We start from the raw sequence: 72089 nt of genomic DNA, 5'->3' as shown, positions 1-72089 counted from the left end.
TATTTTCTCTTCAACCCCCATCTCAGTGTGGGCAGCTAAATTGCTACAACTCCAAGCATCCATGATTCCTTTTTTTTTTTTCCTTTGAGAATAGCCTTTAGAAACGTAGATTGGGCTACTGGGGTGTCATGGCTTCTAGGCAATCATAGGGAACAGAGCTAGAAAATATATGTATATGTGAGCCTACAGACAAATCTACATTTTTATCTATTACCTATCACTTATCTATCTTACTCTTAAACACGGTGAGTTCATGATGATAGCTCTGATTCTGATTCAACAGTACAAGATTATTTTAGCCTCCTTTTCTTTCTTTGACTTATTTCTCCAATAATGAGAAATCTGGGTTTCATTATCTCCAAAATATTCAATTATTGAATAAAGCTTTGTGTGTGTATAAAGCATTTTTAGAATTCCTAATCCTTAACTCTGTGACAAAAATTATTATTTGAAGTATAGTTAATTTTCAATATTGTGTTAGCTTCAGGTATACAGCATTTTTGCAGATTATATTCCATTACAGGTTATTACAAGATACTAGGTGTAATTACCTGTGCTATACAGTAAATCCTCATTGCTTAACTATTTTATGTATAGTAATTTGTATCTGTCAATCCCATACTCCTAATTTGTCCCTCTGCCCCTTCCCCTTTGGTACTGTTTGTTTTCTATGTCTGTGAGTCTGTTACTGTTTTGTATATAGATTAATTTCTATTACGTTTTAGATTCCACATATAAGTGCTATATGGTATTTGTCTTCCTCTGACTTATTTCACTAAGCATAAAATCCTCTAAGTCCATCCACATTGCTGCAAATGGCAATATTTTATTCAATTTTATGGCTGAGTAATATTCCATTGTATATTGATACCACATCTTCTTAAGTCAATCATCTGTTAATGGATACATACATTGTTTCCATGTCTTGGCTATTGTATATAGTGCTGCTAATGAACATTGTGGTGCATGTATCTTTTCAAATTAGAATTTTCATTTTTTTGGATATATGCCCAGGAGTGGAATTGCTGGATAATATGGCAGCTCTATTTTTAGCTTTTTAAGGAAACTCCATACTGTTTTCTATAGTCGCCTCACCAATTTACATTCTTACCAATAGTGCACAATGGTTCCCTTTTCTACATACCGTCTCTAACATTTATTATCTGTGGACTTTTTGATGATAGTCATTCTGACCACTGTGAGATCATACCTCATTTTTGTTTTGATTTACATTTTTCTAATAATTATTGATATTGACCATTTTTTCCAGTGTCTATTGGCCATCCGTATGCCTTCTTTGGAAAAATGTCTATTTAGGTCTTCAGCCCATTTTTTGATTAGGTTGTTTGTTTGTTTGTTTTGATATTGAATTGTATGAGCTGTTTGCGTAGTTTGGATATAAAACTCTTGTCTGTGGCATCATTTGCAAACATTTTCTCCCATTTTATAGGTTGTTTTTGCCTTTTGTTGATTGTTTCCTTTGCTATACAAAAACTTTTAAATTTAATTAGGTCTCATCTATTTATTTTTACTGTTATTTCTTTTTAAGTCTTTTCCCCTGGTGAGTAGGCCCTAATTGTAGAGAATATTCTGAATATATTCCAAAATGATTACTTTACCCCTTCCTGCTGCCAGAGTCAAAGGGGGTCTTTCTTGGCTCTTCCCCAAGAGAACTTTATGAGGCTTTTGGAGGCAAAGATCAATGAAAGTTGCGAGATAGGGGCACTTGTAAAAGTGCAGTCCCTAGATTTTCTCACTGTCTCACTAATCCTTACTAAGCCTCCTGTAATTTGTCAAAATTATTATTTAAGTGCATTTACCAGTATATAGCTCTAAAGCACTCTGTCCCATGTAATCAGATCTTGGTTTTGACTCTGTATTTGCCTGTTTCTTCAGATTTCAAGGTGTGACTCTGTATATTTTCCTGTATCTTCAGATTTCTATTACCTCACCTCTCCAGTAAGTCTAATAAAAATCATTGATTTTCGGTTTACTTGGCTTTTTTCTTAGTGTAAGAACAGGAGTAATGCCCTTCAAGCTCTTCACATGCTAGAGCTAAAAACAGAAGTGGCCTTCCTGTTTTGTTTTTGAAGTATTTTTTAATTTTAATGCATTATAACCAGAGAGTATAATTGTTATATTCTATTTTATTAAAGTGACTCATTTATATAATTAATCTAGTATATGATTTATTTTTATGAATGTGTTAAAGGCACTTGAGAATAATGTGTAGGGTGTTGTATTCAATATACATCCATAAATTTTACCCTATTATGTTGTTCAGGTCTTCTTCCCTTACCTATTTTTTGTCCACTTGATCTATCTTACACTGAGCATGATATATTAAAACTTACTATTATTATCATGTTTCTATCTGATATATTTATCTATCACATTGCTCATTGTATGTGCATCGTTAAGTTGATTTATGTGCTATTTTTATGCTTACATATTGATACATTTTATATCTTTATTGGGACTTGTGACTTTATGCATTCAAAAGTGTTCTTTTCATGTTTAAGGTTGTAACACTCAGATTCCTATTTGTCTTCTAGTAGGATCTTTAGATTTAGATGTGTCTCGTGTATAGTTAGGTCTTCTTTGGGAGCCATTTTGAAAATCTTCTTTGAACTGTAAGTGAAGTTCATTCTCTCTTATTGTTATGAATGATAAGATTTTTCTAACCCTGTAGTAATATTTATTATAATTTTGTATTTTTTTATTTGCTACATTTATTTCTCTAAAAGATGTATATTGTTTTTTTCCCTTAATTAGTCTATTTGCTTGGTACTTGTTTTTTGTTCAGGAGGGTTTGTATTTTTTCTAGTTCTTACATTTTGCTTATGTTTTTCAATGACCTCAGACATTTAACAACTTAGTTTATCCGTTTATTGTTACATCCCTTAATATAGACCTTTTGCCTATATATAAATGAGCTTTTCCATTTTCTATTTCCACTGGCATCCCTTATATATGTTTTAAAATTCTCACCAGTCATACATTTGAATTATATTCACTGTGGTAGATTCCCTAAGAAGGGCTGAAGGTGAAGAATTCTCTGAGTTCCTGTTTGCTGAAAACAATTTTTTTCTAAAGCCTTGGTATTTAAAAGGTAGATTAGATATAACATCTGTGGTTCATAGATTTTTTCATTTATTTATTTTTAATGTGCTCCATTGTTAACTTTCTTTTGCATTCAGGTTTTGCAAAGTCTGATGAGAGTCTGTTACTTTCGCTTTTTAAAGTTGTTTGATCTTTTTTTCCTCGTTGAAGCCTTGATAAATTTTTTTTTGTTTGAAATCTAATACTTGTATTAGGATATGACTTGAAGTTGACCTTTCTTTGTAAGTTTTTCCATATTTGTTTTTGCTTTTTTTCCTTCTGTTTCTGGAAAGCTTTGGATTGTAGTTTGTTTTGTTTTTTAACATTATTTAATTTTTATCTTTAGGCACTCTATGATTTAAACATGTTTGATTCTTGCTAATTCTTTCCATTTCTACTCAATTTTTTCTTTCTGTAATATTCCTTCTTTTGTTTACTTCTCTTACTTTCTTCAATGTCCTTTATTAAATTTTGATGAGTCTAATCCTTTTGGGAACTTTTAAAATTTATTCTTCATCTCTGATATTTTGTTCTTTTTTTCCACAGCTTTCTGATTTCAGTAAGTTCTCTTCATTAGCCCATTTTTTGTCCTTTTTTGTGTTTAGTTTTTGAGTTAAAATATTTTTTGTATATACTCAGTGGTTTTATGAGTATATTTACCTCTGGGAATGTTGACTTACTTTTTCTTTTGAATCATAACTGTTTTTAATGATGTTTTCTTCACTTGATATGTTGGCAATTTTGTTTTTAGGTTTTCTGGTATAGCTGTGTAAGAACTTTAATTTCCTCTAATTTATTTTTATGATAATGAAGTGTGTCATAAAATTATTAGTTTAATGGTGCCCTCTTCTGTTAGGATAGCAAAGTCCAGTTACTGTAACACATTAAAAAAAAAAAGTTTTCTATGGGGATGTGGGAGGTTTTGTGAAAATTTCAAATTGATGGTTTACATTTGCTTTTCCAGATCCTTAAGATTCCCACTTTTCTTCTCACCAGTTGCTAAAGGTTATGCTTTTCCCTTCCTTTTTTGCCTTTTTTTTTTCTCCCACAGAATCTGTGTGTTGTAAGAACTGATCTTTAAATTGGGCAATCCTTTAAAATTTGACTGGCTTTTTTAAATAGCATGTGTAGCTTTAAATTGTGCTTAATCAAGTAACTGATACATTCAATCCTTTCCCTGTAGACCCTGGTTTAATCTATCTAGACACTTTCCCAGTGGTTTTGGTTTAAAGTGGATTTCATCTTGGTGGCTATTCAAAATCATGCTCATGACCCTTCACTAGTCTCTCTCTTCTGTCTTCCCTGCAAATTTTCTGTCTGCATTTGCTTTTCACAAAGCCATGCAGCTGGGCTGAGGTGGGGTGGCAGCCCAAGATGCTACACACAGCAGTTTGATGATATTTTGCTTTTTTCAATGCTATTTTGCAATTTGGCATTATCTATCTTTAAGTTATGTTAATTGTGCAGCTTCGTGTTGAAATTATTATTTTTTCCTTCATGTTCTTTTATGTTAGCTGGCAAAGATATTTGGAGACATCATTTATAATGCACCCAATGTTGTTCTTGACTACATATCTTATGACAGTGTAAGACTGTCATTTAAAAGAAGCATTTGCCCTGGATACTTTTTATCCCTAGGGTGAAAATAGGATCACTAAAGAAAGCAATTTAGGTATCAATTTAAGGAAAAATGTCTGTAAGTAAGAAATAACAAAGATGAAATAGGCTGCATTGAAATATACTAAGTTTCTCATAAATACAGCTGGTAAAAGCTTTTTTGGAATCACCACTTGAGAAAAATGCTGTGAAAATTCTGGATGCCATAGATCTCTGGGAATTATATAATTCAAAATATAAATAAGCTCAATTTTCTCTAACAACTTATACAACTCTGAAGATCTGTAATTTTTTGATTATCAAGTTCCTGATAACCAAATTTTAAAATTTATTTTGCTTTTGTAAATCATATCATGTATTTGCTACTTTCTTCCTCCTTCTTCTTTGTCATAACATTCAGAGATTTTTAATTTGTCATAACATTCAGTGTGTTTCCTGCTCTTATTTAACTCACTGTCTATTTATGCTTCACCCTCTGTGTTATATCTTTAATTTATAATTCTAAATAACTCATATCTGCTTTAAGTCTACCACTGCAATAATTTATATGTAGAATTCTGTTAATATATTCTTGACAAACAAACCCTCAGAATGCATTTTATTATTATCTCTAATATATCTTGACAGATATTTAAAATATAATATGATAAATACCATAAGACTTTGAGTTCTTTCACTTTTTATTAAAATAAAAAGGAACTTTGCAAAATACTGTGATATTGTGAAATCAAATTTCTTTCTTCTTAGTATCAGGGTGATACTAATAACATTATATATTAGTTATTTGAGGTGAATTTTGTTCTTTAATGTAATGCACTAAACTTTTAATATTCAATTGTTGCAGATTCTACTTCAGTTTTGGAAAATATAAGAAAGAAAAATGCTTTAAATTAAAAAATAAAACAGATCACTGTATTACCATAAATAGTAATGAGAAAAGAAACACTACTCCAGGGGTTAAGAGTTTATGATTTGGAGCCACAATGCCTAGCCTTAAGTATTGTCCCTGCCACTGACTAGTTATGTGACAAGAAAGTTATGTATTCTTTGTGTGCCTCAGTTTCCTCGTCTATAAAATGTGAATAATAATAGTATCCAATAATAGGATTGTAATAATAAATAGATATATGTAAAGCCCTTATAATATTGCCTACTAAAATCACATAATAAATTATAGCTTTTCATAATCTTCTTTATTATGTGCTTTTACACAAAAGTGGAAGGAAGAATTGCAGCTATTTAAAGTTACTGTTATATGATACATAGGAACACATATACACCAAAAACAGTATTCCATTAAAGAATATTAAAATACATTAGACTAGGTTTTCTTTTAAGTTTAACATAGTCTTTCTGGGATTTTTTAGCTTTACTTAGGTATCATTGACTCCAGCTTTTTCTTTCTGAAAATGCTTTGCTATTTGGGGTCTTTTCTGGTTCCATACAAATTTTAGGATTATTCTTTCCATGTCTACACAAAATCATTACAATTTTGATAGGGATTGCATTGAATCCATAGATGTCTTTGAGTAGTATGAACACATTAACAACATTAATTCTTCTAATCCATGAACATAGACTATCTTTCTATTTATTTGTGTCTTTTTTATTTCTTTCATCAATGTCCTATAATTTTCAGATCTGTCACCTTCTTGGCTAAATGTATTCCTAAGTATTTTATTTTTGTTATGCTATTGTAAATATTTTTATTTATTTATTGTATTATTTAATTATTTTATTTTGTCAGGGAAGTGGTGAGGTAATTAGATTTATTTTATTTTTAGAGGAGGTACTGGGGATTGAACCCAGGACCTCATACATCCTAAGCATGCACTCCACCACTTGAGCTATAACAGCTCCCCCACCCATTATGCTATTGTAGATTGAGGCTTTTTAAAATTTCTTTTTCATATAGCTTGTTTTTAGTGTATAGAAGTGAGACTAAGTTTTGTATGTTGATTTTGTATCCTGCAATTTTACTGAATTAGTTAGTTAGTCCCAAGTTTTCTGGTGTAGTCTTTAGAATTTTCTACATGTATGATCAAATCTGCAAACAGTGACAGTTTACTTTTTTCTTTTCAATTTGGGTACCTTTAATTTATTTTTGTTACCTAGTTGTTTTTGCTAGAACTTCCAGTACTATGTTGAAAAGGAGTGGTGAGAGTGGGTGCCCTTGTTTTGCTCATTATTTTAGCAGAAAATTTCAGCCATTCACCATTGAGTATGATGTGTGCCAGGGGTTTGTCATATATATCTTTTATTATGTTGAGATAGATTTCTTCTATACCCAATTTGTTGAAGGCTTTTTATTATGAAAAAAATGTTGAATTTTGTCAAATGATTTTTCTGCAGCTGTTGAGATTCTATGAGTTTTGTCTTTTTTAATGTAGTGTAGCACATTTATTGATTTGCATGTGTTGAACCATCTGTGTATCACAGGGATAAATCCTACTTGGTTAACGTGTATGATTTCTTTAATGTACTGTTGAATTCAGTTTGCTGGTATTTTGAAGAGAATTTTTACATCTGTATTCATCATGGATATTGGCCTGTAGTTTTCTGCTAGTGTCCTTACCTGCTATTGGTATCAAAGTAATGCTGGCCTCCTAGAATGAGTTTGGGAGAATTTCCTCCACCTCTATTTTTGGAAGAGATTGAGAAAGTTTGGTACTAATTAAATATTTGGTAGAATTTACCAGTGAAACCATCTGGTCCTGGAATTTTGTTTTTGTTGGAATATTTTTGATTACTGATTTCAATATTCTTACCAGCAATTGGTCTGTTCAGATTTTCTATTTCTTCCTGATTCAGTCTTGGTAGGTTGTATGTTTCTAGGAATTTACCCATTACTTCTAGGTTATTCAAATTGGTGGATTGGATAATTTCTCATAGTAGTCTCTTCTGATCCTTCTCTGTGAAACTAGAGTTAAGTGATTAACACAGCATCATATTAGAGTATTAGAATATTCTGAATTTAACCATATACTTACCTTTACCAGTGTATTTTTAATTTTCATATGTATACTTTCATTTCAGCTTGAAGAACTCTTTTCAGTGTTTCTTGAAAAGCAAGTCTCATGATGATAAACTTCCTCAACTTTTGATTTTTGGTTTTTGAAAATTTGTTTTTTCAGCACTTTGATTAATATCACCCCAATGTCTCCTGGCTTGCAAAGTTACAGCTGAGAAATCCACTTATAACCTGATAGTGTTTCCTTATATGTGAAGATATTTGTTTTCTCTTGGTGCTTTAAAAAAATTTTTTTTTTTTAGACAGCTTTATCATGTGTGTTGAAGGAGATTGTTTTGGCTTGAACATCTGGGGTGACCTATTAGTTTCATGAATTTGGATATCAAAATCTGTCTCCAGATTTTGGAAATTCTCAGTCAATATTTCTTTAAATAAACTACTGCTCCTTTCTCTCTCCCTTCTTTTAGCACTCCAGTAATGAATAGATTCTTTTAATGGTATCCCATGATTCTAGTAGGCTCTCTTCACTCTTTTCTTTTTTTTTTTTTTTTTTTTATCCTCTGACTATATGATTTCAAATGGCCCATCTTTGAGTTCACTATTTTTGTTTTCTTTGAGTGCGCTGTTGAGGTTCTCTACTGATTTCTTCAATTCTGTCATTATAGTATTCATCTCTAGGATTTCTGCTTGATTTTTCAAAATTGTTTCTTTTTCTTTGTTTTTACTTCATTTTGTTTATTCATGTTTTCCCTAGTTTCATTTAGTTGTCTATGTGTGATTTCTTATATTCCATTGAATTTTTTTCAGAGAATTATTTTTAATTCTTTGTCAAGCAGTCCATAGATCTCCATTTATTTAGGGTTAGTCATTGAGATTTTATTAGTTTTCTTTGGTGGTGTAATTTTTCCTTGGTTAAATATAATACTGTACCTTTCTTTGGTGTCTACACATATGAGGACTATGGTACCTCTTCTAGTCTTCACAGACTGACTTCAGCAGAAAAAGCCCTTCACCAGTCAGCCTTTCTAGAGATTCTGGGTGGGCAGTCTGATTGTGTCCGCAGGTGGGCTTGCTGTTGGAGTCCTTGGGTACCCTAGTGCTGAGGTGGGTCAAAGTCTGGGACAGTGGTACTGAGCCCTGGTGCTGGGCCCAGCTATGACCTGGGTTCAGAGGTGCCCCTAAAAGCCTGCATTCAAAGGCATTGATTGGGGGCCTGAGGAGTAATCCAGGGCTGCAGGGACCAATAGGTGTTGGGATGTACTGGAAGCCTGAGATAGCTGAAACTTGCTTGGAGCCATCTGGGCCAACAGGAACCAGCCAGTATTGAGAGTCAGGAACACAGGTTCATGAGTTCCTTGGGAGATGGCTGATTCTGGGGTGGTGTCTTGGAGCCACCTGGGGCCTTAGGGGCTGGCTGGTGCTAGAATGAACTTCTAAGGAGCCTGAAGCAGAGGAAGCTTATCCGAGCTATAGGGGCCACTGGTGGCTACTGAGCTATATGGCACTCCTGGGATTGGACAGCACCCAGGTGAGTCAGAAGGTTCTGAGTGGCTGGAACTAATAAAGCCACTTCCAGCCATGGGAGCTGTCTGGTGCCACTGGAGCTTGGTTTCCCTGAGCCTGAAGCTGAGCCTGGAACCTGGGTTAACACAAGTTTGTCAAAGGCCTGTGTCAGCAGTCTTAAGTGAATAGGCCCTGGAACCCAGGTCAAAGATCACAGTAACTTGCATGAGTATGAGGTAAGAAATAAATATACGCATGTGCTAGTAGCAGGAGTTAGCATTATGAACAATATTCTTGTGTGGGCATTATAAAAGGACAAGTGCATACACCTGTGCGCGCCACCCACTTGTACTGCAATAAAGTGCTGTTTTGCTCCACGTCGGCTCCTCGCGCATTATGTCGGCTTCTCTCACCTTATTCCAGTTGGGCAGCTCACCTCCTCGAGTCCCTCTTCAGCCTCCCTTGGCTGACACTTGGTGCAGTCAGCAGGATGAAGTGAATCCGCCTTCTGTTCCCTCTTCCACTGTTGGGGAAGCTTGGATGGAAACAGCGCGGCCCCCACCTCTTTATGGTACTCGATAGTGGCTTACTTGCTGGCATGGGCCCCACCCGAAGATTGGGATACAGTGGCGCCCCAGCCAGATGACGTCTGGAAAGCTCTGGAGCTGTGGGAAAACAACATTCCACAGGCCCACCGGGAGGTGGCCGGGAGCCTGGATGTTTTTATCGGTCTTATGCCATGCCAGCCAAGAAAATAGAATTACAGATACAAGTGGAGCAGTTTACAGCGCAAGGAAGAAGAACTTGAGCAGAGACTCTGTGTGGCAGAAAGACGCCTGCATGGCTCCAGTTCCACTGCCTCTTCAAGAGCGGTAAACCCAGCACAGCCCCCCCCCCCAATTCCACTGCGTCTACGACCCGTGGTGCGGCAGCTGGTGGAACTGGAGGAACCCATGGCCCTGGGGGGAGCTCCTGCGGGATCACGGCAAGTGACTCGACAAACCACCTACACGTCTTATACATCGATGGAATTGTGGGACCTGGCAAAGCGGTGTAAACAGCATATGGGTGAGTCTACTACGCCTTTGGGATGATGGGACTGACCAGACTGAGCTATCTCCGAAGGAGACGGGCCAGCTGGCCAGTGTAACAACCATCCCTTTATTGTGGCAATGGCTGCAAAACATTCCCCAGTCTAACGCTAATGCTGGCAACCATACGTTGATAAACTGGTTGATAGCTGCTGAGCGCACTGTATGGGATAATACAGGGGATTTACCTGAACACGTGAGTAAGTGGACCACGTATTTGGATCTAGGACAAGTTGCCTCAGAAATGGAAATGCGCCAAATGATGTTTGCTTTGCAGTTCAGCAGCTCAGATGACAAAGTTGTTACAGCTCAGATGAAGGACTTGATTTTGGCTAACGGCCCAGCGGGTACATTGGGACCATGGCAGCACTACCAGCGCCGTATATAGACTGCCATGTACATGAGGCAACTGAGGCTCTGGCTTGTCTAGGAGATGTGGAGGTGTGCCGAAAGGGGGTGTGTGCTGCCAAGACTCAAGGTAAGTCCACGACCTCCTCCCATGCAGTGACTCAGAAAGGAAAGTCCACGTGAGGGCAAAGAAAGAGGAATGCCTCAATTTTGGGAGGGCCCCAGAAGGTAAGTCGCCGACAAATATGGTGCAACTTACTGGCTGCTGGCTTGGACTGTGCAAAATTGGACAGCCAACCTTTGGAGATTCTGATGGACCTGTGGAAAAAATTATGGCCTGAGCAACAATATACCCTGTTGCTGACCTCTCTACAAGCCGAGAGGTGGCCCTTAACTGATTTCCTTCCAGACTAGGGGGAATGCCAAGGCATCCGGGACATGGGGAACCCACACAACTGGAGGCCACATGGGGAAACCAGGTGATCAGAGGCCATGTGTTGAATTGACTATCCACTGGTCCCCCACAAACGGATAGCGGATATATGCATTAGTAGATATAGGAGCTGGAATTACATTATTGTATGGAAATCTAGATCACTTTTGGGGACCATGGTTTGATATAGAGGAATATGGAAGCAAGCAAATGTGAGTTAAACAAGTGATTTTGACTTTGGGTATTGGCTGCTTGACCCCTGCTGCATATAAAGTACATATATCCCCAGTAGCTGAGTATATCCTGGGAATGGCCATTTTACAAGGATTGCAAATACAGACGACCCAAGGGGAATTTCGCCTGAGAGTTCACTTGGTGAAAACAGTTATACATGGGCATCCCCATTATGCACCTCTGATTCTGCCACAGGCCACTCCAGTGGTGAATGTCAGGCAATCAGTTGCCCGGAGGCCACAAGGAGATAGGACAGACTATTTTGAAACTTGAGGAAGCTGGTATTATTTGGCCAATGCATCGCCCATATAACCCTCCAGTGTAGCCAGTGTGGAAGCCATATGGTTCTTGGAGGATGACAGTGGACTATCAAGAACTAAACAAAGTCACCCCACATGCATGCAGCTGTGCCAAATATAACAGACTTGATGGACTGGCTGTCCCATGAACTGGGTACTTGCCACTACGTGGGTGACCTGGCCAATGCATTCTTCTCTATAGACATAGCCCCTGAGAGCCAGGAACAGTTTGCATTTACCTGGAAAGGTAGACAATGGACGTTTGTTGTGTTACCACAGGGATATTTGCACAGCCCCACACTGTGTCATGGCCTGGTGGCCCAGGACCTGGCCACATGGAGCAAACCAGACACTGTCCGTTTGCTCCATTATATAGATGACATAATGCTAACCTCTGATTCTCTTTCAGACTTGGAATCTAGTGCCACAGCACTGAGAGAAGCCCTGGTGGGCTGGGGGTGTGCCGTGAACGAGGACAAAAGTGTTACCTGAGGCAGTGATAGACAAGATTCAGGCATATTCCTGCCCCGAGACAGTTAAACAGTTACACATTTACTTGGGTCTTCTTGGATACTGGTGGGTGTTTATCCCTCATCTGACCCAAATAGCTAAACCCCTTTATAAATTGATTAAGAAAGGAGAAGTCTGGGATTGGACAGATGAAGCCAAACGTGCATTTGTAGAAACTAAGAGGGCAGTGGCCCAAGCGCAGGCACTGCACACTATAGATCCTGGCCTCCCTTTCTGGCTAACAGTCCGTGTGGACGATGATGGATATGGTTGGGGATTATGGCAAAAGCATGGGCAACGGAAGGTGCCCATAGGGTTCTGGTCTCAGCTGTGGCAAGAGGCCGAATATCTTTATTCTTTAATTGAGAAACAATTGTCAGCAACGTATGCATCTTTGATAGCCACTGAGTCCCTGACGGGGAAGCAAGAAGTAGTACTTGGAGGGCAGGGGAACCTGCTCTGTGGCAGTACTTGTTCATGTAAAGTTGACACGTCTAAGCCCCTTCTGTATTGAGCGAGGCCCCAAACCACACATCACTTGCAATGTAAATGCCTCCACTTGGTCGGACAGACAGTGTTTGATTGGCACAAAACCCACCAATTTCCTGCCGCCAGGATATCTATGGTTATGTGGCACCCATGGATGGTCATATCTCCTGGGTAAATGGACAGGGCGCTGTACTTGGGGTAAAGCGTACTTGCCTGGGCATATCCGGCCCACTTTAACAGAGCGCCCTGCAAACTGGGACCCGCAGCACACCCAGTGGCACCGTGAAAAGTGTGCAGCTTGGTGGTTTTATCCCATGGCCCTGTTCCTGCCTGGTGCTGGGACCATCATTGTAGAGTTGCAGGTAGAAGCTTTAGTTCAGCACATGTCAGCTGCATTGAATGTCACTAGAAAAGCCATAGAGGAATTATTAGATGAAACCACCCAAATGTGAAAGGTGGTCTTACAAAACAGGATGGCGTTAGATATTCTCACTGCAAGCCAAGGCGGCACGTGTGCTCTGTTACATATCGAATGCTGTATCTATATACCAGACCACCAGAAGGAAGTAGCTGAGGCACTATAACAAATAGATCAAGAGCTAAATCACATAGATCATGTAACTGAGACCTTCTTAAGGAATGGTGGTCATCCAAACCTCCTCCTGGAGATGGGGCCTAACTGTCCTGGCCATTGTAGCTACCTGCTTAGTGACAGGATGTTGTTCTCTATATTGTTGCTGTGGTCTTTGGGCACAGGTTTCCGCTCTATGGGCCAGGGTCCCCATGACCTAAGGGGTGGAAAGTCAGCAGTCTTAAGTGAGTAGGCCCTGGAACCCAGGTCAAAGGTCACAATAACTTGCATGTGTATGAGGTAAAAAATAAGTGTACGCATGTGCTAGTAGCAGGAGTTAGCATTATGAACAATACGCAAGAGTCAATAGCATGAGTCAGCATTATGAACAATATGTATGTGCCGGCATCATAAAAGGACAAGTGCGTACACCTGCGCTCACCACCCACTTGTTCTGTAATAAAGTGCTGTTTGCTCTGTGTCGGCTCCTCGCACATTATATCGGCTCCTTGCACCTTCTTCCAACTGGGCAGCCCACCTCCTGGAATCCCTCTTCAGCCTCCCTCGGCTGACAGCCTGGTTCTGAGGAGGTCGCTGGGACTGCTGGAGTCCGTGGGCACCAGGGAGAGACAGGGTTTTTGGTTCCTGGGATCCAGCACAGAGCCTGGAGCAGCTGCACTAGGCAAGCACAGGGGTGAGCCAGGTTCTGGGTTCATGGAAGCCTACTAGGAACTTGGTTCCAAGGATGTGGTTTGAAGCTACTAGAGCCAGCTGGGGCCACTGCTTGGGCCACTGGAGCTGGTAGACACTGGGCTGAGCAGGGAGGGGGACCTTGGCTTGGCAGAAAAAGCCCATAGGGAGCCACCTGGAACTGTGAGAGCTGGTCTGATGCTGAGGCAGGCTGACTCTGGGGTTCACAGTAAAGTGAGTCCCTCACTTTACTGCCCTTTTCCCTTTTCCCACCAGGAGGGTGTCTCTCAGGCCTGGGCTACCTGGTCTTGGGTAGGGGTAATGGAGACTTGGGTTTCTGAGAGTTCATTTGGAGTCTGGTGTCATGGGAGCTGCCTGAAGCCTCTGGAGCCAGCAGGTGCCTGGGTGAAATGGGGGCTGGAATCCTTGGCTCTTGTGAAGGTAATTTTGTCCACAGATAGTTAATTGAATTGATGTGTCTGCAGGGGGAGTAGCCAATAGAAATTCCTATGCTACCTTTTTGCTGATATGACTCTCTGATATAGTCTTTCTTTTATTACTATGATACTGTGTTCTTCAATTTAATATTTAAAGTGTATGCAGTTATATCACCTTATATCTTTTTTAGGCAATACACTAGAAATGCTCAGAAAAAAAATACACATTAAGACCAAGTCCAACGAGCATTCTCAGCTAAATTATTTTCTATATATGTACAGAAATAATCTTAAATGAGAAGAAAAGGTTTTGAATTGCAGTAAGGTCACAACATAGTCTTTCAAAATAACAGCTTAAAATATAATACTGTAAAAGAAAACGATGGATAGCCCTTTGATTTTTAAAGTAGATTCTTTGTGATATTTGGTTTTGTTCATTTTTTTCTTTGGCTGATTGGTTTGTTTACATGTTTTTGTTCATTTTAAAGCAGTAAATAGAGTGAAATTTAAAAAATAAACAACTGACTGATTCCCATTCACCTTCTGCTATTCTATAAAATTATATATCTATTTTCAGTATCTCATAGAAATATATGTATTATATATAATACTCTAAGATACTTACATATCTTACAGCTACATAAGATTCTATAAGATACTTAGAATAGATTTATAAATAGATATAGCCCCTGCTTTATATATAACAGAAATAACATTTAGAAAACAGAAATAACCACTCATTGGTTATATTCAGAATATATGAAAGAAATCAATCTTAGCTAAACATTTTGGTGTACACAAAATTTAACATTTAAGTTTAACAAAATTTAAGTTGAAATAATAATTAACATTAATTGATTTTCCCTTCCCTTTGCATCAAAAAAGCAGCTCATACATTTTTATATAGATACTCTTTGAAAACACAGAGTCTAATTTAAAAGTTGTAATAACATATATACTCTAAATCTTGAATTAAAATGGCAGGGAGCACAATTTGTATAAAAAATATCTTCTGTATGCACAATAATACAAAAGTAATTTTCACTCATTTGTGAGATCAGTTCCCACATCATTTCTGCTGTGCTTCATTATTAGTTAAAAGAATCATTTCTAAAATGTGTGGATGTCAACTTTACCATTGTAATATTCTTTACATAAGATTAACAAATACCACTATGAAAAACATGACACAAAAAATCTCTTATGTTGTATCAAACAGCCTATCTCAGAAATAATTTAAAATAAAACAAACAGCAAAACCATAACAAAACTTTGATGAAGCCTAACTATATAATTCTAGTTACTTTATTAAAAAAAAAAAGATGGTACTTATTTACAGCTTACAAACTTTCACTCAATCCACAAGCTGCTTAGGACTGATCAAACTGCAGCTTGTACACGTAGTATTTTCATTGTAAAACTGCTTTCAGTATAAATAGCTAATCCATATGCTTCATTTTTCATTTTTAAAGATCAAGGCTATTCCATCTCAAGTTTCAACTTTTTTTCTTGAGAGTGATCTTAGATTTCCTCATTCTACTATGATGCATAAATAAATATGAATTAATTTTGGAAAGAAATACTACAATGTACCAAACACTTGAAAAACATCAATGTAAGTAACTTTATTTGTTGTTTTAAAATTATTTGTAAAATAATTTATTACATACCTTTTATTTTCAGAAAATATAAATTGATGCTTCATTTGGAAGTTCTTCCAAAGTATATAGAACATGTAGAATAATGCTTAGAAGTAACTATGCTAATGTTTTGTTTAAAGATGTATCCTATATGTCTGTCTAAATGTAGATGATCTCCTAAATCATTCAGGACAGATTTTATATTCTATATTTTTGCTGAAACTATTTTTTAGCAGTGAATTTACTATATATAATGTACTTCAGAAATTATAATAGAAATATGAATATTAATAAATATTCATCCCTCCCAGGAAATTGTGACCTTGAATTTGATGGCTGGTTATTACATAATTATTATCCTGCTTGTAGTATCATATAATTTTATGGATTTTAAAATATGTACTGCAAGTAATATTTTCCTCTCCCTCTATCCTATTTTAAGAGTTATTACTTATAAAAGTCCTATTAACTTCATGTAAATTCAAATTCACTATTTATAAATGTTAGCTTCTAAAGTAAGACCAACTTATTTCTCTCATAAATTAAGAGGACAAAGAAATTCATTTTTTAAACACCAAAAATTTACTTCCAGCCTTGACATCAAGGCATAATGCTTTATTTTTTTAGTTTTATAGGATTATCTGAAATTACTTTTGTAGTAGTGAACTGAAAGTACATTTTTTCTTTTCATGTTATCTAAAAAATTAATGGAATTATTGCTTATCCCCTGAGATAAAATATACTCATGCAATTATACTTAAATTCTACTCTAAATAAGAGTTGGTATATGAAAATGAGTTATTAATCAAGTAAGTTATTAACACACTATTTACTCTATCAAATATTATGCAGAATTATTAACTATAAGGCTTATAAGGAGTCTTAGAAACCATCTAATACCATTGTATTCCTCAAGAGGGGAACATTCTATATTGTTCCTAAAGAGGTGGAACTTAAAGTCTTCACTTACATCAGTCAGGTTAAGAGAAGCTCATTCTTTCCTAGGGAAGATTATTCTCAAATACACGACCTGAAGAGTTGTTCTTCAGGTTTAAACATTTTATAATCTCTATCTGTTTATTCTGAATGATTTGGTATCATGATGTCTTCTTTTAGACAGCAACATGCTAAATATCCGGAGTCCTCTTGATTTTCTTTTCTAAAGTGTACTTGTCCATTTATTAATTTTTTTCATCATGCAGTTTTTATTATTCTTTTAATGAAGAACATTATGATGTCAAAGTTCCTATTAAAGTTTGAGATTCATAACTTAAAGACAAATCATGCTGTGATTTGATGGCCCATATATTCCTGCAGCCTAAAATCACAATACTTCTTTAAAAAATAAAGCCAAACAAACGACTCTCCTTTATTTTTTACATAGAAAGGTAAGGATATAACATTCAAATCTTCATTCTCTTATTTGCATTTTTAAATTGTATACAAGACTCCCTTCCTATCCTTATGGAAATTATTCTCTTAGATTAAATACATAATTTCACTCTTCAGAGAATATCAACCTATAAAAAAAATCAGTGCCTACAAATTTCAGCATACTGCCGTAGACAAGAATTCAAGAGCAAACAATGGTAATGGTAATTAAAATATATGTTTTAATAAAGCCATAATTAAAGTAGTTTGGAAACTCTGAGGAAAGAGCAACTAATCTGATTACAAATTGCAATGCGTGCCACCTTCTTAATGTCACACTCATCTAGAGATTTCCTTGGTCTGAGATACTCCCCTTCATGCACTGATGGTTTGCACACTTGGTTCACTGTATTTCTCTTCATTCATATTTCTGACATCATTCTGAGGACCTTCAGTGTTCATAATGATGACACTTCCCTAGTCCTCTTATCATGACTATTTAAATGGTTTATTTCTCATGATTAATTTTACCCCAGCTCAGTCACCACCTATAAAATCACAGATTCTAGTTAGCATTGCCTAATGCTGCTCCATCTCCCAATAAAATCCACGTTTTTTCTCTGTAATGAGAAGATCATATTTTTACTTGTTCAACTATCCCCACCAAGTGGTGGTCATATACTAGAGAAGATGTCTTTAATTTATGCAAACCTATATCAATAACTTCCATAATTTTGAAGTGTTTTCCTCATAGATGTTTTCATTCTTTTTGCTGTTTATTTCTAAATGCTTTATCTTTTTTGTTGCTAATGTGAATAGATTTTTTTCTTCAATTATGCCTTTTAAATTATTATTTTAAGTATATATTAAAGGCTATTTTGGGGCCAATTTTATACCTTGTTAGATTGTTAAATTCTTTTTTCTCTGTTTCAGCTTTAGCATTAATTTTCTTCATATTCTAGGTATATTATTTGTAAATAGATCGTTATTTCTTCTCTTCTGTTTCTTATGGCTCTTTTTGTTTTCTAATTGCATTGGCTGACGTATCATTACTATTTTTAAATGGTAATGAATAGAGAGAGCATTTTTTCTCTTATTTTTGACTTTAGCAGGAATGACGTTAGTGTTGCAAGTAAGATAGCAACATAATATGTTGGATGACAAATAGATACATAAATAGATGATAAGTAACTATATAGATGATAGGTGTGACAAAACCAGGAATGGTTGTTAAATTTGTTGACTCACTATTCAGGATACTAAAGATAACCACATGACTTTTCAGATATATTTAGTGGTGAATCATGTTATTGAGTTATTCTTGCAGTTTTGGATTAAATACCATTTAATTATAATGTATAATTTTAATGTATTTTGGGGTTCTTTTTGTTACTATTTCAATATTTGAATCACTAAATCAATGTTCATCTTATTTTATTAAAATAATATTTAATCATATTTCTTCATATATGATGCAGACAGTTAAAGTACCTGGCAGAGTACCATGATGATATGGCTTTTCACATTTTGATAGAATTTATCTGTAACACCATTTAGATTTGGTTCATTGTTGTAAGGGTAGATGAAATAATATGCTCTATATCTTTAATGTGAAATTTATTTAATTAAACTCCCTTTCTTTACAGCATTCATTTTTTGATCAATTATGTTTTCTTCGGAAATTTTCCATATCATCTAAGAGAGCATCAGCACATTATAACCCAGGGCAAAATATGGCCATGCTCATTCATTTGGGCTTTGTCTATGGCTGTTTTCACACTAAAATGGCAGAGTTGAATTGTTGAGACAGTTTTGACTCACATAGCTGAAAATGTTTACTATCTGGACCTACATTGAAAAAGGTTTCTGACCTCTGACCTATGTTAACAAATTTTTTTGACTAATTTTGAGCAAGTCAATCTCTGTTTTTAAATTTTTCTTTGTTTTGATAGTTATTCCTCTTTGACATTTATTTTGCATATTTGTGCTCCTTTCAAAGTTAAAAAAATTGATCAGTTTCATTTTTCTATTTTATAACTTATTAACTTATGCTTTTTATTATTCTATTCCTTTTTCTTTTTTCTAATTCTTTAAAGACATCTTTTTTTTAGATTTTTGTGTGTAGAATTTTCATTATCATGGCTTTTTTTAAAACATTTTTTATTGATTTTTAATCATTTTACAATGTTGTGTCAAATTCCAGTGTAGAGCACAATTTTTCAGTTATACATGAACATATATATATTCATTGAGACATTTTTTTCTCTGTGAGCTTCCATAAGATCTTGTGTATATTTCCCTGTGCTATACAGTATAATCTTGTTTATCTGTTCTACAATTTTGAAATCCCGTCTATCCCTTCCCACCCTCTGCCCCCTTGGCAACCACAAGTTTGTATTCTATGTCTATGAGTCTATTTCTGTTTTGTACTTATGCTTTTGTTGTTGTTGTTGTTTTTGTTTTAGATTCCACATATGAGCAATCTCATATGGTATTTTTCTTTCTCTTTCTGGCTTACTTCACTTAGAATGACATTCTCCAGGAGCATCCATGTTGCTGCAAATGGCATTATGTTGTTGGTTTTTATGGCTGAATAGTATTCCATTGTATAAATATACCACTTCTTCTTTATCCAGTCATCTGTTGATGGACATTTAGGCTGTTTCCATGTCTTGGCTATTGTAAATAGTGCTGCTATGAACATTGGGGTGCAGGTGTCATCCTGAAGTAGGGTTCCTTCTGGATATATGCCCAGGAGTGGGATTCCTGGGTCATACGGTAAGTCTATTCCTAATCTTTTGAGGAATCTCCATACTGTTTTCCACAGTGGCTGCACCAAACTGCATTCCCACCAGCAGTGTAGGAGGGTTCCCCTTTCTCCACAGCCTCTCCAGCATTTGTCATTTGTGGATTTTTGAATGATGGCCATTCTGACTAGTGTGAGGTGATACCTCATTGTAGTTTTGATTTGCATTTCTCTGGTAATTAGCAATATTGAGCATTTTTTAATGTGCCTGTTGGCCATTTGTATGTATTCCTGGGGTAATGTTTGCTTAGGTTCTGCCCATTATTGACTTGGGTTGTTTGGTTTTTTTGTTATTGAATTACATGAGCTGTTTGTTTATTCTGGAAAATAAGCCCTTGTCAATCACATCATTTGAGAATATTTTCTCCCATTTCATAGTATGTCTTTTCATTTTGTTTATGGTTTCCTTTGCTATGCAAAAGCTTGTAAGTTTAATTATATCCCATTTGTTTATTTTTGCTTTTATTTCTATTGCCTCAGTAGACTGCCCTAGGAGAATATCACTGAGAGTTATGACAGAGAATGTTTTGCCCGTGTTCTCTTTTAGGAGGTTTATGGTGTATTGTCTCATGTTTAACTCTTTAAGCCATTTTGAGTTTACTTTTATGTATAGTGTGAGGGAGTGTTCTAACTTCATTGATTTACATGCAGCTGTCCAGCTTTCCTGACACTACTTGCAAAAGAGACTATTTTCTCCATTGCATATTCTTGCCTCATTTATTGAAGATTAATTCACTGTAGATGTGTGGGTTTATTTCTGGGCTCTCTATTCTGTTCCATTGATCCATAAGTCTATTTTTCTACCAATACCATGATGTTTTGATTACTGTAGCTCTGTAGTATTGTCTAAAGTCTGGCAGGGTTATGACTCTAGCTTTGTTCTTTTTCTTCAATATTGGTTTGGCAATTTCATTAGTTTTATATTACTTTACTTTATATATATCTCATATATACCAGATATGCCTGGGATTTGTGTTCTGTAGTTCAATCAAGGAAGGTAGAACTACTGTGACTGATATAAAATAAAGGATATACTATAGAAATTGGTTCTGAAGTATTTGAGGATTACATGAAGACATCTATGGGAGGTTCTTGCCTCTTTTGTCAGATGATGAGCCTGAAGCAGATGAGGGTCTAGAGCAATAGTAATCAGAAAGGAAAACTAGATGTGATGTGGGAAATTGTGAGGATCAACTAGCTCCAATAAGAAAAATTTGAACCAATGAGTTCAAACTGGCCTCCAACCTCCATGACATGGACAACCTACAGAAAACTCTGGCTCTCTTTTTCATTAAGTGGCATAGACACATCCCAGAACAAAGAGAAATTGAAGGAAGAGATCTAATAGGATCTGGAGGAGCTCAGATCCAGCTGTTGCTCCTTGCTAACAAAGCAATTTAGAGTCTAGTGCTCTACACCAGCCTTCACAGCATTATGTCTGTTGTTTTATATCACTTTTCAAATTTAACATAAATTTCTCTGGTAGTAAATCATAATCTTGGTACATACAGTGAAATGCACTTACAGCTTACCTAAGTTAAAAATAGTTTAAAAAGAAAAATAAACTAAAGTATTTACAGAGATATGCACATACATTGTGCTGTGTAAATTTTGTTGGCTGCTGTAATATAGAAAAATCTAAAACATATCTTTATTATCATCTATATTTACAATATAAATGGATAATAATCTTAAAAGTCCAGTCTTTTTTATGACCAGCTTTAGATGATTTACTTTCATTGACTTAATTATATGATAGAGAGGAAACATTGTAATCAATATATAGACATAATTTAATGAGACTGTATATATAGTTTTTCAGGAAATTAATCGCATAGGTGTTCACTTCAAAGTAAGCACTAATTAAAATACTTAAATATGGATCAAGGTGTTCTAAAATAGATAACGCCTATCATATAGTTTGTTTAGAATTTGTGAAATAAAATATGTTTAAGATTTCAACCACTCTTATGGAGAGATATAATTATATTCTTATTTTATAGACTAGTATGCTGAATCTTAGAGAGTTTCAGTGGCTTGGCCAAGTTCACAAAGTAGAAGAGCCAGGATCCAATTTCCAGACACCCTCACTCTAAAACCAGACTCTTTTCATTATGCTACATTGATTCAGTTTAAAACAGATGAAGGCAGGATGTAAGCCATAGTCACCATTTGTGTTTAAAGATTGAAAGAATAAATATTTGACAAATAAGTTTACTAATAAATTAAAAAAGAATGGATAAACTAAGTAATAGTTGAGACAGTTAATGAAACATTCATTAAAATTATGAATAACCTTCATAGAACCTTAGAGATTCTTATTTCAGGCATGGAGGATTTTTTTTTTTTTTTTAGCATTTCTGGGGTCATTCAGTTTTGTCTTAGTGATGAAATCTGATTTATAAGAAACAAACTCGACAGCCACTGAATGCTAGAGTCATTTGGATATGTGAAAAATTCTAACATAACTTTTAGAAAGTTAGGAAATAAAAAGAAAATAAAAAGGAAAAGACCACGTTAAAGAACAATATATTAAATCAAAAATTTCAATAAAGAAAATATTTTGTATTCTTGAAGTGAAAATTTGCTTATTCATCTAATATGCGGAGTTTTTTTTTTACAATTTCTATCATGAAGGACCTCAACTTATAAATCAGCAAAAAATTATTTCTAAGTTATTCTTTGATCACTCTCTTTTATTAGAAACTTGAGATTCATAACTTGCTGAGGACATTATATTTACTCTTGTAAATGAGCTTTATGGACAAAGTTCCTGTCCTTTGAAAGCTTATGAACTAAGGTGCTAGTACACTGTGGTTGCAGAAGCAGAACACCAATTTATTAAACTAGTTTCTTATGGTAATATGTTAAATTCACTTTCAAGTAAAAAATGTATGTTGAAAAAATGGTGTCAAGATATGTAATGCTAGAAGACTCTCCTATGTATCCTGGAAATTAAGGATGTTGTTATTAGGAGAAAACAGTGCTGTGTAGGAGTTTGGAATCAGACAGATTTTTCTAGTGATAGTTTGATAGTTTGATCCTTCATAATTATGTTACCTTGAGGAAGTTAAAAAATCACACTAAGCTTCTCTATCTTTATCTGTGAATATAGATGGTGTTAAGTATCTCACGACAATTTTTCCAGGATAAATTAGCAGATTTTAATATTTAGTAAATAATCCATTTCTAGAGCTTTATTTTTCCTGAATTACAATTAAATAAATTATGGTAAACATTATTGATTAAAATACGTCATGAGTTAAAGTTTTACTTTACAGTTTTATTCACAATTCTGACAGTCTGCTCATTAACAAGATCAATTTCAAAATCTCCTTTAATTTACTAGTTTTCTCTAAGAGCAGTTTCCGTTGGAATTTGCATATGACTACCTACAACTCATCACTGAAATTGTTCTAATGTAATCTCTATAGAGATGGGAGATGAATCTAGTTGTCCTTAGGGCTTTATTTCCTTTTCCTTTTCCCTTTGGGTAGTTGATCATAGCTGGCCCAGGTGGATTGAACCAGTCTTTATTGGAAAAAGGCCTTTGCCTGAGGTTAGCGTTCTTGGTACGCAATGTGTTCGGAGGACCCTAGAACTATAGTTCTTGACCCTTGGAATACATGTTCTTTGCTTTTTCTTCTGGGTCTGGACGTACTTCTGCATCCCAGAGAAACTAGGCACTTTCTATTCCCTATTATGTTAACCTATAAATACACAATACAGCATAGCTGTGGGGTACGTTCATTCTTTTGAAGTATTCTCTGTCCTTTGCGCAGCCTGCCAACCCTGGGAAGGACATTTCTGCTAGAAATTTGGCAAGGAATATACAGAACATCGGTGCTATACTATGAAATAATGAAAATTAAAAGAACTAAATGCATTATATTATTTCTTTGCCTGTGAATTTTCTCCAATGAATCCACCATGATATCTGAAATAGGTCAAACAACTTTTGTGCATCTATATCCAACTTGAGTCAGAGAAGTCTAACCTGATTATCTTAGCTAAAGGACTGCCCAGACCTATTTTCCTATTTTATTTTTATCACTGTGACTAATTATATGTAAATACTTTACCTAGGAATTTATGTTTATATGATTGTAGTGACAAAATCACTGGCTACTTTGTTCACTGTTGTACCCTGAGGACTTTGAACTATTTGCAGAACATACTAAACCCTTAATTTTCATTGACAAAGAACACGTGAAATAAATGTGGGAAAGTTTAGGAAAAAAGTACAAAGCACTAAACAATTACCTTGTCATACCTTCAAGGACTATTAGTTCATTTAATATTATGACTTATATAATAAATTCCTGAGAATATAAATTTAATAATGAATAATGAATAAATTCAGCACTATAGTGATGGAATATAAAAAGAGATGAGTAATATTTTTTCTCAATCCAATACTTTGGCAGACACTGATGGTTGTCCTCTACCACCATATTTTTCTCCTTGAGGTTTAGAATCTCTTGAGTTTTGGGTAAGCACATACTACCTAACTAAAAATAATATTTCTCTCCATACCTTGGAGAAATGTGTTAATACGACCAGATTTTTTGCCAGTGGAATAAAAGTGGAAGCCATATGTTACTTTTACATCTCAACTTTAAAGGAAAGGGGAGAACCCTTATTTTCTGTCACTTTTAAACCTGGCTTTGGGTGCAAATATGATGATGGAAAATGGAGTAGCCATCTTGTACCCAAATGGATGATGAAGATAGGTGCTGATTATGAAAGAGAAACAAGATAAAAAGACATTAAGCTTCTAACATTTAAAGGTGCTTTGTCAGTCTTCTTATACTCAGATTAGTAAGTCAAGATAAATACATGTCAGCTTTTGTAAGTCCTTCTGTTACAAGCCACAGCCTATAGCTTAACGAACTGCACATGTACTCGTAGCACTTCAGCCACCCATGTGGCTGTTATATTCTATCGTGGGTTCTGTTCGTTGTGGGTGTTGTCCAGCAAAAGTCCCACCGCAGAAGAACGAGATTACTCAAGACTTTTTCAGGTCAAGAGAGTGAGAGGGAGCCGAAGACCGACTCCCCGAGCTCTTCCAAATCTCTCATATTTGTTGAGAATAGTCAAACAAAGAATCAAAATAAAATACATCATAGGAATGAGTAAGAGGCATGGTGTACGTGCAGGGATGCAGGTCAGTAGTTTCAGTTTGTGAAAAACAGAAACATTATCATCTTAATTTATACTTAGAATGTTACAATATTGATAGTACAAATGGTTATTTTAAACCTCAGTCATGAGCAAGGTTACAGTGTTCTGAACAATTGATAATGAAAAACCAGACCACCACAGAGTCTCCATACAATGATCAGAAATCATCTAAGCATGAGAAGCAGCCCAGCTGTTCCCAGCTAAGGGCTAAGTCACAGTCTTCTGTGAGCAAGAGTAGCCTAGACTATCCGCCTACGCCTGATGAGCGAAGCATGTCCTGCCAGTTTGGGCAAGGGACGAGTTATGGTTTTTCATAAGCACAAGCAGCCCTGAATCTATGACCTCGAACTAAGCAAAGCAAGCAAAGCATGTCTCTGCTTTTTACGGCGAGGAGACAGATTGTAGCAGATTCCTGCTAGCAAAGCAGCTTCAAGGCAACTAAGCTGTTTCATAGATAAGATGGTGACTGGTATTGAGAGTTTAGTCTTTTAGACATTTTGCTTTGAAGTAGCAGTATAAAGACAAATATAGAAAGCATTGGTTTTGTTTATACATTTGACTATACATTTCTAATGTGCTTACATAAAGGTGAGAATACATAAAGTTGAGGATATTATTTGGTAAAAGCTATCATTACAGTATCAAAATTTGTTAACCCAAGTTTGTGCTCCCACATTCTGTACCAGAGCTGTTTAACAGAAATTTCTGGATTAAAGAAAATGTTCTGTATTTGGACTGTACAGTATGACATCCACTAGCCTCATGTGTCTATTGAACATTTAAAATGTGGCTAGTGGAATTGGAGAAATGAATTGTTATTTTATTTTAATTAAATTAATTTAAATGTAATTAGCCACATGTGGCTAGTAGCTACCATATTGTACAGCTGAGTTCTAAACTTTGCAATTGCTGAGAAATGTATCCCTTTGATAACCCCAGTTTCACAAATGCTATTTCGTAGTTGTGTTATTTTTCACCTCCTATCTTTCAAGGACTCTTCTAAAATGTTAATGTCATGAAAGTAAGAAAAAAAAAAGATTCTAGAATTATAAATTATCAATTATTGGATCCTTGATTGAATTCTCAATTAAAAATAAAATTGTTAAAAAGGATATTATAAAGCGTACATTATCTAAACAATAGGAGAAATCAGAATATAGACTCTATATTAGGTAACAACACTTTATCATTATTAAATTTCTTAAGTGTTTCTGAGTGTGATAATTTTATTGTGACTATGTAGAAGCATATACTTGTTCATAGTATATAAAAAATTTAAAGCCAACAAAGGAATGACATATTTAAAGTGCTGAAAGAAGCAAAGCCTTTCTTCAAGTTCTGCATGTAACAAAAATCCTTCAAAAATGAAGTCAGTTTCCGCTTTGTGCCCCGGGATGCAGAGGACTGAAAGAAGCTCTTTTCTCTCCTTTCAACAAGAAAATTCAGAGTTAATATCAAATTGCTGGCTTTTTCCCCCACAAAAGTCATCATAGAGTTGAGGTAGGAGAAGAAACTGCTGGCCCCAAATCTGAGGAGAAACAGTACCTTAAGGAGGAGAGGAGACTGGAACCCAGGCCCATCTGGGGTAGGACAGCAGTAAGAAGAGTTCAACTGGAAGCTCGGACAAATTGGGAAAGACTGCGTGGGGTGGCAAGGTAGTGTGAAATCCCCGGAGAGGCCAGACTGGGGCATCTTCAGCCCTTTACAGGATCTTGGCCATGAATCCACAGGGTGGACAGACACAAAGATCAGAAAGAGCCCCAGCAAGTGTCCATGTTGGTGCCGATGTGGGCAGGATAGCAGCGGTGTGAGAAAGAAACTGGGGGTGAGAAACTCTACACCCTTCCTGTTCAATGGAAATTCCTGCAGTGAACTAAATTTCCTTTCTCTCCACAATGGAGTAAAAACCTTAACCGTGGGGAAAATGGCAACACTGCTGGTTTTAAGATATTGGTGAATACTCATTACAGCTAGGGAAAGCAAGAAAGGGGAGTCTGAACCCACTTTAGGAAGTGCAAAATTAAGTATGGAGATCAGTACTGCAGGCAGGAGAGGGACAGGAAAAGAAAGGCTACACTGCCTAGAATGTGGAATTGGTCCTAGCCTAAGGCTGAGACTTAACCAGAACCCCAGTAGAGTGAATCCCAGCCTGACCTCTGGATCTCACCAAGCCCGTCAGCTAAGCTAATAAGCTTTAGGTGGCAAGTGCTGGGGGTGGGCAGGAGAGGAACAAGAGCTTGCCAAGATACACTCTATGCAGAATGGCACAAAGAGAAACTTCAACTCTTAATAAAAGAGGTATGCTTTGGTACAAATCCCTGCATGAAAATTCTAGCAGAAAAAAGTGCCAATTTTCAGAGATAAAAAAATTTTTACTTAAATCTCTGTTGCCCTATACAAAACTTATGTACTTCAATAAATGTTTTTTGATGATAAGTGAGGTTTAGGGACCATTGATGTAAATAATAGCTGTATATAATAAATACTAAAAATTGAGAGATATTACAAGGAACTACTTTGTGAGAGATTTGGATCTTTGTAGTCTGGAAAATATTAACACCTTTGGGGAAAAATTAATCTATGACAAATTTGGAAAGCAAAAACATTTTATTTTATATATGTTGAAGTCAAGGTAGGGCATCTATGCATGAGTGACTTCTAAAGAGAAGGGAATAAAGTACTGATGCTGAGATCACAGGGATTTGATATGTGAAATTATGAATTCTGAGGGTCTTGGGATTTGATTTGGTTTCATCCTATTTCATTGTATTTTCAATTTCCACCATATCAAAACTGCAGACATTTTATTTTACATAAGTATAACTTCCAAAAATTGCCCTAAGATGGGAAAAAGAAATCTGACAGTCCTTTTACATTTTAGACGAATTGCATAGATCCTTACTTTGGGTTGTATGTTCTTGCACAAGTGGATGATGAGGCGCACCACCCAAGGTTCTGCCTGGCTGGGAGGGTTTTCCTTCCGCGCTATCTCACAGGGCCAGCTCTAAGTGGGCTGTAGGGCTGTAGGGCTGTAGTGCCACTGCAGGGTGTTTTTTTTTTTTTTTTCCACATTCTTAGTGAACCCATCTATTACAAAGCTTCTATTTTCCCCTTTTCTATAGGTTCATAGGGATACCTATGTTATCCTAGGTCTGAGATAGTTGAGAGACAGGTGCCAGTACAATATCTGTGGGTGAAATGGGACAGGGTTCTAGGCCTCCTGGAAGCTCATGTCTGCCCCACTAGCGGTTTGATTCATCTGGTATATGAATTAAGTTTGTATCCATAACTGTAGAACATGCTGCCTCCAGAACCCAAAGAAGTGTGATAGGCATTGTGATTACACCTTAGTGACAGAATAAATCAAATGAAATAATTCATTTTGTACATTTTTAGTAGTATCTCTGTAACCTCAGAATACTGGACCCCTAAGGCCACTGGTGTGTTAGGCTCCTGAAATTTTATAATAATATATTCCAAACTCTCAAAGGCATTTACATCACAAGGTCTCCATTGTGTTGTCACTTTTTGACTATCTAGTTTGATTAACATGAAGACATTGATATAATTGCAACAGGGTTATGTTCCACAGAGCACCCAGATATCAGTTCACTTTCATAGCAGAACCAATGGCAAGTTAACATACACCACAATAAGACTGTAAGTATACTACTTGGGTGTCCAGTGTGTCCACTGCAAACTGTATATGATTTATTTTCCTGATAAGGATGGATACTGCTACATTTGGCAGACTAATGAATGCATCCTACATACCTGAGGCTGTAGTAATGCGATGTAGCAAAGACAGAACATCTAATACAGCAGCTGCAATGGAAAACAATTTGATTGTTTTTGTGATAATCTACTGATATCCTCTGGATCTATCAGGTTTTGGGCGGGAACAGTGAATTAAGCAGGGGATATAACAGGGTCCCACCAAACTTGCATCCTTTAGGTTGCTTCTCTTATAATTTAATCATTTGTCTTCTAATCTTTTTTTGCTTTCTGATGCAGAAAACTAGAGTCTTTCTATATTTTACCAGTAATTTTTTCTGGCTTAAAAACTTGACTATTAAAGGATGGCTTATTATCTTTAGTCTTTGTCTTTCTCCTGAAGCGTTAATTTTCCAAGCATCAGATGCCATGTAATTATCATATCTTACATATTGCTCAAATGCCCATACTTGTATCTTATACAAAAAGAAATGAAAATATATTGGTTGGGAAATTATATCTTATTACTTCAACTATGTATCAGTTAGTGCTTGATTAGAGAAATGAAAAGAGCATGAATGATTGAATAAGAAATTTATTCATATAGATATGGATATAGAATAAATGATTTATTGTAAAGTTTATACCTTATGCAATTGCAGGAGCTGGTAGAGAAATCCTTGTAAGGTTGTTTCATCTGCAACTAGTATTAAACCAGTGACTCTAGATCAGACTAACTGGCAGTAAGGAAGGAAAGCTGGACATGAAATGGGCAAGAGCTAGGGCAAACCAGAGCATTTATTTGAAATTAAAATAGCATAAGCAGTCTGACTTTGACCAGGAGCTGAGAGTCAATTGTTTGCTTATTGATTTTACCTTTGGTCTAGTTTACTTTACACTCTTCGTTATTTTTAAGTTATATAATCACAAGTCTTTGTTATTCACAAATGGAAATGAAGCATGCTTTATTCAACTCTTGGTAAATAGTATCTAGATGTAGTGTTTGGATATCATCGAGCAATAGTAGTAAACATAAAAATAAAAAAATTAAAATCGATATGCCTCTTATCTTAAATTATATAATATTGGTTCTTTTGTAAACGGAATGTACCAGTTAAAATAAGATGGATTGATAAATCACTCAGAATAAGCAATAATGAAAATTGTTAATTTGCCTAATTTGATGGTTGCTTTAGAACAAAGGGAGAAAATAATTGTGGTTATTTTACAAACAGCTTAAGAGAAAATATGCCCCATTTCAGAAAACAAGTTAGTGACAACACAGCAAAATCACAGCACGAGACTATCTTCTTAGTTCTAATAAATTTTCATCTATAATAAAATCCTTGACCTCACTTTGCAATGGCTTGTTTTCTCTTTTAACTTTGGTGACAAGGTAAAATAAGAACTTTATACAACACACTTGTAAACTTGGAAATAACATTCTGACTAGATTACAATGAAGATAAATTGTGTTATAGAGAGGATCATATGATGGTATTTGATTTTGATTAATTCCTTTTTTCCATCATGACACAGGTAATTGAAAATTATATTTGAGCTAATTTTTCTTCTTTTGTTTTTACTTACAGATGAAATGCTTGGGATTTGATAAATTTGCAGAAGATTGCTATAGGAAATAGGAGATATCAGAACATATCCTGTGACACAGGAAAGTCCCTAACAGGAGATAATAGCTGATAAGAAGTTAGAGTAATGGTATAGAATATATCATTATAATGAATCTCATACTTAAGGTTTTAACATTTATTTGACAAGAATGTATTGAATTCCCACTATGAAACATATATGTGAAAGACATAGTCCATATTTTCAAGAAAACTATGATCTAGAAGAGACCAAACAGTGAACATTTTATATATATATGTATATAAAATACCTTCAGTAAATACTATGAAAGACTAATCAATGTGCTTTGTACTTAAGTGGTTGAGGCTCATAACCATGTTGAGTATACATGTAACACAGGCCTTAGAAAGTTCTTAGAGGAGGCGGCATCTAAACTGAAATATAAATAACATGTATAATTATGTTAAAATGCAAACTAATCAAATTAGTGTTAGAGCAGGCAGATAGCTAGATATGAGCAGAGAAAGGGGGACACAGACCAAATGGCAGGAATTGGGCAGAAAGGATGGGCACAGCCCAAATGCAGGAAACCACACATCATGTAAGCAGCAGGGCTCCCTGGGCAGAGAAAGAAAAGCAGGAACTTTGGGGCTGATAAGGGATCATGCTTTTTGGGGTGACAAGTGGCCTGGAGAAGAACAAAGAAAGGTGAGAAAAGGCAGGAATTTCTAGTGTCCAAATGTAACCTTTGCTCATTATGCCCTCATTTCAATAAAATTAGCCTTGCAGATCAGAAGTACCCATCACGCACCAACACCATGACACTTCCGATACAGACTAAATAAGGACAAAAATCCCTCCTCCCTTTGGGAAGGTGGAGGTGGGATGATAATCAGGGAATACGACCCCAAACCCTTCCCTCCCCAATGAATATTCTGCCCATTCATTTTTACACCCTATGTAGCTAACTTGCTAAAGAAACTCAAGGCAGCTGCTCACCTGAGCCTGCCCACTCTCCCCTGAGAGTGTACTATCCATCCTTTAATAAATCCTCACCTTACCTTTTTCAACCACTATGTCTTGTCTCTGAATTCTTTCTGGGACGAGACAAGAACCTGGAACACCGGTTGCATCTATCGGCAACATTAGTACTAAAACCTTTTCATGCATAATACTTTTCCTTTGCTACTTACTACTCTTATTACGAAAATAAACCGCATTAACATAGTCTACAGGTGCTGCAAATTCTGTAATCTACCAGCATCACGTTTAGTACTATGTGGCAGCCAAATTACATCTGGTATTACCTTCCCTTCTCTGATTAAGGTTCACCAGTATCTCTCATTTCCTCTGTGCCCATTCTCTTCCTATAAATATTCAGCTCTATATGGTTTTCTATTCTCTGCTCTGTGTTTCTGAAGTTAGGATTCTACAACAATATTTCCTGGCTCCCATGCTACCTCACTTCCTTTTAGAGAATGCTAATTAAGGATTATCAAATTCTTTCAGTATCACGTATCCTTGGGCTTCAGTGCCCAAGGAATGGTGCCGTCATCAAATACTTAAAATGTACATTTGTGATTCTTATCGTATCTTCATTTATTTTTAAAATTTATCTACATCAGGAAAGAGATGAAATGGGAAGGATGATAATGAATTTTAAAGAGTTTAATCAAGTCATATTTCAAAATGCAGCTGATGTTCCAGATGTGCGCCTCATTGGAATAAATCAGTATGGATGCTGCATCAAGGAAGGCTTTTTTGCTCCATTGCTTTAAGTTAAAATACTTTTTAAATGGTGCTAACATAGAAAGCATAATATTGCACTCATATGAAGCTATCAACATTAATATCATATCAACATGAATCCTTTTACTCAGTGCCCCAATTTAATTACATAAACTTTGAGAAGTTAACAGTCTCACAGGACAGCATGCTAATTCACTGTATTGATGATATCCTTTTGATAAAACATGCATTTGCCTTAAATAGCTTGCAAAGAGACAAACAATGAAGAATGGGAGGTTATTATGATCAGTATGTCCCTTGTTTAAATTTCTGGTGTTCCACTGGGACATATGTTGATAGAGTAATAAAAGTATAGAAAGAAGTACCATTATTGGTGGCTTATGCCGAAGCAAAAAGTGCGCTGGATAAAGTTAAACTGATAAACTGGCAACGAAGACTTTACTCAAGGCTATTCCAATAAAATAGGCTGGAATTCAGCCTCATCTCAACTCTGCTGAAACGAAAAGCAGGAGGGTTTTAAGAGCTGAGATGAGCTAGAGGAAAAGTACAGAGGATATAGGGTGGAGGATGGTCAATAGGATGTATTGAGCACATTGAGTTATTCCTGAGTTTGCAGACGTTTTTCTCTGGAATAGGCCATCTGTGTTTGTGAATTGGCCCCCTCTGGAGTTAGGCTCCATTCCTACCACAGAAATTTGTACCTATTTCAAAGGGATGGCTCCCAGGTCCTTGAGAAAGACATCCCTGAGTTGTAAAACAGAGAAGATCTTTTAAAAATATTTAAATGTCAAAACCACAGAGAATTAATTTACAGTTACAAGTATTCTAAAGTAAATTCTCTAAGAAAAATGAGGTCTAGAGTCAGAAAAGAGCCTGTCTGAAGTTTAGTTAAGCCAGAAGAAATATTAAGGCAATGTTGGTCAGTTACTTTTGATTTTGCAGATAAGATTGTTGCTTATTTGGTTATTTGAACCATTTCCTGAATGATCTAGTTGACTTAATTGTCCATTTAATGGGAACCAAGAAAAGATAGCTATCTAACTTGTCTAACTGCATTGTTAACAGCTTTTCTTCTTTAGGATACAGGAGATGCAATAATGCAAGAATGATCTGTAAAGACTAGGGAAAGACATTTGTACCATGTTAGTCCACTTATTGAGAATCATAAGGTTCTTAAGTTATTGAAATAAACTACCCTTAGTTTGGAAAATAATTTCTCCTCTTTTCTTCCTAATTTCAGAACAATTTCTTTCTTGCTGCTAGGGTCTGATACAGTGTTGTGGAACATAAGAAATTCTCTGATATTAACTTCTCATTGTGAACTGGATTCCCAACTAGCTCTACCGAGTTTAAAATAGCACTTCTAACTTAGAATAAAATAGTGTATTTGAAATAAGGTCAAAGTTGGTTCTGAAAACATAATTAAGTTCCGTGAGTGGTGTGTATGCATGTATAGTATGCAAATTCCTTTCATGAATAGCCATTGTCTTCCCAACCCATCTTCATATATACAAATTTCTTCTAATTTATGGTAGATGAAAGTCAAATCCTTCTCTGCTTGCTTTATGGTCTTAAGTAAATGTAGCCCTAAAGGGCAGTGGAAAAGTGAAACCCTGTTGATGAGTACATTTGAAAGGGTCCAGTTTTTCTAAGTTTAGTGTCTATTCAGACTTATAGGCACTGGACAAGGACTAGAAATATATTTGGTATATGGGTGACAAGGATTTTTGTGAGAAGTAGTAAGTGAAATAACCTCTAAGAAAGGGCTCTGCTGTAAACTAAATGCTTGTGTCTGTAAAATTCACGTTAAAACATTATTCCCAATGTGGTAGTGTTTGGAGGTGGGGCTTTTGGGAGGTGATTAGTGCCTCTATAAAAGAGATTCTAGGGAACTCCCTTGACCCTTCTTCCATCTAAGGACAAAGCCAGAGGGTGGCCTGCTATGAACCAAAACGTGGGCTCTCACAAGACATCATCTCTGCCAGTACTTTGATCATGGACTTCCTAGCCTTTAGAACTATGAGCTATAAATTTCTGTTGTTTATAAAGTACACAGTCTATGGTATTCCATTATAGTAGCTCAACTGTTCTAAAACATTCCCAGAATAATAGAGACTTCTGGTCAGCTTAAATGTTAGGGAGAAGGTCTTTATTATCTGGAAGTCAACGGTCCATTCACTGGATGCCAGCAGAACACCTTCCTTAGCAACACTGCAGTTTGCAGTATGGGATCATAAACAGTGTCTACAGAGGTAGAGATGGAGATTATGATGGCATCAACAAAATGGACTTTCTCCTTATCAAGGTGGCTGAGTAATTTGCCCTTAAATATAATTACATTAAAGCTCCAATAGCATATCTCAGAGAAATCAGCCAATTGCCTAGAGGCATGTCATCTACAATAGAATCAGTGCTTAATGGAGGAGTTTATTCAATCTAGAGGCAGTTCCCTGGAGGCTGTTGAAAAGTTCTTACTACTCAACTCCCTGGAAGTGCCTTAATTCCTTCCCATTTCCAACTTTGTTTTCAGACTCTGTGGCCAATATGCAATATTCTTCAAATAAATCGCCTTTCCAGATAAATAAGAATTAATAACTGTTACAACAAAATACCACTAATATCACACAATTTTGATAAAGAGAAAACAATACATCCCACACGTATTAATGTTAGAGCAGGCAGATAGCTAGATATGAGCAGAGAAAGGGGGACACAGACCAAATGGCAGGAATTGGGCAGAAAGGAGGGGCACAGCCCAAATGCAGGAAACCACACATCATGTAAGCAGCAGGGATCCTTGGGCAGAGAAAGAAAAGCAGGAACCTTGGGGCTGATAAGGGATCATGCTTTTTGGGGTGACAAGTGGCCTGGAGAAGAACAAAGAAAGGTGAGAAAAGGCAGGAATTTCTAGTGTCCAAATGTAACCTTTGCTCATTATGCCCTCATTTCAATAAAATTAGCCTTGCAGATCAGAAGTACCCATCACGCACCAACACCATGATACTTCTGATCCAGACTAAATAAGGACAAAAATCCCTCCTCCCTTTGGGAAGGTGGAGGTGGGATGATAATCAGGGAATACGACCCCAAACCCTTTCCTCCTCAATGAATATTCTACCCATTCATTTTTACACCCTATGTAGCTAACTTGCTAAAGAAACTCAAGGCAGCTGCTCACCTGAGCCTGCCCGCTCTCCCCTGAGAGTGTACTATCCATCCTTTAATAAATCCTCACTTTACCTTTTTTAACCTCTAAGTCTTGTCTCTGAATTCTTTCTGGGACGAGACAAGAACCTGGAAAACCGGTTGCATCTATCGGCAACATTAAGACAAAAATATCAACACTATTTGACAAATTGACTACATGTCTCAATGGAGAAGGATGATAAAGATCAATGTTCAACTTTTACCTGGCTAATCGATGGACCATCATGTCATTCACTGAAATTAGGAATAATTTTTTTTTTTTTTTGGCTACACCCTGGCAGTTATAAAAGTTCTGACAGTAAGGACCTTTCCAGGCTCTACATCAGGAGTGCTGGTCGGGGGAATCGCTAACCCTAGGCCTTTGGCAGGCTCCGGTTCTATCTACACGGGCCTAGAGGGCTTGGAGGCCTGATAGCAGATGTCTGGGAGCAAATCACGCATGTGCTTGCTGTGCACTTGACATCCACACTCCCAGGAATTGTTTCCTGCTTCTGAGCCCTTTAGGAATAGGCTGAGCCACAGGCAAAGACTGCTAGGGGACACACTGTGCCTTTAAGTACCTGCTGACTCTGAAACCCAGACACCTGTTCCCCTGAAGCCAGATCTCGCGGGATCTCGGAAGCCATTACAGGTCTGACGGGGCAACGAGGGATGAAAGCCGCCACGGAACTATGACTTCCATACAGGCCCCAGGTCCTTTAAAGACAGCAAAGCTATGAGCGACTATAATCACCTTCGCAGCTTCTTCATCAGTAGCACTTTTCGGGGAACTGCTGGCCCCAGGAAGACGGCCTAGTGGACGAGGACAGGCCGCTTCCCCACTGGCCCAGAGCGTCAGGCCTGCTAACCAGACCAGGGGCACCAGAACGAAGTGCGCATGCCCGTGTTTCCTGACTCAGCGTCTGGAAATCAGGTACCTGACGAGGAGGCTTTGGGAATGCAACAGTTGTCCTGCTGCTAGTAATAGTAGCTACTGCTACTTCACAGTGATTGAGTGTTATGTGGCAGCCAACATAGCAGTAAGTCTTTCCTTTTACAGATGAAGAAACTGAAATACAATGAGGTTAATCATGTGTAAAGCTATAAGACTAGTAACTAGTGGAGCAAGGGTTTAAACCCATAGTGATTTCAGAGTTTATACTCTGGTAGTCTAATAAATCTGGTTTTAACAGAGTAAAAGTTTGATAGTACTTTTATATTCATTATACAGCTGTTTTTGTGCATCTAAAACTGAATAGGCAGTTCTAGAATAGATACATATTTTGGAAGTTCATCCAAATATGAAGGATTGAGTGAAGGAATGTGCATTTTTGTTAAGAGTTTGAGATTTAGTTTAAGACTTCCTGAGTTCAAATAATGATACTCATCTGTCTTTACTAAATCTGAAGGCATGGATTGAGTCTATATTTGGTGGCTGTTGAACAAATAAGCAGCTCTTGAGCAGATATTTCTCTTAAGGTAAATTCCAGAAACTAAAAAAAAAAAAAAAAAAAAAAAAAAAAGTACTTCTATTGGAGAAAAGGAGCAAAAAAAGGGAGAAAACACGTTTTCATTCTGTATATTCTGAAATAAATGAAAAACAGGTATCTGAGTTAAGATTTGAAAAACTGTGTTTGTGTGCATGTTTGAATCAAACTTCTTATTGTGGGATAATTATAGATCCTTATGCAGTTGTGAGAAATGATACAAAGACGTCTTGTGTTTCTTTACCTAGTTTCCAAATGGTAACATCTTATAAAAATGTAGTACAGTATCAGAGTATTGAAATTGATATGGTCAAATACAGAATGTTTCCATCACCACAGGTCCCTCACCATGTCCTATAAGTCACAGCCATTTGACCACACTGTGCCCTTAACTCCCTTAACCCCAGGTAGTCACTTATATGTTCTCCACTGTCTATAATTTTGTCATTTCAAGAATGTTACATAATTAGAACCATATAGCATGTAACTTACTAGGAGGAAGGAAATAAGTTACCCTGCTTCTTAGTCACCTGAAAAAAAATGAATTTCTAATGGGAGACAGAGAATGTGATATATACAGAAGATTTTATTAGTGAAGTAAAAAGGTAGTAACATACAGTACCTCCCTGCCCCCCCCCCCAACTGGAAGCAGGCCAATCCAAGAGAGGAAAAATAGCTGGCACTGCTCCCTTGTTTTTCCTGTTCTTATATCCTGGCTTAGGGGCATTTTCGTGATTGATTCCTGCCTCAGGTTTTTTGAGTGCTCAGGCTGATTGACAAATCACATTCCTTGTGCTCAGGCTGGTTGGAGGACAGCTTGTGTTCCTTGTGCTCTGACATGCCCATCTCTTTCACTCATGCTCTTACCCATGATGCACACAGAGAAACCTACCGGAGGGGGCTCCAACTGCAATGTTAATTACATTATAATGAGCATTGGGTCAAGTTAAGCTGGGTGCTTCTCTCTATGCTGCAAAGCTGCAGCGTTTGATCCTAGCTGGCTTCTTTGTTGGCCCATATTTAAAGTAAAAGTTGAGGCCCCTTATCCTGATTGCAGGCCTACTGTTATTTTCTGGGTTGCTCCCTCCCCCTTCTTCTCCCCTTGCCTGGTGCTCATTTCTAACTGCCTAACATAATCTTTCAGTGTTGGCTTTTTTCACTTTGTGCAATACTCTAGAAATTTATCCTGGCTAATGTGTTTATCAACAGTTTGATTGTTTTTATTGCTGGGCAGTATTCCAGGCTATGGAAGTACTACCGTTTGATTAACCATTCACCTGTTGAAACAACTAGGTGGTTTCTAGCTTTTAGCTGTTTCAAATGAAGCTGCTGTAAAAACTGATATACAGGTTTCGGTGAGAACAAAAGTCTTAATTTCCCTGGAATAAATGCCCAGAACTGCAGTTGCTGGATTGTATGGTAGTTGAGTTACATGTTTAATTTTTTTTCTTCAAAAAAAAAATTGCCAAAAATTTTCTAAAGTGGCTGCACCATTTTTACATTCCCACTCAGTATTAGTGATCTGATTTCTCTGCATCCTTGATAGCATTTGGTGTTGACACTATTTTTTTACTTTAGCAACTCTGATAGGTTTTTAATTAGGATCTCCCTAATGGCTAACAATGTTAAACATTTTTTCCTGTACTTATTTGCCATCTCTGTATCAATGAAATGTTTCTATAACTTTTGCACATTTCCCGTTTGGCCTAATTGGAATTTTTTAATTTCAATTTTTCTTTTTTTTTTGCTGTTGAGTTTTGAGAGTCTTTTTTTTTTTTAATATACTCTAGACACTAGTCATTTGTCAGATATGTGGCTTGCAACATTTTTTCCTATTTTGTAGTTTGTCTTTTCATTCTTTTATCAGCATCTTTCACAGAGCAAAATTTAGAATGTTAGATCTTCTGTTGTTGTCCCAAAAGTCTTGTGGCTTTGTTCTTTATTTTTTTTTTCAGTCTTTTTTCAATCCATTGTTTATTCTGGGTAGTTTGTAGTGTTCTGTTTTCTGGTTCACTGATTCTTACCTCTGTCCTTTTCATTCTGCTTTTGATCTCATTAGTCGCTTTATTTCAGTTATGTGTGTTATTCAGCTCCAAAATTTCCATTTTAGTTCTTCATTATACCTTCTTTTTATTTTCTCTGACTTTCTTTCTCGAGGCTTTTTATTTTTTCACTTGTTTTAAGTATGTTTCTAATTGTTCACTGAAGCATTTTTGTCATGGCTGCTTTAAAATCCTGATTAGATTTTTCTAACATCTCTGTCATCTCAGTGTTCACATTGATTGTCTCTTTTTCAATTCAGTTTGAGATCTTCCTGGTTCTTGGTCTGACAAGTAATTTTCTATTGTAACCTTGACATTTTCATATTATGTTATGAGATTTTATTTTTATTTAAAATGTCTTTAAAAAAATTTTTTTCCCTGCTACTGCTGTAGCAGGAGAAAGGGGAACTCTAGCCTGTTATTAGCAAATGGGAAGGTATAAGCCCAGATTCCTCAGTAGGCCCCCATTATTGTCCCAGTGAGAAGGTTCTTACTACTGCAGGGTAAGAGTGAGAGTGTTGGGAGGAAATTAGCAGTCTATATATGTTGTAATAGCAAAACCCAAACAGGTGATTTTGATTATTGTTACTGACCAAACTGTGTTTTCTTTATAAGACTCTAATGTAAGGCATTTCTTTAGGTTTGATAAATTAATATATACAAGAAGGCAAACTGGTAGTTGGGATATTCAGAAATAATGGATTATACCACCCATTAAAGAATAGTATCCTAGGAGAGTTATGTTTTTTAATACTTTGTCCTGTCTGGGTAAGCCATATAAAACTCCTTAAATTCTTGTGTAATTTTAGAATGGTTTTTAAAAAATACTTTATTTAAATTCTAGTTCTTATATTATTTTAAATGCAAAATGAACCAATAACTATTCAGTAACATTTACTCAGTATTTTTGATGATTAGGTTTATGTGTCACCTTGGCTAGGCTATAGTAACCAGTTCAGTTAAACAGTAATCTAAGTGTTGCTGTGAAGGTATGGTTTATAATACACATGGTTGATGTGTTAAAGTCCACGTTGTTAACATCTACAATCAGTTGACGCTAAGTAAAGGAAATGTGGGTGGGCCTCATCAGGTGAAAGGTTTTAGGAGCAAAATTGAGACTTCCCTGAGGAAGAAGAAATTCTTCCTCAAGACTGCCTCAGCAGAAAGGGAGAAGTAAAGCAAAGAGCATTTGGCAACTCTGTGGATGTTGGGTGAGTTTTGAGAGGAGTCAGGGAACTGAAACTATGCCATAAGATGGTGGGGGATGTTGAGGAGAGTGGATAAGAAGCAGAAAGGAGAATAGTGGGGGTCGGGGGAGAACAGGATTCTGGGAGAAAGTTGGGAAGGGGAAAGGTAGAGGTCCCCCTACTTAGCAGCTGGGATTGGACCTTTGTAAGGAAAAGTCTCTGTGGAAGTTTGCTCAGGGATATTGCTGTTTGCTGGGGTACAAAAATCACAACTTTGCTGGGAAAGTGGAGTCTGAGGGTTCTGCTGGGGGATGAGTGCCTGAGGGAGTGGGGCTCTGCAGAGATCTCTAGTCTGAGGAGTTAGAGCCCTGCTAGAAGATTACCTATGGGGGAACCAGCTGCTGTGGTTACCCGGGTATGAGGGAAAGGGAGGGGCTGTGTTGAGCAACCAGGGTCCGAGGGGAGCCAGGGTTAGAGGATGGGCTAGGACTCCACTAAGAGGGTGAATGAGAAAGGAGACTCAATGGAAGAGTCAAAAGTTTATTAGAAGACAGAGTTCTGTTTCTGCTTCTTTGGATGCAACAGTGAACATTTTCCCACAAAGAATCTCAGAAAAACTGCCAATAATGCAAAGTAGAATGTGAAGCTTGGGATGCCATATGCATTATGGTTGGGAATTTGAGCTTGAATTTAGCCAGATTTGAGTCCTCAGGACCTTTTCATGGCACTGTGGAAGATTCTTTGTTTCTTTGAATTTCTGTAAGTTGAGGGGTAATAATACTACCTATGCTGTAGAGTTTTACAAAAATTTACAGTAAATTGATCAGCGCAACGCCCTGGCACATTGTAAGTACTTTAAAAAGTTGCTATTACTGAAGGAAGGAGTTCCTGTAATTTCCGTTCAACTCAGCTATAATTTATTTGGTTAGCAATTTACTACTTTGAGCCAAAATTTTTAGCACTCATTCAAAACCTACATAGTACTATGTGAAAAGTGTTTGAAGCAAGGTACAATATAAAGCATGTAAAATAGGACAGTTAAGGATTAAGTGAAGGTAAAGACATAAATGGGCGATTAATTACATCATGAAGAGGGAAAATGGTTATCACAGTTAAACATTGAATTTTGTTCTGCATTTCCAGATAAAAGAGGGGAAAGAGAAGACTATATATCATTCTCATTATATGAAAGAAATATTAATTTATTTTGAGAGAAAAATTATATGTTGTCAAATTAATTTATTGCCAAGAATCATGATTCTTAATCTTGAGTAATGCACTATTATTTTTTAATGGAAAAACAAATTATTTTGATACTTAGCAGATACTTTTGAGAATTCCATTTTAAGAAATTCTGATATACGAAATTAAAATCTATATAGTGAACATGTATGTCATGCTGCTGAAATACACACTTAAAACCTGCTAGGACACCCTGTTAGGAGATGAGGGTCTGAAGGTACCAGGCTCTGTAAGGGGACCAAGGTGTGAGAGAACAAACACCTTGTAAGTATGAAAATGTATATGGTATATTTTTCCAAAGTAAAAAAATGGAAGAAGAAAAAACTGCAGCATCAGCTCCTACTAGAGAATTTTCTAGCATGCTGTCCTAGCCTGTAGTTTCAGACTTGCTAGGTCTCAAAATTGTGTCAGTGCCTTCAGATAAATCTCATTATAAATATTCTATTGGTTCTGTGTTTCTGGAGAAACTTGACTGATAAAATATTATATAAAATTTTAGGTTTGTGCTATTGTATATATTTATACATTTTTAGATAAATATGTGAAAAACACAAACTTCATAACTTATTTTTTCTACATATTAATATACCAGATTTTGAAAATTGGTCTGTATGTTTAGTCAGAAGCATAGCAATCAATTAAATATGATATCTTTAGATTTCAAATCATGGACAGTATTTTTTAATTTTGGGTTATTATGAGCTCCAAGATGTGCATTTTACCCTTGAATGTTGTCAAAGAGAGTATGTTTTTCATGATACATTAGAGACAAAGTACCACTGATTGAATAGATTACATGTCTTATTTATTGGAGATACAGCTATTTCAATATGTGGTGCATTGAGTTTAATAAATGATATAGGTTAGATAGAGTCAGTGCATCTGAATCAGAAAGTATTATATCTTAACCACAGGGTGACATAGCTATTTCAAGTATGATCATGCATAATTCATCTTTAGACAGTATTCAGTATACTTTATTCCATATTGTAAAATATTTTTCTTATATGTTATAGAAACTTTCATGTTTGAACTCTTTCCATGTTTGATGTCTTAGGACAGTGTATGTATGTATGTGTATGTATATATATATATATATATATATATATATATGTTATATATCATATAAATTCTTACATTTTTAATTTGCTGTTTATTTCTATTTATCTCACCAACAGCATGTTGAAAAAACCAAAAAGGGAAATCAAGGAAAGTCTTTAGCTCAAAACTTTATTTAAAATATTGTAATATGTGAACAAATCAGAGCACACTTTAAAATTAAGTCTAATATGTTATGAAAAATAGAAAGCACATTAGAACCTAACCATATATTAATATAAAGTGGAAAACAGTGTAAGGCAAGTGCATCCCAGATCCTCTGAGAAAAAATATAAGGTACATAATTACTGAAATAACCTTGTTTTTTGTTGACCTTACTGATGAGGCTATGCCAGGCATTCTGAGAATATTCTTTTGTCAAGAGATGGTATTGTCTTTCCTTTATTATAGACATATTCGGGAACAGTAATACCTTGGGTAGATAAAGGTATTAAGAAAGTATATGGTTAATAAAGAAATTTACTATCAAAAGATCTCGGCTAAATATATCATTATAAAAGAACTTACTGTCGCAAAGGAGGTTGAAAATTTGAACAAATGGTAGGACAGTTCATTTATATACTGTAAGCAATTACCCTAAAACAATCAAATATGATTTAAGAATTATTAGAATCTAATGCTATTGGAATCTAATACTAAGCTTAAAATTAGGTTAAATGACAATTAAAAAGCAACAAATTCATGGCACGTATTTACAATATTATTGATCTTTTGGTTCTAATTAATATAGAAAGCTACCAGCAGTAGGCAATTGTCCTACTTGAAGTTTGAAGAATTCTATAAATGAAAGTGAAAATGAAGTTAACGATATTTACCATTTAGGCCATTTCTTGGAATAACAATTACCAGCATTCATTTAGCAGTTTTTAGTCTGAATATCATCTACCCATATACAATCATATTCAGTTTTTATCCCTGTAAGGCAATTTTAGTACAGCTTTTTTTAAATTGAAATGTAGTTGATGTACAATATTATATAAGTTACAGGTGTACAACATAATGAGTCACAATTTTTAATGGTTATATACTTCATTTATAGTTATTATTAGATATTGGCTGTATTTTGTGTGTTGCATAGTATATCCTTTTAACATACTTATTTTATCCATAGTAGATTGTACCTCTTAATCCCCTACTCCTATCTTGTCCCTCCCACTTCACTCTTTCCATTGGTAACCACTAGTTTGTTCTCTGTATCTATGAATCTGTTTGCTTTTTGTTATATTCACCAGTTGGTTGTCTTTTTTAGATTTCACATGTAAGTGATATCATACAGTATTCTTTCTCTGTCTGACTTATTTCACTTAGTATAATACCCTCCAAGTCTTTCCATGTTTCTGCAAATGGCAAAATTTCATTTTTTATGGCTAAGTACTATTCCATTGTATGTATATGTGTGTGTATATATATATATCACATCTTTTTTATCCATTCATCTGTTGATGGACAGTTAGGCTGCTTACATGTCTTGTCAATTATAAATAATGCTACTCTGAACATTGGATTACATTATCTTTTTGAATTAATGTTTTTGTAGCTTTACAGATGAGGCAATTTGGGTGGTTGTGGATGTGACCAGTGGTCAGTGGATTCCCTGGAAATTCAAAAAATGCTAGGCACTTTAAATACATAAGCTCATTTAATCTTTTCAACATTCATGTCATTAAGTATTATAATACACATTTTATGGTTCAGAAAATACAATGTCAGAAATTTGTCAAATGTTATTTATCTACATGACCTAGTTTTAATTAGGTGTATGTATTAACTCTATGATCGTAGATAAATAAATAAATGGTTTCCAGGAGTTAAAGAATATAGTAAACAGAGGGAAACATAATTCCTGTTTGCCATATTGCCATTCGTTATGTGTCGGATTATGAATTATTTTTTCCAAAGTAATTACTTCATGTTAGATGCCTTACATCCAATGAATTAATGAATAGATGAATTAATGAGTAAACAATAAATATATCAATAAGATATATAGGATAGACTAGGAATTATGAGATGACATTCTCTGGTATGTTTTTATTTCATAATATTCAAATATGTCTATTTGAATATGACCCATAATGCATTATGCATTTTAAAGAGAGATTATGGTCTTTGTAAATGTCATTTTAGGGAAAAAAGTGTGGTAGCACTTTAAAATATTACTGGGTGAAATTTTGTAAAAGTTCACAAAGAAGCACTGGGTGGTATGGAACTTATATCTGCTCAAGGACATAGAGATCAAAAGCAGTTGGTTAATACTGAAAGGAATGATGCTCTGAGGAAAAAAATAATTCTAATAAAAATGGAAATGATGACCTACTACATTCCTATGCTTCTTCAGGCTACTGATCATCCTGCCATTGTATGCACCATCACTTTGCCATTTATCATTGTAGGGTAGGCTGGAGAACATTTTCCAGCAGACTAGCAACTCTTCATATTGAGAAAGTTATAAGACGTACTTGCAAACTTCCTCTCTCATCCGCAGAAGTTACTTGCGTTTATCCATAAGGCAGGCATACGAGTGATATCCTGTGTTTTCTTTCCTTAATGAAAATTATGTGCATTTTGTCAGAATTTAAAATAGCATGTGAAATTAAACTTCTGTATTTTTTAAACAAATAGAAAATTAATGTCATTAGAACAATCATAATGATGATAGCTTTTGTTTACATTTCTTTGAAAATTAATGTGCACAATGAATTGCACCAATTATTAGGGAGAATACTAAAATATTTTTAGAAAATTACATAGCAACACTTTAAGACATCTAATTTTCAGAAATGCAGATGCAAGTGAGATTCTTAAATTATGTTCCCTATTTTTTTCAATATGAGGAAATTTTGAGATCAGTTAAAATTTTTGATTTGGAATTAATTTGTGCTAGTAATAATATTGTGGTGACTAGTAGTTTTGTGCCACCTTATAAACCTTAAATTGAATAAAGGTGATGTGGTATAAACACCACTTTTATGACAGAAACTATATACTTAAAGATACTTTAGTTTAAAAATCTCTCAATGCTCTTCATAGCTTTGCCTGACTCATGTCTGATCTTATATAAGCATTGCCACTAGTGGCATACACTGAGGGATTTAAAAAGTCTCCATGGAAATTGTGACTAATGCATAAGTTAAATCACTCATGATTACTGCAAAATTTCCAAAAATACTTGACATGTCAAATTTATAACAACTTTATTTGAATACATAAAATATTTTTTCTTCGTGTTTGAAGATGTTGGGAAATACACTGAAATCTTCTTCAGAGTACAGAATTTGTAGAAGGATTATCAGAGAAGAAAAGGAGAAAAAAGTTTTAATAGAAGAGATAAATTTGCTGGGGAAGTGAAAGAATGAGTAAGCACCATAAATATATGTATAATAATATGTACATTGTATAAAAATATAGATTAAACATATTAAAGTGTATTTTTATTTACTTATACATGTATTTAAGTTTAATGGTGTTATAAATGTAAGTTCCTTTAATGCCATTAATTCATCATATCTATCATTGAAAAAGACATGTTGGGCAAGAAATTTTAATTTGAACAGTACATTTTGTTGCCAAAAATAAAATAGTTTCCTCCATTTTCTATTATGGACATAACAATTCTCTACTACAAGTGGCAGGCAGAAAAAATAGAAGGAAATGTCAGGGATTTTAGCTTCTGTTTATTGAACATTTTATAAGTGTTATTTGAAATATGAGTGTCAGATAAGTTTGTGTTTAAATTCCAAAATTTTCTGTCTCTCATTATGTCCTTAACAATTTTAGTTTGAAAGAAAAAATTCTTCTTTTGAAAATACTAAAAATCAAAAGTGTTCATTTACAGAGTAAAAACATCACTAGACTGAAGAGACATTTTCTGAAGTCTGCGTGTGTAATATACGTTTGTGTGAACATGTGGGTGAGTGAAAAGGGAAGAGAGTGAAAGTGGTGATGGGAAAACATTGACGTTCTACAGTAGGCAAAGCATGGAGCTATTTTTAACAAGTAGATTTTCTTTCCAAATCAAAAGGTACTAGATTATAAATGTGATGAGACTATCAGTGTGAGACTTGGCACAAGTGTGTGGACTGAAAATTTCTAAGACTTATATGTTCTAGGTAAAACCTAAATATAGGACAGATATAGCTTCTTTGGAGAATCCCTGAAGTACACTTGGAACAACAAATAAGTTAATATGAAAAATTAACTTTTAAACTCCTATTGATGTTAGAAGCAGTAGGAGACAGAACCAATAAACAGTTCAATTTTCTTTCCAGGTAATTCTTTTTCTTTGATTTTTTGTTGGATTGTCATTTGCTCATCAGCCACAAGGCAGCAGTTGTTAATAGCCTGATGTATATACTTCCATAGCTTTCTATGTATTCTTATAATCATAAACAGAATATATTAACACATAAATTGATTTTTGACATTTAAGAAAATAGGTCACACTTTATGCTATATCTACATATTGATTTTTCTTACTTAAAAGAGAAAATATCTAGCTCATTCACTCAGATGCTACATAATACATAATGATTTGCTTGAAACAAGAGTTTACTCAAATATTTCCCAGTTGATGGTCACTCGGGTAGTTTTATTTACTGATTTATTTTTGTTGCTAGTAACAATGTAGTAATGAATGTTCTTGTACTTTAAAGTGCAGATGGCTGACTTTTTAAAACAGTTTGAGGAGGTATAATTGACAAACAATAAACTATACTAATTTCAAGTGTATAGCTTAATAGTATTGACATATTTACCCATCAAATTATCATTACAATTAAGATAGTAAACATATCATTCAAATTTCAGAATTTTCCCATGCCCCTCTCACTTTCCAATGACAACACATAATGTGTTTTCTGTCTTGAAAGATTAGTTTGCTTTTTCTAGAATTTCCTGTAAACAGAATAGACTTTTTAAAGAATTAGTTTCTTACAAGCTTACTTTGAGATGAATACATGTTGTTGAAGGTATCAGTAGTGTATTCCTTTTTATTACTGGGTAGTATTTTATTGTATGAATAACCCATAATTTTTTCATTCACTTCATCTATTTTAAGGCTTTCTTGTTACAGGCATATGTTTAGAATTATTATATCCTGTTAATAAATTGAACCCTTTATCATTATACAGCAAACTTCTTTATCCCTGGTAATATTTTCTCTCTAAAATATAATGCATCTGATATTAATCTAGCCATTTCAGCTTTGTTTTGTTAATTTTAGCATGGTAAATCTTTTTACCAAGCTTTTATTTTTACTATATTTGTGTTTTCATACTTACAGTGTTTTAGTAGACATATAGTTGGAATATTGTTTTTCATCTAGTCTAATAATGTCTAACTTCTAATTGGGGTGTTTCAGTCATTTACATTTAATAGATTATTGTTTTGGTTATGATTAAAACTATTTTATATTTTTATTATCTGTTAATTTTTGCATTTTTCCTTTTTTCTTCTATGAATGAATTGAACATCTTTTATTCCTTTCTAACACATCCACAGACTTATTATAACTATTTGTTGTATTAGTTGTTGGTTTACAGTTGGAAATATACATCTTTAGCTTGTCTCTCAGTCTACTAGTAAATTATCTTATACTACTTCACATACAGATAAGAACCTTACAATAGTATGCTTTCATTTCCCCCTTCTTTGTGCTATTGGTATCATACATTTTACTTACACATATGCAGTGAACTACACTGTAATATTATTGTTTTAACAATTATTACTGATTCCTGTTTAAACAATCAGCTGTATTTTGAAGAAATTTAAATTATCAGAAGGGAAATCTGTGTAGTTGTCTATGCACTTACTATTTCCAGTGTTTTTTATTTCCTTGTGCTGATACATATTAACATCTGTTATCACTTCCCTTCTGCCTTCATAATTACCTTTAGTATTTCTTGTTGAGTGGGTCTGTTGGAAATAAAGCACAGGTGATTTTTGGGGAAGTAATTAGAAATGACTTCTAGAAATTGGATTGTTGATTTGAAAGACACGCGTTATTTTAGTAAAATTTTATTGACATGTAGCATTTGCTGATAAATGGAAACAAAATATAATCATATAGCTTAATAAATTTCCATAAAATAAACACTTTAGGTATCATCACACAAATCAAGAGAAAGAACATTATAAGCAATTCTGATGATTTCTCATGGCTCTACCACGCATTAAACCCCACAAAGTTAACCAGTTTTCAGACATTTAGCATTGCAGTGTAGTTATGCATGTTTTATGAACATTATGTAAGTGGACTCATAGTAAATGTGCATCTGTGTCTGCTTATTGTTTGTGAGTTGTGTGTCTGTTTTTTATTAGAGACATTCACCCATATTTCTTGTATAGTGGTATCATGTTCATTTTCACTAATTTATATTATTCTAGTATATCATTATTGCAAAATTGATTTATCCATAAGACGTACATGGGCACCTGGGGTTTTGCTATTATAATAGTGCTACCATGAACTTTGTTTTTCTTGTCTTTTGGTTAATGTATGAACACTTTAAATTTAGCATATAACAAGAAGGGAAATTCCTGGGCTGTGTATTTGGCTATGGTCAGTTTTTTGTAGATATGGTCAGTTTTCAAAACAGATTGATTAAATTTACTCTCTCAAAAGTCTATAGGAAAGTTCTAATTTCTGCAGATCCTTAATAATATTTATGATTGTTCATTTGCTTTCCTTTTAGCCCTTCTAAAAACTACATAGTAATGTCTCACATGAAATAAATGATTGTTTATCTTCTTTTTGAAGTGTGTGTGGAAGTATTTTGCTCATTTATTGTGTTATTTTCTTAGAAATTTGTAGAAGTTGTTTAGAATTTGAGTATTTTTTCAAATGTTGGTATTGCAAATATTATTCACTCTGATTTTTCATTTATTTAGTGGTATCTCTTAAAAAGTAGAAAATCATAATATTAATTTTGCCCTAGTTATTATTTGCTGCTTTGGTTAGCACTACTTGGACCTTCTAAAAGAATATATAGCCATCCTAAGAGTATAAGAATATTTTCTGTGTATACTTCTAGAAGCAAATTATCATCATTCATACTTTGATATTTAATCAGTCAGAAATTATTTTTATATAGCAAGTGAGCATATTCATTGTTTATATACAAATATCCATTTGACTATTTCCTGAAAATAAAATTTAACAAATAATTGAATAATAAGTGAAAAATAAACAATTGCTGACTCTACTGAGGTTTCACACTTACCATACACCAGGTGTGGTCATTACTGGATGGATCTGTTGTTGTAATTTGATGTCTTCCACTGGAAAAACTTTCAGTCTACTGGCAAATAGCACACTGAGTAATTATAATAGCATTACGATATGACTTTATATTTGTAGCTCAAATGCACATCTTGAGGGTGGGATTGCAGGCTTTCTGCTTGATATACATACCATTTTTATAAGCATTGTAAGAAAAGTTTACATGATGCCTTTTCAGTCTAGTCTGTAGTCATTTTTAAGAGTTTTTTTCTTACTTTTTAATCTTGTTTGCATTGCTTATCCTTTTTTCTTGAGTGACAGACTTTGTGTATACAAATTTTGCAGAGATTAAGTGACAGTATTTTCTTTCAGAGTGGATTTACCCTTGTATTTATTGAGTAGCTATCATCTTAAACTAATCAGGAATACAGATATGTCATTTAGATTATACTTTGAGTAATGCTCTCTTCTAGTTTACATGCCATTATCTTGTGTCTAGGATTATATATTTAAACTGAAATATGATTTTCTGGGGTGCTTTTTTCAGTCAGGTTCTAGTCTCCATTTTCTGTCTTGCTCCCACAAGCTGCTCTGTAAAACATTTAGTCTATTTATAGAGGCTTTTGCCTTAGCTATTTGCTTCTAACCCTCATATTTTCACAATTTGGTTGATTCTTTTGGAGGAAATAGCCATGGGTTCAGTACCTATCTAGTGATCAGTTTCTTTACTCTGACACCACTACACCAGCAAAAGTACTGTCAGTTTTACTGTCCTTCAATAGCAGCTCTGTACCATGCAAAGAGCACATTTTCTTTTAACCTCTTGCATTTCCTGGATTTGGCAAATTTCCATGAAAGAAAAGTTTGCAGAAGTTTAGCCTACTTTTCCTTGATTCTTCACTATGCAAACTCTTTGCCCTTCTCGTTCTTCCTACTTCCGTAGTTCTCTTATATCTTTAACAAGAGGATTTTCATGTTTTATCCAACTTTCTTACTGTTCCTAGCAGTAGTATTGGAATGTCACAAGCTATTATGTCCTGTCATAATTTACACTGCTTACATATGTACTGACAGATTGCACTTAAAGAATGGATAACAGTTCATATTGCCACTAGCATTATGTAATAGTGCCCTTGTTACTGCATTACTCTTAGCACATGTTTTTATTTGTTTTCTTTTCTTTTTTTATTTTTGTCAGTGCAATGGTTGAGAATGGATTTCACATAGCCAGAATTTATTTATATCATATTGGACTCAACTAATACATAATTTTATGGTAAAGGCCGGTTCCTACTCAATTTCATGAAGATTTTCTGAAATATTTAAAAAAGTGTAATATGCATATATCAGTCTAAAAGAGAAAGCATGTTTAGTTTTAATATTATGCTTTTGAAAATTATTAGTAAATAATGCTAGAATCAGTATTTTGACCAGAGGAAGGTAAAAATAATAATTCAGGAGAACTTATTCCATTTAGAATCTTTGAGAAACTAGGTACAATTATAATTAATAACAACCTGACTTCAGAATATTTTTGAGTCAGATATTATTCCCACATACGTTGGAGTAATGAAGTATAACTGGTTTTTCAAAATACTTACTATCCCCACATCAGTTTTCTGTAAAACATAACATAAAATATGTAATCAGGACTTTAGTTTCTAAATTTATACTCATTTTTAGTTCCATTGGTACTATAATAAATTTTTGTTGTTGTTGTTCTTACAATTTAGTACAAGGCATATGTTTCATTTCTGAATTATTGGAGTAGAATTTTGTTTGTTTGCACTGAGATATTCCTAGGAGCAGTTTACCCAACTCATAGTTTATGGAAACTTTCACTTGACCAAATTAATAAATGCTCTGAAAAATGTAATATCTCTGAACTTTGAAAATATGTTTGCTTGTTTCTTAGGGTTTGAACACTTTATTATAGGCAAGTTTTTAATTAGATCTAGAGTCGATATGACCACAGCTACTGATTTTTCCTTCAGTTCTTTTTAAAACTGTTTTCTGCCCAATATGACTTTCCTTCAGGTTTGGGAGCAATGTTTCTGTGTCATACAGAGAGATTTTTACACTTTCTTATTAAGACTGACAAGTTACCAGGAAAGTTATGGCAACCAAAAAAAAAAAATCATTCTGTTTACTTTAGAGAGTTCTTTTTCTTTGATCTTTTTGGATGGTACACTCAAATTTATTTCTGTTCCACATCTGAGAATTTACTCACTTGATCTTATTATTTTTTTTTTTGGAGGCTTTTTTTTTTTTTAAAGCTACTGCATCTGTTCATTTCCATTGCTACTGTAATAAATATACCATGACTTTCAGAGAGTTCCCATTTACTTTCAACCTTACAAAAGGGATTTTTGTCCTCAGAAAAGCTTTTATGAAATCATAAATATTGTTATGATGCATCCCATTTTGATATTTTTAATAACTATATATTTTCATTTTATACTTGATGTTATGTGATTAAAATCATATTGTCTCCTGAATCATAATTTTATTGAGACAGTTATTTACTTAAATTAACTATTACTCAAAATGCTATATAATACCATTTAAATTACTCACTATATGCTATAAATGATAGAGTTAATTTTGTTAGTGATCATTAAGAAAATTAGAGCCTTATTTTAGTGTCGCTTCACTTAAAACATGGCTAAGTTACATTAGAGTAGTATATGTTTTCCTAAAATACTGATTTAAAATTTTTATTTCAACTCTTTGTTTTACTTTATAGATAAATATGCCACTAATTCAGAATATAGGTATAGTTTGCCCAAGAAGGTGCTAGATAAATACATGTAAGTGCTCTCAATTTTTCAATGATATATTCCAGAAAGCTTTTGATTTTTCAAGTAAAAATATGCTTATTAGGAAATAAGATAATAGATGTGTATGTAAATATTTATTATATGGCAGTAGCATAAATATTATTATTATTATCAAGAAATTCTGTATGCGAGTTCACTTTGCAAACGTTAGGTGTTCAACATATTATACTTCTGGAACTCTGCTATGGACGTCTCATTATAAGTTTATTAAAATAATATCAGTCACTATAACTAGGTAACATACCAGGTGAGGAGAAAAATAAGTTAATCCATGATTATACCATACATACTCTTATAACTAGGTAAAAACATTTAGAAATGTGCACTTGACCCTATGGGGACATAAAGAAGAATCAAAGCTAATAATATAATAATAATAATAATAATAATTTCAATCATTATGTGGTTTCCAATAGCATAAAATATTTGTGTTTAATTATCTGATGAATCTTCTTGTCACTTATGCTGTGAAATATGCTTTTATTCCTACAATTCAAGGAAAAACATACATAACTTTTATAGTTAAAAGTTGAAGGAAGGAATTGAGAAAAGGTCTCTCTAAAGAATTTGAGACATTACTATATCATTACACCGTGTCATTGTTTTCCTTTTGTCAAGGTGCTAGAGCAGTGAAATGCCGTTTTCATGTACTTCCTAGTCTTCAACTGCCATCAAAACTTCTGTGGGAGAGAAAATTTCATGGTGTTTGAGAGTATATTCACTAGTTTATTTGTCTGGGTTTGAAATTGAGCACCATGAGTTACAAACTATGTAATCATAGTAAAGTAACTATTTTATTTAAATTCTTAGTTTCATCATCTGAGTAATCCTTATGCTGTTATTGGCTCCTACATGGAATATTTATGAGTTATTCATTATTAAATGAACTTATAGAATATTTATGAAACCAAGAGCCTGAATATATAGTTAGCATTCAATAAATATTATCTATCATTATGTTACATTCTAGGAATTAAATATATAGCCTTTTAAAGACATAAATTTACATATAGTATATAAAAAAAGATTAAACGGAAAGAAATAATGAAAATAAAATAATCAGTTTTCTGTGATGAAGGAAAGAAGTTGAATAGATTTATATATTATTCCCATCTAAGAGGTTACTGTTATTACTGATATGTATAAGCGTGCACAATGAAGATAATTTTAAAGAGATTTTGGAAAGAATAAGTGTCTATTTTCAATAAAATTTATAGAACTTTCATCCAAAAAAATATTTTTAGGGTAGAAAGTAGCCACATATTAGCAACTTAAGGAATCTATGTCTGATTTAAAAAAAAATTCACTGCCTCCAACCTCATATACCCACACACAAACAAAACGTTCAGTACGTTAAATGCTTAGGAATGAGGTATATAGAAAAGAAAATCTCCATTGTAGAATTTTATACTTTTCTGTAATGTTTTCTATAGTGTTTGTAAGTTTGACTACAATGCTAGGTTGGCAATAGGAGGATATAGTATTTATCAAATTAAATCCAATGTCAATGAGTTAGACTATCTGTAGGCCTCCCTCTAAACTAATCCAATTAGGAACACTAACCTTTTGCTATTTTGCTTCTTTGGCTGTTTGTTTGTTCAGCACATCTCTAATACTAAAATGATTGTGTCTGTTTCTAATTCATTTTGCAAATTCATTGACTTACACTGCCCTAACTGAACAGATTTTAACTGTAGCTGAATGAGTTTAGATTTACTCAGCATAATCTTGTCTGCACATATCTGCAAAAATAGAACCACATAAATATATAGTTCTGTGTTTTCCTTAATTTACAAAATTATTTGGCATATATTCTACACATTAATAAAATATAGAGTAGTCAGATTTTATAAAACCAAGTCTTAAAAAATAATTACAAAATTTTGCCTTGCAGCTTAGTTCATTCATATTTATTTTTCAAAGGCTAGGATGATGTTTTATTTCTACAATGTATAAATAATTTTAGCACTGAGATCTGGAAAAACTATATTGTATAACCAGATTCAGTTTAAATATCTAGGTAAGGAGGAACATGTTATAGATGATATATACCGCTTATTTAGTGTCTTTGGGAAAATTGATATGTCTTTGGTGTCAGTGTTGATAAAATAAAATGCATCACATATAATAAATATGTACATAGTCAATATATGTAACTCTGCTTTGTTAAAATATAACCAACTAGTAAATTAAGATTCTTTTTTAAAGTTCATTCAGCTTAAATTGTGTAGGACTATTTTAGTGCAGGTAATTGTCCTCACCCTCTCCACAAGTCAATAAAAATATTTTCTCAATCAAAAGCAAAACAAAGAGTTGGTACATATGCAAAATAATCTTACATCTTCATTGGTTCTGTTTTATTTGGATGTCTGCAGTTACACCAATGACTAGCATTGCAATCACTACAAAGATAGAGTTGCAGTTGAGTTTTTCAAATTAAGGCAAAATAAGCACACTTAAAGGCTCAACACTGAGTGCTTTTAAACAGAAGAATAAGAACACTTCACAATTTCTTAAGAGGTCTGATATCAAAAAGACAACAGGCTATATCATTGCAAAAGCTGAAAGCATATACTAATGGTTTTTTTTTAAAAAAGGACAGTAACAAGACAAGAAAATTCAGAGGCCCACAAGGTTTTTTTTTCTGTTGTTTTTTTTTTTTTCAATATCTTAGCAACTAAGCAATGGAAATAAATAACAGATCAGTGATAATACTTAAATTGTTTTTAATCTTATGTTCTGTGTCTGTAGTGCAAACTGATGGTAATTTGAAGTAAGTTTTATTTTATACTAGGTCTTGAGCTTCTCAATTCATACTCTTCCCCTTACAAAAATCTCTGATTTAAAGAAACACCTTTGAGAACTTAAGGGTAGATATCTGAAACAAGTAAATATATTTGATATTTGCAGCCACACACCTATTTCTGTAATTCGTAAGGATCCAAAAGTTCCTCTCACATATTAAGTGTTTTAAGATGACCTCATGTATCACAAGAAGAAAAAGAACCAAAAAAAGAAATTATATTCTGATTTACAGAACCACGCAACAAATATGGATACATATGGGACATGAATGCAGCCTTTCTGAAGGCAAAAACCATATCCCAAGCATACAAAAACAATGAATAGGATTTATGGACAGTAATAAGTTTGAAGAAAAGATTGATAGTAGTGACCTCTGTGCCATCTATCACCTGCATTTTTTGGGGACGTGACTATAGCCTGTGGACTCTCATCAAGTATTACCAACTTATAAACATCAAAGAAAAGAATGGAGCTTGTTTTGAAATACATTGATGTCATAGATAGTAAACCAAAAAACTTGAGGATATATAAACTATTTCATTTCATAATGTAAAATGTCATCACTTTGGAAAATAAGCAGCTTAAGATTTAAGTAGATAATTGAAGAGAGGTTTATTTTCTAGGTTAAGATATTGGCCACTGAAACTCTTGCCACTGAAATGATGAATGGGAGGATGAAAAACTCCTTTACAAATAAATAACTTTCTAGAAAAAGTATCATATTGGATTGGAAGATTAGATCAGTTAATCTAAATTTATTTCTAACACCAAGATTCTGTGATATTAAATGTGATATAGCTAAAATGTCAATATATTTAAAAATATAAAATACATATAAAAATATTAAAACTGAGGGGATGATGATATGTCTCGGTCATTTTAAGAATAATCTTAAGTATATAACAGAACTTTTGGAAAATAGAGGGAAAAAAAGTCCATAAAATCACTAGCCTCAGAAATACCATAATCATTCTATTGTATTTGTTTTTATAGTTATAATCATTTAATTACATAAAAGTATTGATTGTATAAAAATCATAGTATATGTAAAATTGAGTATTATAGTTGTTTAGATTAATAATACATTTAAATATTATTATGTATTATTAATGAGTATAATTCATAATGGCTATATACTATTCCATTTAGGGAATAAAGTATAATATAAATTTTATTTAAGACATTTTTATAAATATAAAAAATACTGTTATGAACACCTTAGTGCCTTTTTCACATTTCAAATTTTTTCACAGTAGATTTTCAAAAGAATAACCATTGGGACAATATTTTTAAGTACTTCTACTGCTGTTTATATATAGTATAATATTGCCTTTCTGAAAAATGGGTTTCCATACTACATTGTTTTATGAAGGCTTTTTTTATTGCATCTGATTCTCAACCTTTACATACCGATAATTTACTTCATTAAATACTTTTAGCAACAGTAAATGATTTTGCATTTCTACTATGTTCTAGAAAATATCCCAAATCAGATTTTGGCAAACTTTTGTTTTAAAAGGCCATGTAGTAAATATTTTAGACTTTATAAGACATGCAGTTTCTGACATATACTCTACTCTGCCATTGGAACAGGAAAGCAGCCGTAAAAAGTACTTAAATGAGTAGATGTTCCTGTGTTCCAATAAAACTACAAAATCAGTGGAGCGCTGGATCTAGTCTATGAGCTGTAGTGTGCTTATCCCTTTGCTAAATAATTGAGGTAATATATATTCTGTATATAAAAATATTAATGGATATTTTTGTTATACAAATTGTAAAATAATTTGGCTAGAACAAAAGTCAAACTGAATTTATCTTACATGTGTAATAGTTTTCTAGGAATCAAAATAATCTTGAATGTGTTTTATTCCACTTTCTTTAGTGCCACATGACTTATTAACAGTAATTATAATTTGCATTTGTGACAGCAACATAATGAGTTATCTGCCTTTCAGTATTTCATTTTGTTTTAGAACCTAAATGATTTCTCAGGTACTAGGTAAAGAAATGCTCACTAGCACACCTTCTAATACCTGTACTTACAGAAAGTATTTTCTGTTTTGTCTTACCTTTCTAAGAGACTTCTTTTTTTCTTGTCTGTATCTGTTATCTTTTCTCATTGAAAAGTTTCACTTTTTGGGTAACTAGTACTTCGAACATGAATTATAGTTTAAAAATTTATGACACATTTTCAAATATTTACTTAGTAAAGGCATAGCAATCTAAGTTTATAGAAAATATTCTTATCTAATATCTGTTATTTTTCAAATTATTTGTCAGAGGGACTCTACTCTTTACAACTTCCTTTTATGTTTTAGAAGTGGGAAAATATAATATTCAGAAAATCTCCAAATCAGAAAAATAATAAAAATAGGAATATGTATGTATAAATGAATCACTATGCTGTACCCCAGAAATTAATGCAACATTGTAAATTGACTATACTTTAATTAAAAAAGTACATAACTGAGTATGTAACAAAGCATTTTAAAACCAAAAAGAAAAAGAAAATTTCCAAATCATGTAATTTTATTTAAAGGCTTGTAATTATGTTAGGAACCACATTTAATGATAGAGATCTTGGCCTACAATGTTTAGAGTAAGAATGCAGATCTATAAGATTATATTTTGAGAAAATAGGTAACATAATTAGCAATTAATATAATTGTCAATTTTAATTTTATGACTGCTGTACTTAATACTGGCACAAACATTTTTTTCTACCACTGAATTGCTATACGTTTAAAGACTACATTTTGACATATAAAATATTTTTCAATGTTGTCTATGATTTATTTTAGTTTGGAAAACACATTCACACATGGAAATTCTCATTTTGAAAATGATAAAATGCAATGATAAAGTTATTTTTCTCAGTTGCATACCAAAAGAAAAGAATAGCCAAGACTTACATCAGTCTGAAGTGCTCCACTCTCTGGACAGTTCATCTTGCTACACTATTAAAAAGTACAGTAAACTTTTCATTATCATGGTCAAAAGATTTGCTTTCCTAAGAGATGATAAAATTCAGTGGCAATCTTATATTTAAGCAGAGAAAATAGACGTTGTAGGAAGCCGCATCCCACAAATACCTAACTTCCTAATTGTAGGAGTAACAATTAGCATTTGAAGGGAGGGCTGCAACTCAGTAACTGAGTGGTAGAGCATGCACAAGGTCCTGAGTTCAATCCCCAGTACCTCCATTAAAACAAACAAACATACAAAAAACGACAATAGCATTCACTCAGTAACATTAGGCTCACTTTGTAAAAATGGAAATGCTCTTGGGAGAGTTTGTGCTATTTATTCTAGGGAGCATATGGCTCCTAGTGTTTGTAATACTCTTGAATAAAGTTACTTTTATTTGTCTGCTTTTTAAACTGATGTCCTGTGCGACAACTTTTGTGGCAACAGACAGATGGACTTACGCTGAAATTCTCGACAGCTGTCACAAGCACAAATGTTAGCTTTCAAAAACTAAGACTTCGGGACTAAAGATTTTGCAATCTAATAACTCTTGCCGTTAAAACATCCTTGAAAACTTGACAAAACAAAAACAAATAAAAGATTTTCCATTGCAATAGAAAAAAAGAGCCTGAATTATGCTACAGTATGGGAATAATTGCCACATAATACAATGTTACTAGAGTAGGCAAAGCAATAAAACAGAAAGACACATATTTGCATCTATTATTAAAAAAAAAATCATAAACAAAAAGAAGACACTCCGCATCTCATTCTATAACCCTAGCTTTAGAAATCTGAAGTCTACATTTACTTGAATCCAGTCCACTTAGTTTATAAGAATAGATTTCTGAGTTACCAGAATAATTTCTGGTAACCTAAGCTCTGCTTTTGGAGCATTTATTTAGAAAATTCAAATGCTAATTTCTACTATGTCAGTGGCTAAAAGGAAATATGATTGTGCATTATAACAAGAAACAATAGTAAAAAATCCCTGAAAGCTATATACCCTGGGTTCTGCTGCCATATATCTGGTCTGTGAAGAGTAATTACAAGTGCTTCTCAAAATCTGAGAACAAGTTAATGGATTAGCTGACGGTCCCACATCATTCAAGTTTGTAACCATGATGAATTAACCCCTCTTGGATTCCTGTTATGGACTGCACACAAAAATATGGGATCCAGTTTTGGAAAGGAGAATTCCCTCAGAGAAATTGCATGGTCAGAAGGGGACTAAAGGCTATCCATGATGCTAGGTAAATTTATCTTTTTTCATAGATAAGCAAGTGAAAAAAGAAAAAAGCCAGGGACCATTTTTGTGTCAACAAAACATTTTAAAAATAGGAAGGGACTGCTAATTTTAGGACTTTTAAAGAAAATATTTCTCTTAATTTTTTTTACTAGAGAAAGCAAAAAAGCAGTAGAAAGTTCTCTGCTTTTTATTCTTTACTTTTTATTTACTTTTTACTACTTTACTTAAAAAAATTATAGTCCATGGTATCTCTATAATAAGAATTTATTATAATATAAAACATTGAAAAGATGAAAGAAAATCTTGAGAAGAAATGAGAACAAACAATAATAAGAAAAGCTGGCAGACTCTAAAATTTTAGTAGCAGAACTGAATTCAATGTTAAAAACCAACAGAAAGGAAACTTGAGACTAGAAGAAATGCAGTCTGTATGTCAAAGGACAAATATGAAATATTTCTGACAGTTTATAGAAAATGACAAAAGTAGTCAAAATTATCAGTGGTGATAAGTGAAATGTACATACAAAATAGAAACCTAATTCTCAAGTAAACATTAGCAAATCTTGAACAAATAGTGGGAAAGTAAAAATCAATATTTTTATTAGAGGTAACATATCTGAACTGAAAAGGCAAACTTGAGGGGGAAAATTATTTGAAACATAAATGACAAAAAAGTACTAATATACATAATCTGAATTACTCTTACCCATATATCTTAAAGCAATCACTTTAATTCTCTCTGAGACAAAAAGATCAAAGCAAGAGAATAATCCAGAAAGTAAGATTATAGCATCAATAAAGTGAAAACCAGCAAGGCTAGTAGTCAAGTTAAGTGCAAATTAAACAAGATTAAAAGTAGCATTTTTATTAGTAATGTTGTAGACTGTTGAAACTCAGTGATAATATTTAGTTGCATCCCTCAGGGTTCTGTTATGAAGGAGAAGACACACGGAATATGGTTGTTTTCCATGATGTTTACAACGTGAGGGGAATATTTAGGAAAAGCACAGGGGTGAGTGAAGAGTCCTGAAGAGAATAGTAGCAGGAGGCTGTTGCCGCTCACAGTTTTGAAGAGGTAATATGAAGGATGAAAGAGGGCTTGTCTGACTGGGCATTTATGACTTTAACCTTTGTTTCTTTTTGGGGAGTAATTAGGTTTATTTATTTATTTAATGGAGGTACTAGGGATTGAACCTAGGACCTCGTGCATGCTAGGCATGTGTTCTACCACTGAACTACACCCTCCCACTGGACATTTACGGATGTGTATATAGTAGAAAGATGAGAGTGTGTTAAGAATTTGTAGGTAAAGTGGGCCACCTGAAGCTGTGCCTTTTGATCAAAGTACACATGACTCAGAAAATAGGGCAAGCCTACCTGCAAGGAATTAGGAGAAAAAATACCTCAAACTTACGCAACTCCCTCTCTCCAACATCTTCTCTAGGTTTCAGCAGCAGATTTTACTATTTTTTGGCATGTTTTATCAAGTCCATTTACAATGTAACCCATATGCCTGTGTTTTGAGTTCAGCAGGGGAGAAAACTTTACAACAGATTCAGATTATCTGGGAAGGTGCTCTGACATAGGGGCAAATGATACAGCAGATCTGATGTTAGGCAAAGTGCCTGTGACAAATAGGAATGCTGAAGGAAAGCCCCTATAGGTAAACTGAAATGCATACTCTAAGGTTTTTTAAGTAAATATAAGCCAGCTGATGCAGGAATTTGTTCTGTTTTGGAGAAAACCTGGTAGAGACTGAGTGCTTTATTGTGGACTCCAAATTACCGAGTAATCTGTCCACCTTGGACTCAATATCTGAACCATAAATTTGAGTGAATTAGCATCACTCCATCATTAAGTCAAAAACAAAAGAATGCACAAGGTAACAGGTATTGGAGGCATAACTAAGTTGTATAACAAAGTGTCTCAGATGCTCATGGAACATCAACCCATAATGCTTCATGGAACATTTTCTATGATTGCATGACCTAAGAAGAAACCAGTATCATATTTATTTTACAGACAGTGCTAATAAGCATGCTGATACCACCTGAGAGTGGACAACTGCAAGGGAATCATCTAAGTAGGATGAACTTTAAACTGCATGCTGGTGGCTGACTTTATCTGGAGAGAGAGCTGAACAAAAGTTTAAAACTACATTAATTCATGAATTGTGTCTAATAGTTTGACAAATGGTCAAGGACTTGGCAGGAGCCAGATTGGAGATTTGATGACAGAGAAGTCTGGAGAAGAATTATGTGAAGGAACCCCTCAATTTGGCAAATTGAGGATGTTTGTTTCCAAAAAAAAAAAAAAAAAAAAAAAGCTCTACATCAAAATAAATCATAGAAAACGAGTTCTTAATTATTAGGTGATCAAGATAACCTATTTTGTGGGAGCCAGTAATCTTCCTCAGCTGTTCTTGTCTTTGTTTAATAGACTCATTATGTGTTGATAGCAATTGGGAGGAGGTTATACATGAGTTCAAGAACAATAATTTGCATTCAGCAAGGCTGATATGGTCATAGCTAACAGCAAAAACTATAATGAGTTCCTGATACGGCATCATTCCCTAGGGGAAACAGCAAGTCATATGAAAGCAAGTTCAACAAATCATATGAAGAAGGCAGGTTGATTACACTGAATCATTTCCATCATGACATTTTTTCCTTTGTTGGAAAATGCTTACCTTTTTTCTTTTTTATAATTAATATTTAACATCATTTTTGAGATATAATTAACATACCATATAATTCACCTATTTAAAGCATACCATTAAGTGATTTTAGTGTAGTCACCTGGTTGTGCAACCATGATCACAATCTAATTTTAGAGTATTTCACATTCCTGCCATCAATGTTTGATGGTTCTAATTTTTGAACTTTGAAAGTTTTTCTAAAAAGGCTTAAATTCAAAATTATATTTTTTCTTTTGTTTGCTGTGCTCTAGTTATACCAAAGAAAACAGTGCCAGATCCTAAGTCAGCTTTATTTGAACTGATTTATTTTAAGATTTTTTATTTTTAACTCTTACATTTAATTCTTTGATCCATTTTGATTTAATGGTATAAAGCTAGGGTCCAACTTTTTTTTTTGCATGTGGCTATCCAGTTTTGTCAACACCATTTATTGAAAAGACTAGTCTTTCCCCCCATTTAATTATCTTGCCATGCTGTTACTGAGTCCATACTCCTTATGCTCACTGCACGACAGACCAATAAATCGGGAGATGAGGTATTGGGGCAAGGAATAACGACTTTATTTGGAAATTTGGCAGACTGAGAATATGGCAGACTAATGTCCTGGAGAACCATCTTCCCCAAGTCAGAATTCAGGCTCCTTTTATACTAAAAAAGAGAGGGAGTATGCTTGGTTGTTGCAAACTTCTACATGTAGGAATTCTTTGTTCTTGGAATCTTTTGTTCTTGCAGCTGTCCATAAGGGTCACATCATAGTGTCCCTGTAAACCTAACAAAACAAACCTAATTTTCTATTCTGCAACTTGTTGTCTTTATATGAATGGAGAAAGTGTTAGTATCCTTAAAGGTTAAAGCCTTGAGAATAGGCTATCCTGTATATTTTAGGCTGTACGCAACATTATTTTACAAAAGGTGCAGAACTAGCAAAACTAAGCCTAGGAAAAAAGAGCATAGGGTTAAAGCCAAAGGAACAGTTGTAATATGGAGTCAGATTTTTCTTTTCTATTACAATGCTTGTGAAAAATGAGCTGATGATAGATACATGTGCTTATTTCTGAACTCTGGTTTCTATTCCATTAATTTATATATCTGTCCTTAAGCCAGTATCACAAAGTCTGGATTGTTGTAGGTTGGTAGTAAGTTTTGAATTCAGAAAGTGTAAGTCTTCTGACTTTGTCTTTCAAAATGTTTTTGGCTATCTAGGTTTTTTTCATTTCCATGTGAATTTTAGGATCAAGTTGTAAATATCTGAAGAAAAAAAAGGCTAGCCAGGCTCATTTTTATAGCAATTGAATCTGTAAATCAATTTAGGGAATATTGCAATCTTAAAAATATTGTCCTCTGAATCATTAACATGGTATGTTTCCAATTTTTTTAATCTCTCAACATTTTAGATGATTTATTTTTAATAGAATTAATTTGCCTGAACTAATTCTACAAAGGCTGTTTCCCCTGCAGTATATAGCCTTTTCTATCTCTGCTTAAATTTTTCCCCATTTTTATCTTTTAGTCTGTCTGTCTACGGTTTGCCCGAGTTGGCATAAACCACTAATTGGTCTAATTTTGTGCTTATTTCCCCTTAGCCAATTCGAGTTTACCCTGTATCACTGGATGTAGATATGGGTTGGAGGCTGCTCTCACAGGTCAGGGTGTTTATGAATTTTTTTCCCCATGAAATTCAGCCATTAACCTGTAGCCTGGGGTTTCCTCTGTGATAAATCCTTAGAAGGTACATCTTTTAGTATGCACATAATCTTTTAGAGAGTCACGAATGACTATAATTCTATTTCAAAATCTGGCATCCTTGGAGTCACCTCAGGTTCAAATAGCATTTTGTTCAATGTTTGATCAGAATTTGTTTCAGCCCTTTGGGACACTGAAGTGTCATCTCCTTATTGATGAATTTGGGTATATTTTGGGGAATGGTTTCAAGTTTGCCTGATATCCAACCTCTCCTGAGTGGATGCAGCCTAACATACATGCAAAGCTTTTCTGAGCCCTAGTGTTGACTATGATCATAGAGAGACTCTTCTTGGTTACCTCTTCTGTGGTTCTTTTTATTAAATTTATGGTTGCTCTGTTATTTTGCTTGTGTTACGGAGCTAACAGATCTTCGGAATTGCTCTCCACCAAGATTTTCATAATTTTTGACGTCATCCTTAAGTGGTATTCACCACGCTCTGGTTGGTCCAGACAAAATTAATCTTCTCAGGCAAAGATGTGAAATGCCTCATCCTTATGGCCTGCCTTTACATTGCCTTTTACTACATCACTGGACCAGAGGGGATATCAGGAACCTGCTTCTTCTGGAGTGACACCTTTGATCTATGATTGTGCCCTGGGGTTTGGGAACTAGCAAAACTTGGCTTTTCAACCTCTGCCTACAGGGAAGCAAGCTGAGGTGGGAAAATATGGAGTCCTGGTAGTCTCTGTCTATTGTGCCTGGAGTAGGGTTTCTGCCCTACAAGTATGGGCTTGGCTGGGACAAAGGAGACATGTTCCTTTCAGACATGCCTCTGGGAACAGGGCCTCTGCAACACAGAAGGCAAGAAACAATAGTTTGAACCTCTGGGGTGAAACTGTAGACCCAGCAGGGGAGCTTGGAGAACAGAGGAGTCCTGTATTTGTGGCTTCTCATGCCCAGGATAGAAGTTTCCATACCATGGAAATGAGACGGGAGGGATGTATGGTAAGACAGCAGATCATACCTCAAAAGCCATAGAGTTTCACTGTTCTTGTCAAGATTTAGTAGATTTTCATGTATGAACATTTTAGTTACCATACGTTTTTAGGACAATTTCCAAAGACTTTCAGTGTTATAAAATTTACAATATTTAGCAGTTAAATTGTTGTCTTGCTGGAGTAAGGTTCTACTGAGATCTGTACTCTACCTTTTCAGAAAGCACATTTTAAGATACTTTGATTTTTTTTCTGCCCCACCCATAGTGCTTTTGCCTTGACCTAATCTATATATTTTCAGAATGCTACTTTCCATCATGTCTTTCCATACATCATTGCTTCTAAGTAAGCATGTTGCTAAATGTAACTTATGATTCAAGGCAATAGTGTCTATGTCTAATAATTCACTGGGCTTATTACTATGTGCTGTATAGAGCAGATGGCTTGAAAGAACAATCTGAATGTTTTGAATGCTTAGTTTTAGTCCCAAGCAGTAGTGTATCTGAACTAGCAACAAAGATATGGAACTGTTCTTCCCACAGTCAGTATATACAGGTGCGAAAGCCAAATGATGTATTTAGATGTGACTCATTTACCACAAATCATTCACTAGAAGTTGCTACACAAATTTATCATCTGTATTATATGTGTGTGTGTGTATGAATGTCAGCATGTGTATGTATATTAATAGATGAGAAATATGAGACCAATTGTTTTTTTCTTTTTTCTCTGATTCTGTTACTCTTGTGTAAGAGTTCCAATAATGATTGACCATATATCTCATTATTTCATTCCATATTTATTGAGGAGGATAGCTCATTGAAATTGTAAAAGATCTAGAAGAGAAATATCAAGTAATAAATTGGGCATAAAAGATTGTGTGTCGGCTGGGCATGGTGGTGTGGAGCCCGGCCGCAGCAGCACCTCTACTCCATGGGCGCAGTCTGCCCCAGAAATTGGGGCTTCTTTGCGGGTTCCCAGTAGGTATGCCCTGTATCGTGTGGTTCTTTCCCTGCTCATTCATTCATTCATTCATTCATCCATCCATCCATCCATCACCCGAGTGCTCCTGAGTGCCTGCCCTGGCGCAGCTCTGGAAGACTGCAGTAACAGGACAGACTCAGTCTTGGCCTCTGAAGACTGGTTGGTGAAAGAGCCAGTGCACAGCTTCCCCTTCTGCACTGTGCCTAGAAGAGGTTTGCCTCGCAGACTGAGGGGGAGCTCAAGGTGACCCAGATTCTCAAAGAAAAGTTTCCTTGAGCTATAGCTATCAAAGCCACCGACATTTCAGGAGGCTGTGGGGCAATGTATGAAATTCAAGTAGAATCAGAAGAATGTAAGGAGAAGAGAACTGTGCAGCAGCACCAGGTGGTAAATCAGGCACTAAAAGAAGAAATCAAAGGCATGCATGGATTGTGGATATTTACCTCCGTCCCCAAACACTGACCACACCCTGGTTGTATAGATGCTGCTTCTAAATCTTGGATGAATCTGACTGATAACCATTCTTTCTTAGGCATCCAACAAAAATTTTATCTATTTTGTTGATAGGCATTTACATAATATAATTATAGAATATGGTATCTATTTAGATGTTAATTAAAGGCAACAGACAACTAAAACAAAAAGGATTGTGTGTCTACCTTTATGGGAGAGTTAAGCATGACTTTGGTGGTATGAAAATTACATCATGTTAAGTGGAAGTATGTTGTTACTGTCTATATTAAGAAAGCAACGATTATATATATATATATATATCCCTTTTATCATGCATATCTTATGTATCTATATATTACATGTATAATACATCATTACATATCTGATATATTTGTAGGATATTCATGTATCTCCCGAGTTTGTGAGGAGGTAGACTGTGTTGTGTTATGTGGTCAGCTCAGCTCACCCCAATTATGTCTAATATGGAGGAGAAGCCTGGCATAGGTTTCCCATAATCTCTTTACGTGTGTGTTTTGTGTTAGAATTTGCCAATAAGAGGAGCTCACAAGATATTTGGAAGGTGGATAGGATGGCAAACTATTATTTTTGGAGGTTGTTATAGTCAAGACAAAATTGCCCTGCTGACTTCTCCATGACTTTCTGATTCTCTGTCACAATACCTAGAGATGTTAGATTAGCAATTAAAAGTACAGTTGATTTCTAACATTTCAGGTGTATAGCAAAGTGATTCAGGTATATATATATATATATATATATATTCTCTTTCAGACTCTTTTCTATAATAGGTTATTACAAGATATTGAATATAGTTCTCTGTGCTATACAGTAGGTCCTTGTAGTTTATTTTATATATAGTGGTGTGTATCTGTTAATCTCAAATTCCTAATTAATCCCTCCCTCCTTTACCTTTTCGGAACTATTAGTTTGTTTCCTATATCTGTGTGTCTGTTGTTTTATAAATAAGTTTATTTTTATCATTTTTTTGGATTCCACATGTAAGTGATATCATATGATATTTGTCTTTCTCTGTATAACTTTACTTAGTATGATAATATCTAGGTCCATCCATGTTGCTGAAAATGACATTATTTCATTCTTTTTATGGCTGAGTAATATTCCATTGTATAAATATACCACATCTTTATCCATTCATCTGTTGATTGACATTTAGGTTGTTTCCATGTCTTGGCTATTGTAAATAGTGCTGCTGTGAACATTGGGATGCATGTATGTTTTCAAATTAGAGTTTTCAGCTTTTCTGGATATATGCCCAGGAGTGGGATTGGTGGATCACATGGTAGTTAATTGTTAGTGTTTTAAAGGAACCTCCATATTTCTACTCTCCATAGTGGCTGCACCAAATTACATTCCTACCCACAGTACAGAATGTTTCCCTTTTCTCCACACCCTCTCCAGCATTTATTTGTGGACTTTTTGATAATGGCCATTTTGACTGGTATGAAGTGATACCTCATTGTAGTTTTGATTTGCATTTCTTGAATAATTAGCAATGTGAAACATCTTTTCATGTGCCTGTTGGCCATCTGGTTGTCTTCTTTGGAGAAATGTCTATTTAGATCTTCTGCCCATTTTTTGATTAGGTTTTTTCTTGATGCTGAACTGTATGCCAAATTTATTTTTATTAAAAATGTTTGTGTTACACCTTGATAAATTAAACAATCAGTTAATGTAAGGATTATTAAAAGAGTAGTTTACAATACACAAATATATTATATATATATTTATACATATTTATCTATTACATTTAATGTGGTATATTTTTTACAGAAAATAATGTTACCATTTAATTTAATTTAAGGAAAAGTATTTGCCCAAATAATCATACAGGTTCTGTTTTACATCTGACTGACTGAGTACTCTTGAATACCTCTGTTCCACATGTGCACTTTCTTTACAACTCCCTTCGCTGAAAAGGAGTGGAGAACTGGGAATGATTAAGTACTTAGAAACTGCTTAATGATACAAATGTTTTTGAGAGCAGTATTTCATAATTATTTTTTGTGAGCCTTAGCTAGAAGTTTGCTATACATGGATAATTTTGGATTAATGGCCAAGGGTAGGGAGATATGTGGGACTTTAGGTTTTGACAGTTTTTTTTCCCTAGAATTCCTATGTCAAGTATCAGTCCGTTTAGGGAGATTGCAGTCCTTCGAAATGAAGGCAAAGCAGGAGAAAACTTACCAACTTATAATGCTGAGGAATGGCTAAAATGGGAGCAAGATAAGTTGTATAATTAGTGTGCCTAAGAAGTATGGAAAATGGATCTTGGCCAACAGCTCAGTGAGAGCATTATCTAATATGGCTTCCCTCATATCAGTATCATGGTCGTTCCTACATACATGCCTCTCAGTTCTTCCTTATTTGCCACAATAGACCGGTATAAGTTAACACACTTTATTTACTTGAAGCATTTTATTTTGGTTCCCTTTGAAGTAATCCATTGTAAATCTTTTGCCAAACTTCTGGCAAGACCATAATAAAAGAAGAGTGTAAATTCTTGTACTCTGCAGTGGAGAAACTTTTGGTTGTCTGACATTAAGTCTGCTTACCAAGACTGGGAGTAAATCAGTGGAAATGAAGTAGCCTGGGAGATGGGTCTATCCAGGATGATTTCTAAATACACTAAATATATAAACTGCCTTTCAGGTCTGTACTCTTGGCTTTAACAGGATGTACTTTGAAACAAATTGTTTTTGAGTGAGCAATAGCAAATCAATATAGAAGTCTTGGCTGACTTGACCCAATTTATTACTAGACTGATGTAAGTCACTTACCCAACTGCATCAATTGTATAAATATACAGTAAAATGAAAACTTGTGGAGATTAAAAATGACATAGGAAATTCCCATATCTGATATATTGTTTGGTGTTATTTCCAATTTTATGCGCCTTCCACTCTCATCTATTCTTAACAAAGTAGCATGATTAATGCTGTTAAATAGAATGTAAGCCTGATTGTTTCAGACTAAAAGGTTCCCCTTCTAACTCACATCATCATATGGATGTCAAACAAGCATTTTAAATTTAAAACTCTTTTCATCCCACCTCCCCAGTGCTTTTGTGAAATATGTTACTTCCACAGTTTTAGCTTTTGTTATTCTTAGCAATTACTTTGTACAATGGTTTTGTCCAAAATCCTGAAATATTTTGACTTTTTATTTTCTAAACAATTCCCATTCAATTTGTCAGCAAATTTGGTTGATTCCAGCTTCATAATACATTTATAATTGACTGCTGTTATTGGCACCGCATAGTTCTGCTCCAAGTCACCATCATCTCTTACCTACTTTATGCTAATAGCCTCCTAACTGGTCTTCTTACTACAGCATTGCCTAATTTCATTCTAACCTCAACACAACTTTAGTGATCCTGTCAAAGTGGATGGCACTCTTTTGTACTAGACCCAGTAAACCTTCTTCACATTTCACTGAGAAAATAGCCAAACTCTGTGTAAGTTCAAATACAATCTTCCCCATCTTCCCCACCATCTTGTTTCCTATTTGACCTCATTTCAGGTTACTTGACCACCACCACCACTCTCTTGAGCTTTCTTGGTGTCTTTGCTGTTCTTTAGGCATACTAGATACTTGATTTCCTTGGGGCTTCTGCCCTTAGAATACTTTATTTAAAATTTTACTCTCTCACCTCTATGCAGTCTTTATTCAAAATTGACTTTTTTCACTGAAAACTTATTTATTCTCCATATTTAATAATAAATACTTCCCATCCCTGTTACACCTTACCAGACTTATCAAACTTCCCACATCAGTTTTCTCCATTGCACTTATCACTACCTAACATTACATATATTTTACTTTGTCTGTGTTATCTCTCCCACTAGAATATAAGCTCCATTGATGATGTTTCTTTTGTTCAATGCTGAATCCCTCGGGGCTAGAAGAATGTCTGGCACAAAATATGTTAAATGAATATTCATCAAAGAATAAATTAATGAAATACATTAAGAAATCTTGACTCAATGGAATTAAAATATACTTCCTATTTGACAATAATATATAAAATTAAGAACTGTTAATACAGTTAATATAGTAATAATATCATATTACCACACTAGAAGTTTATCAGTACTTATGGAATTTGTATTGATTTTTTAACATTATATTAAAAATACATAATTATACAGTATATTGATGCCTTACAAAGCATTCCATCAGCTTAGATCATGTGAAAAATCCTAGAGAGCCTCCAGTGTAATTCATAGATTCACTCACTCAGAATTCTCTCACAGTGTTAGTATCTGGAGTTTTTAAACCATTAAAAATATCCCTTTTGGCAGAACTGTGGCAATTACATTATTTTTTAGCTATAAAATTAACAGCAGGTTTATACTCAAATTAATTTATGAATAATTTCCATAATAGAAGCTTTCAAATAAATACCATGACCAGCTATTGAAATGTTGATGTTTAATTTAGCCCTACATCATTAAATAGAATAAAAGGCTACTGATTATAAGGCCAGAAAATTTGAGGAAGAAAACTATGCTACACCTAACCACAAGTTTGGATAATTTCCTAAGGTTTATGAGAAGATAGAATACTTGCACTTGTATGCAACAGACAAGCTTTCTATACAGCAAATATACAAGTAAGATAAGACTTTAAGATAAAGTAGACTTACCAAAATAGTTTTATTATTTAAAAGCAAGAATAGAAGTTCAGGGTATCCTAATAGAAGCTTGGCTCTGAATTGCTTAAAGCTCTTATTACCTTATAGAACTATTTAATGAGGAGAATCACAATGCTAATAGAAAAACAACTTAAAACAGAGGGGAAAAATAACCTATTTGGTTGAATTCATGGATTCATTTTTTTCTGAAAACAGTGTTTTGAAGCAGGCATTAGGACTGCTCGAACTTTGCCTCTGATGGACACCTACTGTCTACCGCTGTTGAAAAATGTTCTCATCAACTTTGTAAAGTTTATGTTCTATTTTTTGCATTGGATAAACCATGCATTCTCACTTCTTTCCCTTTGTCTTTTTTTTTTTATCTTACAGTGAGACAGAAATCCACAGATTTGAACTTGATATCAGAAGAAAATTACATTTAAATCTTGATTGTATTATATAGTATTACTTTGCATAAATATAAATAAGTTAAAAAAATCAATGCGTGATTGATATCTGTTAGGCTGTGAAACCTAACAGAGTGTATAATTTTTGAGAGGATAAAATAGAATTTCAAATAACATTTAAGAATTTTATTTTCTTTCTTTCTTTCTTTCTTTCTTTCTTTCTTTCTTTCTTTCTTTCTTTCTTTCTTTCTTTCTTTCTTTCTTTCTTTCTTTCTTTCTTTCTTTCTTTCTTTCTTTCTTTCTTTATTATTGAGTTATAGTCAGTTTAAGAATTTTATTTTTTAGTGCAAGTTCTCAATGAAAATCATGATATTATTTGAGACACAAAACAAATCCTAATGGAAAATATTTTCCCCACTGGAAAAACTAGCAGTGCCAGATTTCTCTCAAGATATGTCTTTATTTTTGATCTGTTTAAAATGTTTAGTCTTGATAGGCTCT

The sequence above is a fragment of the Camelus dromedarius genome, chromosome 1 (genome assembly GCF_036321535.1).
Source record: "Camelus dromedarius isolate mCamDro1 chromosome 1, mCamDro1.pat, whole genome shotgun sequence".
NCBI classification, from domain to species: Eukaryota; Metazoa; Chordata; class Mammalia; order Artiodactyla; family Camelidae; genus Camelus; species Camelus dromedarius.
The sequence above is the reverse complement of the archived record's forward strand: the minus strand, read 5'-3'. Positions refer to the sequence as shown.